Genomic DNA, 72,089 nt, shown 5'->3' on the forward strand with positions numbered 1-72,089 from the left:
ACGTCTCCTGACTCGAGAAAGAACATTATGGATCACTCATGGTGGCAGGGGTGGGAGAAGACAGGATAGCCCACCCTTGAGTGTCCAAGGATGGTTCCTCAGAAAGGGTACAAAACTCAGCGCACGACCCTTAGCTCGATTATCCAGGTTTAAAACTTTTTAAAGATGACCCTGTGATCAGTGCCCAAGACCACTAGCATGTGCTCCAAATCCATTCATATGGACTTTCAAAATCTTTTATAACTCTATGGTCTTATTTTCTTTCTCCACCACACACATCTGCTTGATTTGTACCTAATTACATTTTCTTTTTTTTCTTCTTTTTATTGGCATTTTCAAACCAAGAAAACATGGTAAGCATGTCACAGCAGATTGTCCATCACATCCCACTCTTCCCCCACCCGCCACCCACCGCCCAAAACATAGCGCAAAACATATCACTTCATATTTATATATGAACAAGCCATCCATATCCAAAATATATAGCTCCATCCAAGTCCTTCCCCCATACATTAGTGCTGTCAGTGTAACATACCCTACCGCCTCAGAGCCCCCCATCCATGCCATAGTAACATCGCCATTTCCCCCATACTCTATAAAACTTCTTCGGGCAACCTCTCGCTTTATAGGTAACTCTTTCAACCGCCATATAAATGTCCATACCCCTCCTCCATTCATCAAGGCTCGGGAGGGGGGGGGGGAGGTTCGGGGCTCCCCATACCAGCGCCACATCCCTCTTGGCCACCACTAATGCCAGCGTTAAAAAAATGAGATGAGGTCACGCCAAATCTACCTCGTTCGTTATCCCCAGCAAGACTAGTTTAGGCTCCAGGGGTAGGGTCATTTCAAGTAAAAGTACCAAAGTTCCTGAGGAATGGGAGATACCAGTGCTTAATTTGTGATGGTGTTTGCCGGTGCTTGGCACCGTAATTTGTTTGTAAACACCATCATGTATTTATGAATTCTACCACCTGGTGGGACTGTGCCTGTATTTTATTTTTATCAGAGTTCATTATTAGAGCATTCACCTACTTAATATAGCCTCATAGCCTGCTGCCAAATGTTATACCGGTTGCTAAAGGCCCTGAACATGAGTTAAAACGAGAGTGAAGGCCTTTAACAACTGGTATAGCACTCTGCAGCTGGGCTCTAAGGCTATTAGAACATTCCATCCACTAAGGGTAGAATGCTCTAAATTAAAAAGGAAAAAACATCAAAACAAACGTTGGAATATTGGCACTGCGGGCTTATAGTGGCCAATTTAAGTCCAGAGCTACTCCAATGTCTTCAACTGAGCTGTCAATATTCCAATGTTCTAATATATTTTAAAAACATGATAAAACTAGCATGTAATTCTACAGTTTAACCCGTTGACCGCATGTGGGTGATTTATGACTGGGCGTGGTTCGGTCGGCCCCCGGCTGTCCTCCGCACATACCCACCATGACCGGGGCATGTAGCCAGTCATTGATTGGTGCAAGGTGTTCTGCCCAGTAGTATGCCTCAATATTGGAAAGGGATATCCCTCCATTATATTGGTTCCTCTGTAGGGTCTCCAGAGCTATCCTGGGCTGTTTCCCTGACCAAAGCAGATCTCTAAGTCCCTCGTTTATCTCTTTAAAAACCTGACGCGGAAGGGGGAAGTACTCGTTTTGTAGTGCATACAGAAACCGCGGTAGGGTGATCATTTTGTACATTGCCGCCCGTCCTAACATTGTGAGGGGGAGGGTCTTCCATCTGATCGTGTCCTCCTTAAAATTCGTAAGAACTCGTTGGATATTTTCCGTATAAGAGATAGAACTGCTGCTTGCTATATAAATCCCTAAGTATGTGAACCCTTCTGTCATCACCCGTAACGCTGCAGGCAAGGCTGGCCCCAAGCTTTCATCCCCAGGGCTATACAGGATCGACTTGTGCCAATTTATAGTATAGCCTGAGCGTGACCCATATAGGCCCAATAAGGTAAACAGGCATGGTATTGAGACCTCCGGGGATATAATATATAACAGGATGTCATCCGCATATAGCGAGATTTTCTCTTCATGCCCCTCCCCGCGCCGAACTTTAAAACCAGTTATTTGTTTATCTTGCCGTATTTCGCGGGCCACCACTTCTATGGTGAGGGCGAACAACAGCGGCGATAGGGGACATCCCTGACGGGTCCCTCTCCTTATAGGGAAGTCCTCGGACAGAACACCATTAACTTTGACCCTCGCTCGTGGATCCATATAAAGAAGAGTAATCCATTTCCAAAACTTTGGACCAAATCCAAACTTTATCAGCACGCTATCTAAAAAGGGCCAATGGACCGCATCAAACGCTTTTTCAGCGTCCAGGGAGAGAAACACATGGGGCTCCTCCCATGCAGACACTTCCATCAACCAGTTGTGCGTCCTTCGCAGGTTGTGCCTAGTTGCCCTATCTGGCAAGAAACCCGTCTGATCTAAATGGATCAAGCCTGTAATCACCTTTCTTAGTTGCAGGGCCAGGATTGTCGCTAGTAGTTTTACTTCTACGTTCAACAACGATATGGGGCGATATGATGAACATTCGCCTGGCGGTTTGCCCTGCTTATAGATGGGAACTATCGTGGCCATACGGAGATCCGGCGGAAGCATCCCCTCCTCTATCACCCTGTTTAACAAGGCCAACATATGAACAGTAAGGAGGTCCGCCGTTTTTTTTTTTATTCCGCGGGAAACCCGTTAGGACCAGGAGATTTCCCCGTGCGTAGCTTAGCAAGTGCTTCCCGCACCTCTGCAACTGTAATCTCTACCTCCAGGCTCTCTCGAGCCTCTACGTCCAAACTGGGGGTCTTCACCTCTTCTAAATACTGACCGATCTCGGCCGCCGAGCCTAGGTCTCTAGCCCCATAGAATTCCTCGTAATAAGCTGCAAATGCCTGCGCTACCTGTGCGTCTGTTCTACTAGGTCGGCCATCCGCGCCCGTAACCTGGTCTACCCATCTCACCTCCTGTTCCCTAAGACTCAACCATGCCAACAGTTTCCCAGATTTGTTCCCTACGTCATATAATCTATGCAAGGTCACCTGTGCCTGCATCTTGGACTCATTACTCGTCATGGCCTAGTATTGCTGCTGGGCATCCAGCACTCTTCGGAGCGCGGGTACTCCCCCGTCCAGGACATGTTGCTGTTCGAGCTCCAAGATTCGAGTTTCCAGGTCCCTGATGTCCCCCTGCAGTCTCCTCCTGTCCTCTGCTATCCTATTTTGTATTTTATCAGGCAGGACAGCCTTTAGAGCTTCCCAAATCGTCACACCCGACTGTACGGAGCCCAGATTGTCTGCCAGGTAGACCTTCACGTCCGGCCGGAATCCTGGCAGTAGGTCAGAATTCTGGAGATCCCAGGCCACCAATCTCCACTTCCCAGTCTTGGCCCCTAGCCTCGATCCCAGCGTCACCAACATCGGCGAGTGGTCTGAGATGCCACGTGCCAGGAATTCTGCTCGGCTCGCAGCATCCAGCGCACGGCGGGGCAGGAAGACGTAGTCCAGTCTGGATTACACCCTGTGCGCCCCGGAGAAATAAGAGTACATTCTAGTCTCCAGGTGGAGCCATCTCCAGGCATCTGTTAGCCCCACAATGTTGATAAATCGTGCTAGAGGGGAGTGTACCGGGGGTCCACTCGATCCCCTGACATGTCTAATGAGGGTGAACCACATTAAAATCTCCACCCACCACGTGTAGAGAGTTTGGTATATTCAGAATAATATCAGTCACCTTTGCGAGGGTTCTGGCCTGTAACCTAAGGGGTGCATATACTGACACCACCGTCATCTTCTGGCGCCTCCAAGTCCCCATTACTCCAACATATGTACCTTGTGGGTCCGTCCATGTGTCTGTAACTATAAAAGGGGGGGATTTCCTAACCAGAATGGCCACCCCTCTGGAACCTGACATATACCCCGCAAGGGCCATTACCTTGTACGCCCCTCTAGCCAAGAAACCACACTGTATCCCATGTACATGCGTTTCCTGTAGTAATACTATGTCTGGGGCCATCTTTTTAACTAAGGCCATGACCAATCCGCGTTTTATCTTTGCGCCCAGGCCGTTTACATTCCAGGTAGGGATTTTGACTGATCCGCCATCTGGCGCCTCTATCTCAGGGCCAACCATCCTTTCAGAAGACATCAAACTGGGTCAGGACCTGTCTCGACAAGTACCCGGTGTAGGGTGTATGGGTGTAGTGAACTCTCCTGTCTGCAGCATGCTTAAAAAAACAACCAGAACCTCAAACCCCCCAACCTACAACCCACCTCCCTCCCCCGACCCCCCTACTGATTCACCCCAGACACACCCCCCTCCCCACTTCCCTCCCCCGGCCAGACCCATCGGCATCATAATGATAGAGATACAGCTGTTCAGGTGAAGGAGGTCTGTCGCCCATCCTCTGCCCCCTGCTACGAACTTGCCCGCTTCACCCTCATGCAAGAGATTGGTGTGAAGGCATAAATCATGAACATAGAACTAAGGAAACAATAGAGAATAGCAATCAATCCAATACTGATGGAGCAAACAGTTATAGAGAGAAAAAGTGGAATAAAAGGAAAAAAGAAGGGGGGTGGTCAACTTGCGTGCTCTCGGCTACAATGTCCACAATAGGCTGACCCGTGTTGTCCCTTCCTCAGGAGTTAGAGTCCTGCGGGTCCCCCTGCGAGGCCTCAGTGTCCTGCGTGTGTCCCTGCTCCATGTCCTTTATGGCTGCTACCAGGGGGTGCGTTGAGCGCCCCTCCAGGTCTTCTTCCTCTGAGGTGGTATTACCAGGCTTGTCTTCTCTCTTCGATCACGCCTTCTCTGCCAGGCAGCGAAAGCGTGAGCCCGTCAGCCGAATCGATTCAAGGGAGGCTGTACCTTTCCGTCGCCTTCTTGTGTTCCAGAAACCCTGTACGGGGTGGCCGCCACATCCCGGCTGCCCCGCCACTGCCTCACTCGCTGCGGCTTCGGAGATCCTCGAGAGTTTCCCCCAGGCTAGTCCCGCTCCGGCGGTCCCCGTTCCCCCGTCGGCTGCCGCCTCAGCGGTGGGCGTTCCTCCAACCACTGCCAAGCCTCCTCCGGGGATAGGAAAAAATAGGTCTTCTCCTTGTACATCACTTTCAGCTTTGCAGGGAATAGCAACATATATTTTATTTGAAGTGTTCTGGGCTTGGCTTTGACGAAATCGAAGGATCGCCGTTGCTTTTGCACCTCCTGGCTGTAATTCGGGAAGATCATTATGTGTGCATTTTCATGCCGAATAACCCCAAATTTCCTAGCCTCTCGAAGGATCATGTCCCGGTTTAAGAAGTTTAGGAAACAAGCAATGACTGGCCGTGGTGATGCCCCAACAAGAGGTCTCGCCATCAGTGCTCTAAGGGCCCTCTCGATGACAAAGAAACTCCACCATGTTTGCTCCCTCAGGTCCTTCCCTAAAGCCTACAAAACTGAGGTTATTACGTCTCGCTCTGTTTTCGGCATCATCCACCTTCCAAAGGAGTTTTTATGGGAGGCTTGGAGATCCACCAGGCCCTTCTTCAAGTCCTTCACAGTGTCTTCCCGCCTCCCCTGTCCTGGTCTCCGTATTTGTCACACATTCGGCTAGATTGCGAAGGTCCTGCCGCAGGAGCGTCACCTCCGTCCCCACCTCTCCGATTTTGTTTTCAAGGGCCTCTCGGGACGCTTGTATGGTGCTCATGAGGAGGGCCATGTCTGAACTTGCCCCACTCGGTTCAGCCTCTGCCACCGGAGGGACCTCTGCATACCTGTCCAGGGTGCCCTGTTTGGGGGGCTCGGGGTCCAGGTTTTTCTTGCCCATTGTAGGCTGCGTCACTGTTTTTCTCCCACTAGTTTCTCTCTGCTCTAAGCCTGCTCTAAGCCTCCATCGCACAAGGGTCTCAGTAGCCCACGTCGCCAGCCAAATCCCACGCCGCCTCCAAGTGGTGTTGCCCAAGCCGTAAGCTGCACTGCAGCACTCCTCACCCCCAGGTCTCTGAGGGCTCACAACCCAACCTGCAAGTCCATGCAGCTCGCCCCAGCTCCTGTCAAATGCAATCCACAAGGGCTCCTTCTTCACCAGTCGTCACCCCACCTGTTCACAAGAGGTGGTGGGGGGGAGCCTCGCTTCTTCCATTCAGTCCCTCTAACTGGCAAGCGCCCTGACTCTCCCAGCCCCTCCACTCCTCTCCGCCGAACGCCCCAGCCGCTCCCCTGACTCTCCCACCGGCACTCCCAGTCGTGATGCAGGCAGGGGGGGGAAGGGGTGCGCCCAGTATTTAGAACAAGTCTGCCCAGGGGCCAACCAGCAGGCAGTGGGGGCGGGGTGCCGGGACGGGGCTCACCTCCAGTAGGCCGGCCGCTGCAGCGTTAGGGGCGCCTCCGCCCAGCCCCAGCCGTCGCTGCCTCCAGGGCACTCTCCCTCCTCAGGCCGTCCTCTAGGGGGGCCACGCAGCAGCCCGTGGGGCCGCGGCCGTCAGCATTCTTCTCCTGCCGGCCGCGGGACTCCACAGGAACCTCTCGATGTCAGCAGCCTCTGGAGCGTACACTGCGCACCAAACGTTGGGGGCCCGCGTGTCCACGCCAAGCCCCGGAACCCAGGCCAGTCTCCTCCACAGCCTCCGCCGGCCCCCCCGGAGCTCAAGGCGGAGGCCCGCCGGCTTCCTCGGTCTCAGTTCGGGTTGCAGGTCGTCCCAAGAGTCCGCACCAGTCGGATCCAGGAGAGCGGGCGGCAGCGCCCAAGACTCCTCCACTGCCAGTATCTGCTGAGCCTCTCCCCGCACCGCAGTTCTCAATGTCCCGGAGCCGGCGCCATCTTAGGTCGCGCGCCCTGCCTCCGGATCCGTGTCCGCTTCCCGGATAAAACAGGGCTTTCCCGTCTCCAGTGCACACCCAACAGCACCTAGGGGACGTAGGGACCTCCAGGGAATGATAATTGTCCAGTCATCGGGACTCAGGGTCGCCGATATAGTCGTCGGATCACCGCTAGTAGCCGGAGCTATGAAGCCCATGTTGCTAGCCACGCCCCTCACCTAATTACATTTTCGGTGCCGTCTCCATGTTATTATGCTCAAGGGTATCATAGCTGCCATCCAACAGTCGAACTTTGCTTCCATCGACTTTCTGTGCAATATTAATAGAAAATAAAACAAAAAAATAAAAGTGATTGTAATTTATAATGGCAATAGCTTAAACTTTTGTAAATAACTTTTGTGAAGATTATGTTCAAAGTATTTTATTGTGATGAAAATCCAAGAACAGAAGTGAAATATTAACATATTTTTGTGATATTTGTAATAAAGCTTGAAACATTGAGCGAACATATATGAACCAGTTGTTGTTGAATGGTTGCACAGATTGATGCTGTGATGGCGCGGAGTGATGTTGTGGTGGCGACGAGTGATGCTGTGGCGTTCAGTGATGCTGTAGTAGTGCATAGTGATGTTGTGGTGCCCCTGAGTGATGCTGTGGTGGCGCATAATAATGCGGTGGTGGCGCATAATAATGCTGTGGAAGCTAATAATAATGCTGTGGTAGCGCATAGTGATGCTGTGGTGTCCAGAGTGATTCTGTGGTGTTCCAGAGTGATTCTGTGGTGGTGCTGAGTGATGCTGTGGTGGTGCTGAGTGATGCTGTGGTGGTGCTGAGTGATGCTGTGGTGGAGCTGAGTGGTGCTGTGGTGGTGCTGAGTGGTGCTGTAGTGGTGCTGAGTGATGCTGGGGTGGCGCTGAGTGATGCTGTGGTGGTGCTGAGTGGTGCTTTGGTGGTGCTGAGTGAGGCTGTGGTGGTGCTGAGTAATGCTGTGGTGGTGCTGAGTGATGCTGGGGTGGCGCTGAGTGGTGCTGTGGTGGTGCTGAGTGATGCTATGGTGGTGCTGAGTGATGTTGTGGTGGTGCTGAGTGGTGCTGTGGTGGTGCCGAGTGATGCTGTTTTGGTGCTGAGTGGTGCTGCGGTGGTGCTGAGTGATAATGTGGTGGTGCTGAGTGGTGCTGTGGTGGTGCTGAGTGGTGCTGTGGTGGTGCTGAGTGATGCTGTGGTGGTGCTGAGTGGTGCTGTGGTGGTGCTGAGTGATAATGTGGTGGTGCTGAGTGATAATGTGGTGGTGCTGAGTGATGCTGGGGTAGCGCTGAGTGATGATGTGGTGGTGCTGAGTGATGCTGGGGTGGCGCTGAGTGATGCTGTGGTGGTGCTGAGTGGTGTTGTATTGGTGCTGAGTGGTGCTGTAGTGGTGCTGAGTGATGCTGGGGTGGCGCTGAGTGGTGCTGTGGTGGTGCTGAGTTGTGCTGTGGTGGTGCGGAGTGATGCTGGGGTGGTGCTGAGTGATGCTGGGGTGGTGCGGAGTGGTGCTGAGGTGGTGCTGAGTGATGCTGTGGTGGTGCTGAGTGATGCTGTGGTGGTGCTGAGTGGTGCTGTGGTGTTGCTGCGTGATAATGTGGTGGTGCTGAGTGATAATGTGGTGGTGCTGAGTGGTGCTGAGTGGTGCTGTGGTGGTGCTGAGTGGTGCTGTGGTGGTGCTGAGTGATGCTGTGGTGGTGCTGTGGTGGTGCTGAGTGATAATGTGGTGGTGCTGAGTGATGCTGGGGTAGCGCTGAGTGATGATGTGGTGATGCTGAGTGGTGGTGCTGAGTGATGCTGGGGTGGCACTGAGTGATGCTGTGGTGGTGCTGAGTGGTGCTGTGGTGGTGCTGAGTGATGCTGGGGTGGCGCTGAGTGATGCTGGGGTGGCGCTGAGTGATGCTGTGGTGGTGCTGAGTGGTGCTGTGGTGGTGCTGAGTGGTGCTGTGGTGGTGTTCTGGCTACACAGGCCTTTACTGCCTCTATGTGCTCGAAATCCCCAGCCTTTCCCTATCTGTTTCCAGTTACATGTGTCCTAATGCAACCAATGATGGTGAAGGTCGAACAGTTTGATAAGACAATGACTTTGAAAGCGTAGGCTGTGCCTGTATCTCTCCCGACTCCAATGGGTCCTGCTACAGGACTTGTGTTTTCATAAACATTAGGTATAACCCTATATTGTTTTTTGTTGACTTCAACTAGGAAAACAGTGGAGTGGCCATTCACGCATTTCATAAACATTACATTCCTTGGTCCAGCTATCTGAGCCCAGAGAAACGTCACGGACAGATAGTATACATATTTACTAAACACCACGAGAATATTGCTTCAGTGACTACTGCATAATCAAACTGAACCGCTGAAGGTATTTATGCACGTGTATGTATGTGTGTGTGGATATGTGTAGACATGCGTGTATATGCGAGCATACCTGTGTATATGTGAGCATGTTTTAGTGTGTGTGTAAGTATGTACGCGCATTTGTGTACGCGTATGTATTTTGTGCTGTGGCGTTTGTGTGTAGGGGTTTATGTGTATTTGGTTGTTTGTGAATGTTTGTGTGCGTGGGTGTAATCTATGCTTATTTGTGTGGTTGCGTCTGTGCGAGTGGGTATATTTGCTAATGTACGTATTTCTGTGTGTGTATTTATGTGGTTGTGGGGGTAGGTGTGTATATGGAAGCTTATGAATGTCTGCGAATGTGTATTTGCGTAGCTGCGTCTGTGCGTGTGGATATATTTGCATGGGTACCAAGTGTATTGTTGTGGTTGCGTTTGCGTGTTTCTCAGAGTAGGTGTATTTATGTGGTTGTTTGTGTCTGTGAGGCGTCTGGTGTATTTGCTTGCCCAGATACGTGTATTTGAGTAGTTGCGTCTGTGTGTGTAACTGTGTATGTGTATTTGGGTAGTTGCGTGTGCGTTTGTTTGTGTGGTTAGTTGTTTAGGTGTGTGTGTGTGTGTGTATATTTTTGCGTGGTAGATATGTATCTGAGATGTTGCACGTGGGAGCATTTGTTCATGTGCATTCATGTGGCTGATTTGTTTGTACGTGTGTGTACACAGACAGAAGACAACTGTGGCGCACTGAAACCAAACAAAAGAGGGCATGTATTCATGAAAGGGCAAAGGCAGAAAGGCAAAGCCGGTAATTATCCCAGTCTTGCCAAGGTACAATCCTCGCAGGTTTAAATGCATTATGTTGTGGCTTATAGTGGGTTTTTCAAGTAAATTCCAACTTCCATTGAATCGTCTGTTTCAGAACACACCCTTTCAGTCACTTGAGAAGCAGCAGGGAGATAACGACAGTAGAGAGGGTGAGAAAGAGACCAAACAAGAGAAAAGGCGAGAGACCGGAGAAGACGCAACAATACGAAGAGAGAGCTAAAGAGAGGCAGGAAGGATAGAAGGGGAGGGGATATGAAAGAGAAAGAAGGAGGATGAGAGGGAGAATACAGGGGGAAGTAGGAAAGAATAGTGTGGAGAAAGAAAGAAACAAAGTGTGAGATAGCGAGAGAAAACGATAGGGGTGAGAGAAGTAAACATAAAAAAGAAGCAGATGAGAAAAGAAACAAAGGAGTGAGAGAAAGAATAAATAAAGAAGGGGCGAGGGACAGAGATTTGGAAAAGTCAGTCCTAAGAAGTCAGCCTTAGGGTCGCTGAACGCACGCTTGGGAAGCTTCACGCTTCAATGCCTGAGGCCGAGTGCACGCTGGGGAAGCTTCAGATGCCTGTGGGAGGGAGGCTGATGGCTTTGATGTGGACGCGCATTCCGCACGAGTGCACCACATGAACTGGACGCAATCCGCGTTGTTTTCAGAGCTTGGTTTGCCCTCTATACTCTTGTCTATTTATCCCTTATTGGTTAGAATAGTCGAGACCTAAACAACCATCTGTACAACCAGGGGTGGCAGAGAGTTGATCACATTGTGTAGCAGGAAGTTGACTTTCCTGCAGTCTTGTATGCAGACACCCAAACAAGTGTACCCACAGAGCGCTGCACTCCTCTTCACCCTCCTATCTAAGAGATGCACTGAAAATCTCTGGAGCAAATAGGGATTCTGGAAATGCCCAATCCTGCTCCTGGAACCCCCCACCTTCAGTCGAGAGCGGTACATGAGCCAGTCATTCTCTGGTAGCGTCACAAGAATCTGGAGCTCCGTACCGCCCTCCATTCGCCTAACAACCTGCATATTCACCTTCAAAAAGTCCCCTAAGATCCTCCTGTTTGACAGACACCTGGATTAATCACCCTCGACCATACCCAAGTACTCTATCCAGGAGACGAGCTACCTTCATTGGGTGTCCCCGCCATCCTAATCAATGCTTGAACCGTGTACCTCCCTGTCCAACGGCTGCATTTGTCCTGGTCGCAGCTACTGATGCAACATGTCTGAACTTTAATTATTGTAACTGTAACTTGCTGTACCCTTGTATCATGCTACTGTTGAAAAGCGCTCTGATGCCTTCGGGCCATGTCTACGCTGTATAAAATTGCAAAAATAAATTAAAAATAAATAAAATAAAAGGTAATTGGAAGGATAGATAAATTATAAATCCTGCTATCCGGAGGCAATGAAGTGAATAGTGGCCTGGAATTAAATCTTTATTTAAGCCTGCTCGGGGAGTGTGGTACACGTGCGCCCCTCTAGCTGTAGGCGCCCTGGGCCTGAGCACAGCCGGGCCTGGCCGGAATGCACGTGAGGTCCCGGGGAAGATGTGGGCAGCCGAAACCAGAGATGGGAGCCACCCTGCGTGCACACCCGGTAAACCTTGCACCTTGGCGAGGACAGGGCTGCAGGGACCTTTGCTCCACACACTCTGAGGCGGCAGCTCCAGACTTGCAGGAGGTGGAATGCGCGGAATGAGGCCCTGAACCGGTTTGGCGGCAGGCGGAGGGTGTTCACGGCAGCAGCCGGCCGGAACTCCCTCCCCAGAGCGCCTTGAAGTGCTCCTGCGCGCCAGGAGCCGCCGCACAGCGCTGGAGGCCCCGGGTGGACATGGACAAGCTGCGGCGCCTGAGCGCGCACTGGGTCAAGTACGAGATCCTGGTGCACTTCCCGGAGGACGGGCGGATGCTGCCGGTCTCCGTCAAGCCCACGGACACCATGAAGGACCTGCGGGTTCACCTGGTGAAGCTGGGGGTCACCTCCTGGAAGAAGCACTTCTTCTACAACGGGGTGCAGCTGGGGGAGCACGAGACCGTCAAGTCAGTTAACATCAAGGACGGCTCGGTCATCCTGCTGGTCAGCGGGGCCAGGTACAGACGCGCGCGCCCCCGCCCCCCAACCCCCACCCCCTCAAATCTTGCATCCATCCGCTCCTGGCTTCAGGGAGGCGCAGGGGCCCACATCTTGTATCCATCCGCTCCTGGCTCCAGGTACGCGCGCGCAGGGGCCCCCCATCTTGTATCCATCCGCTCCTGGCTCCAGGTACGCGCGCGCAGGGGCCCCCCATCTTGCATCCATCCGATCCTGGCTCCAGGGTCCAGGGAGGCACAGGCACAGGGGTCCCACATTTTGTATCCATCCGCTCCTGGCTCCAGGGAGGCGCAGCCCCCCCCCCCTCCCCCCCCCCCCTATCTTGTATCCATCCGCTCGTGGCCCCAGGGAGGCGCAGACGCAGGGCCCCTGAAATGATGCGATTCTGCGGCCGCGGCGTTTTTTCCCCTATTTATGCATTTGCCGCATTTACCGCATACTCTACCCTCTGGTGCTGAATCTGCACATTTTAATCCAAAAAAATGTTTGTAGCTGAAAGGGATCAATCAAAAGTTCGGTGCTCTGCTTACTTTTCGGGGCTTGTATTGTGTTTTATGCGTGATTTATTTACACGCTGCTCAGGGGGTGAGAGACAGCAAGAGGAAGAAATGAAGGGAGCGAGTGGGACGGAAGGAGCAGGAAGAAAGAAGGAGAGAAAATTCTGCATTTCTACATTTATAATAATGCCACAGCCAGCATTGAGCAACATTTGAGTTGAAGCAGGGACACCTGAGACTGCGGTTCCTTTGCTCTGAACCCTGCTGAGACCGTTCTGGAGAAACTAGGATTATCTGTGTATTTACATTATACATATTTACAATGTGGGGCGCGGGCAGATGAATAGATTTGCCCACGATTACACATTTTGACGGGTGCAGATGGCGGGATTAGAATGTAGGCTACCGAGTTTCACTTTCAGCATCTACTTAAACCTTATCTCTTCCCTGCATGCACTGAAAAGAAGCCAGGAGGGTCTTAACCGGATCTCACACACCACATGGTTTTTTTTCTCACAGCACCCACCGGTCTCCGACTCCCCTGCTACAAATCAAATGTTCCCTGTGGTGTGTTCTGCTGCTTCTTGGAGTAAGATGTGCCCTTTGCTATGAATTAAGAACTGCACAAAGCTATGTCCCTCATTTAAAACATAACATTAACGCGTTCCAACATTTATCGACCTCGGAAGGATGAATGCTGAATTGTGACTTGCAGGTCTCACACAAATGCCACCAGCTAGTACTTTAATCATTGCACCATCTAGCAGGTGCAAAACACCACCTGTGCGGTGTCCCTGTGAGTGGAGCGCAGGCGTGTTGGAGAATGTGGACGTTTCCTGACAGGAGGTTATGTGTTATATAAATAATTTATAAAACACAGTTGTATCCAGTGAGGTCGCATTGCTTCTGAAACGTAAGTGGTTTAACTGCCCCAGGAGAACATTAGAGCCTCGGTACTCTCAGGGCTGTAGCTATCCGTGGTGCAGCAGGTGCAGGGGCACCGGCACCCGGTTGCTTCAGTCATCCAAAGAGCTCTGATTATTGCTGTGTGTTACTTTCCAATCAGTGGGCCGGGTGGTGGGGCATTTCCTTGCATTCACGAGGGGCTGTGGCACCCTCTCTGCTGCACTGGTGCACTCTTTTCCTGGGCAGTTTTTTTCCACGAGGCAGAAAAAGATACTTAGCCATTGAGGGGTTGGCTTAAGATGCCAATCACAACAGGAAGGCTCTTTGCAGCCTTGTGAAGCAGTCATAAGCCAGGCTCAGTTTGGTACAGCCGGGATTTAATTTTCAGCGTTTATTCGCCAAACATGATCTTCGGTTGACTTCTTAGTGTAACTAGAAAGTTGGGGAGTTTAATCGTAGCACGCCAGAAAAATTAGTTTTAAACTCATAAGGTTGCCACTGCCTCCATGCTACCAAGAAGGCGATGCTCCCACCCTGGGTTTTAGTTTTAAGATATAGATGCATTCTGGGCGTTGTAGTCCTAGTGTACTTCAACTGATTCCATTACCACACTTCCAGACCATGGTTTTTAAAGAGAAGTCCTGGTCAGGAGCATTACTTGGCACTAGGGTCCATCTGGTAGCTAGAGCTGGGAATTTTTGAATTTTGTTTAATCCAATGGAGGGAATTTTTGCTCCTAAACCCCCTTAAAGGCGGAGGCAGGGCGGTAAGATAAGAGGGGGTCTTTAAATGGATGGCATGGTATATAATGCAGCCTGTATTAAAAGTGACCCTCACTTCCTTGTTCTACAGGGATAATTGATGACCTCCAGACAGACATCTGTCTTGGGAAAGACTGGTAGGCAGGGCCCTCATTTTACCCAGTTCCATGCGTGAGCAGGTTGTCTAGTCCAGGTTTCTTTCGTTGCATTCTGGGATTTGTAGTCCTGTTTAACCCGGACTACAGGTCTAAGAATTCAAAGAATTCTCCTGCTCAGGATGAGCTACTTACATATGGAACTAGGAAACGTAAGCTCTCCGGGGAGGGGTAACATTTGACCAACACAGCTGTGAGCATTCTGTGAAGTCTGGTAACAATTGGGAAAAATGTACAAAAGTAGTTAATCTGTTTCCTTAAAAAGCAAAACTATAAAAAGGAAATACATATAATGGCGCTCTAAAGCAGACAGACAGAATGACACAACTAAACCCGAGTGCAGTAGACTTTGCTCCATTTCTTCCTGAAATTCCTGCAGGGCTGGGGAGAGTCAGTCGAAGTCAGTGCCTGACAATATTGCAAGTCACGAGCTAAACTAGGTAAGAGTCAAACAGCATTCCATTTTCAAGACAGAAGTTTCGGGTGCTGTAGAAGTTTTCTGGTGCTGTCACAAATATGCAGAAAATGGAATGTTGTTCAGTGAAACTTGAAATGGTCACACAAGTTCATGTCTCTGACCTTTGACCTCCACAGGCTGTACCTAGAAAGAGGAATTCTTGCACACAGTAGAATTTGTGCAACAGCACTACCATTTATTGTGTAGCATCAAAACTGGGCAGAAAAAGAGGTGTGGCTGGGTAGCGCCAGTCTGCGCTATTTATGTTAGGTAGGTGGTCGCTATTTAGCCGGCCCAGCGGGTAAGTAGTGACGTTTCACTGTTATTTGACCACAGATATATGGTACTTTTCTTTGGGAGGCCCCAAACAACAAAGAAACGTCACTATATGTCCAGCAGCATAATAAATAGCAGAACATATTGACTTTTCTGTCAGCTGCATCAGCGAATACCAAAGAAACTTCACTATGTACCAGGCATGTGGTTAAATTACAGTTCATGTACCATTTGCCAAACAGAAGTAACTAAAACATCACTATTTATCTGACTATTAGTTAACTAGCCGAGCTTCTGTAATATTTGCCCAATGGCTGGATAGACACTCTGAACACAAAATGCTGTGTTATCAGCATTTGTACAGTGGTAGGATGACCACATGGCTCCAGGTTACCACAGGGACCCCATGCTTGCAGAAGTGGGCTTTCATTTAACAATTAACTGGAATCAGATGTGTTGGTCCACCTGAGGCAAACTTAACTCTAAAGTGGTTGCTTATTTCTAGCATCTAATGCTGGCCAGGGCATCACCGTTACTTGGTAGTCCGCATCAAGCGTGATCATGCGTTCTCTCTAATGCTGGCCAGGACATCACCGTTGCTTGGTAGTCCGCATCAAGCGTGATCATGCGTTCTCTCTAATGCTGGCCAGGACATCACCGTTGCTTGATAGTCCGCATCAAGCGTGATCATGCGTTCTCTCTAATGCTGGCCAGGGCATCACCGTTACTTGGGTCCGCATCAAGCGTGATCATGCGTTCTCTCTAATACAGGCCAGGGCATCACCGTCGCTTGGTTGTCCGCATCAGGCGTGATCATGCGTTCTCTCTAATGCTGGCCAGGGCATCACCGTGACTTGGGTCCGCATCAAGCGTGATCATGCGTTCTCTCTAATGCTGGCCAGGACATCACCGTTGGTTGGTAGTCCGCATCAAGCGTGATCATGCGTTCTCTCTAATGCTGGCCAGGGCATCACCGTTACTTGGGTCCGCATCAAGCGTGATCATGCGTTCTCTCTAATACTGGCCAGGGCCTCACCGTCGCTTGGTTGTCCGCATCAGGCGTGATCATGCGTTCTCTCTAATGCTGGCCAGGGCATCACTGTGACTTGGGTCCGCATCACGCGTGATCATGCGTTCTCTCTAATGCTGGCCAGGGCATCACCGTCGCTTGGTTCTCCGCATCAAGCGTAATCATGCGTTCTCTCTAATGCTGGCCAGGGCATCACCGTTACTTGGTTGTCCGCATCAAGCGTGATCATGCGTTCTCTCTAACGCTGGCCTGGGCATCACCGTTGCTTGGTTGTCAGCATCAAGCGTGATCATGCATTCTCTCTAATGCTGGCCAGGGCATCAGCGTTACTTGCTTGTCCGCATCAAGCGTGATCATGCGTTCTCTCTAATGCTGGCGAGGGCATCACCGTTACTTGGTTGTCCGCATCAAGCGTGATCATGCGTTCTCTCTAATGCTGGCCAGGGCATCACCGTTGCTTGGTTGTCCCCATCAAGTGTGATCACGCGTTCTCTCTAATGCTGACCAGCGCATTGCGGTTGCTTGGTTGTCCGCATCAAGTGTGATCATGAGTTCTCTATAATGCAGGCCATTGCATTATCATTGCTTGGTTGTCCGCATCAAGTGTGATCACGCTTTCTCTCTAATGCTGACCAGCGCATTGCTGTTGCTTGGTTGTCTGCATCAAGTGTGATCACGCTTTCTCTCTAATGCTGACCAGCGCATTGCTGTTGCTTAGTTGTCCACATCAAGTGTGATCATGTGCTCTCTCATGCTGGCCATTGCACCGCCATTACTTAATTGTCCGCATGAAGTGTGACCATGAGTTCTCTCTAATGCTGACCAGAGCATCGCTGTTGCTTGGTTGTCCCCATCAAGCATGATCATGCGTTCTCTCTAATGCTGACCAGTGCATCACTTTTGCTTGGTTGTCCGCATCAAACATGATCATGCGTTCTCTCTCATGTCTCATGTTCTCTCTCACGCCTCAGCCAGACTCATACTAGACATCCCGCGTAAAGACCACTTCTCTGGACACCTGAAAAACCTCCACTGACTCCCCGTTAACAAGAGGATTACTTTCCGCCTCCTAACCCACGCACACAAAGTACTCTACGAACTTGGACCCGAATGCCTCAACTCACGACTTTCCTTCTACACCCCCTCCCGCCACCTACGATCCTCCAACCAAGCCCTTGCAACTGTTCCTTTGCATCAACAAAACCACCATGGGAGGCAGATCCTTCTCCTACCTGGCAGCTAAAACCTGGAACTCACTTCCCACTCCCCTTCGCCTCACTCAGAACCACCTTACATTCAGAAAGCAACTTAAAACCTGGATATTCGACAAGTAATTCCCCACCCTTCCTCAAGCGCCTTGAGACCCTCTGGGTATGTAGCGCGCTATATAAATCACTTGACTTGACTTGACTTGACATCATGTGCTCTCTCTAAATACTGAGCAGTGCATCGCCTTTGCTTGGCAGTCAGCATCAAGTGTAACAATGTGTTCTCTCTAATTCTGACCAGTGCATTGCCGTTGCTTGGTTGTCTGCATCAATTGCGATCATGCGTTCTCTCTAATGCTGGCCAGCTCATCACCGTTGCTTGCTTGTCCGCATCAAGTGTGATCATGCGTTATCTCTAATGCTGGCCACTGCATCACAGCTATTTAGTTGTCCGCATCAAGTGTGTTTATGCATTCTCTCTAATTCTGACCAGTGCATTGTGGTTACTTAGTTGTCTACATCAAGTGTATCACGTTCTCTCTTTAATGATGGCCATTGCATCACTGTTGCTTGGTTGTCCACATCAAGTGTGATCATGCATTCACTTTATTCTGACCAGTGCATCATGGTTACTTAGTTGCCCACATCAAATGTATCACGCTCTCTCTCTAATGATGGCCATTGCATCACCGTTGCTTGGTCGTCCGCATCAAGTGTGATCATGCCTTCTCTCTAGTGCTGACCAGTGCATCGCCGTTACTTGGTTGTCCACATCAAGCATGATCACATTTTCTCTTTAATTCTGACCAGTGTATCACCGTTGTTTGGTTGTACACATCAAGTGTGATCATGCGTTCTCTCTAATGATGGCCATTGCATCACCGTTGTTTGCTAGTCCACATCAAGTGTGATCATGTGCTCTCTGTAATGCTGGCCAGCGCATCACCGTTGCTTTGTTGTCCACATCAAGCGTGATCATGCGTTCTCTCTAATGCTGACCAGTGCTTCGCCCATGCTTGGTTGTCTGCGTCAAGTGTGATCTTGGTTGCTCTCTAATGCTAGCCATTGCATCACCATTGCTTGCTAGTCCACATCAAATGTGATCATGTGTTCTCTCTAATGCTGGCCAGCGAATCGCCGTTGCTTGATTGTTCACATCAAGTGTGATTATGTTTTCTCTCTAATGCTGGCCAGCGAATCGCTGTTGCTTGGTTGTTCACATCGAGTATGATGAGGTGTTGTCTCTATTGCTGACAAGAGCATCGCTGTCCACATCAAAGTGTGATCATACGTTTTTTCTAATGCTGACCAGTGCATCGCCGTTGCTTCATTGTCCACATAAAGTGTGATTAGGCGTTCTCTTGAATGCTTAGCAGTGCATCACTATTGCTTGGTTGTTCCCATCAAGTGTGATCATGTGTTCTCTCTTATGCTGACCAATGCACCGCCATTGCTTGGCTGGCCACGTCAAGCGTGATCTTGCATTCTCTCAAATACTAGCCAGTGCATCGATGTTGCTTGGTTGTCCACATCAAATGTGATCATGCATTCTCTCTAATGCTGGACAGTGCATCACTTAGTTGAACACATCATGTGATCATGCAATCTCTCAAATTCTGACCAGTGCATTGCCGTTGCTTAGTTGTCCACATCAAGTGTGATCCTGTGTTCTCTCTAATGCTGGCCATTCCATTGCCGTTGCTTGGTTGTCTGCATCAAGTGTGATCATGCGTTCTCCCTAATGCTGGCCAGCACATCAACGTTGATTGGCTGTCCACATCAAGTGTGATCATGCATTCCCTAATTCTGACTAGTGCATTACGGGTAGTTAGTTGTCCGCATCAAGTGTATCATGCTCTCTCTCTAATGCTGGCAATTGCATCACCGTTGCTTGGTGGTCCACATCAAGCGTGATCATACGTTCTCTCTAATGCTGACCAGTTAATTGCCGTTGCTTGGTTGTCCGCATCAAGTGTGATCATGAGTTCTTTCTAATGCAGGCCATTGCATCACCATTGGTTGGTTGTCCGCATCAAGTGTAATCACGCGTTCTCTCTAATGCTGGCCATTGCGTTGCCAGTGCTTAGTTGTCCACATCAACTGTGATCATGTGTTCTCTCATCCTGGCCATTGCACCACCATTACTTAATTGTCCGCATCAAGTGTGACCATGAGTTCTCGCTAATGCTGACCAGCGCATCGCTGTTGCTTGGTTGTCCCCATCAAGCATGATCATGCGTTCTCTCTAATACTGACCAGCGCATCCCTGTTGCTTGGTTGTCCGCATCAAACGTAATCATGCGTTCTCTCTCATGCTGGCAATTGCACCGCCGTTACTTACTTGTACGCATCAAGTGTGTTCATGTGCTGTCTCTAATGCTGACCAGTGCATCGATGTTGCTTGGTTGTCCACATCAAATGTGATCATGCATTCTCTCTAATGCTGGACAGTGCATCACCGTTACTTAGTTGAACACATCATGTGATCATGCAATCTCTCAAATTCTGACCAGTGCATTGCCGTTGCTTAGTTGTCCACATCAAGTGTGATCCTGTGTTCTCTCTAATGCTGGCCATTCCATTGCCGTTGCTTGGTTGTCTGCATCAAGTGTGATCATGCGTTCTCCCTTAATGCTGGCCAGCACATCAACGTTGATTAGCTGTCCACATCAAGTGTGATCATGCGTTCCCTAATTCTGACTAGTGCATTACGGGTAGTTAGTTGTCCGCATCAAGTGTATCATGCTCTCTTTCTAAAGCTGGCAATTGCATCACCGTTGCTTGGTGGTCCACATCAAGCGTGATCATACGTTCTCTCTAATGCTGACCAGTTCATTGCCGTTGCTTGGTTGTCCGCATCAAGTGTGATCATGAGTTCTTTCTAATGCAGGCCATTGCATCACCATTGGTTGGTTGTCCGCATCAAGTGTAATCACGCGTTCTCTCTAATGCTGGCCATTGCGTTGCCAGTGCTTAGTTGTCCACATCAACTGTGATCATGTGTTCTCTCATGCTGGCCATTGCACCACCATTACTTAATTGTCCGCATCAAGTGTGACCATGAGTTCTCGCTAATGCTGACCAGCGCATCGCTGTTGCTTGGTTGTCCCCATCAAGCATGATCATGCGTTCTCTCTAATACTGACCAGCGCATCCCTGTTGCTTGGTTGTCCGCATCAAACGTGATCATGCGTTCTCTCTCATGCTGGCAATTGCACCGCCGTTACTTACTTGTACGCATCAAGTGTGTTCATGTGCTGTCTCTAATGCTGACCAGTGCATCGCTGTTGCTTGGTTGTCCGCATCGAGCATGATCATACGTTCTCACTAATGTTGACCAGTGCATCACGGTTGCTTGGTTGTCCGCATCAAGCGTGATCATATGTTCTCTCTAATGCTGGCCAATGCATTACCATTGCTTGGTTGTCTGCATCAAGTGTGATCATGCGTTCTCTCTAATGCTGACCAGTGCATCGCTGTTGCTTGGTTGTCCCTATCAAGCATGATCATGCGTTCTCTCTAATGCTGACCAGCGCATCACTGTTGCTTGGTTGTCCGCATCAAACGTGATCATGCGTTCTTTCTCATACTGGCCATTGCACCGCCGTTACTTAGTTGTACGCATCAAGTGTGAGCAAACGTTCTCTCTAATGCTGGCCAATGCATTACCATTGCTTGGATGTCCGCATCAAGTGTGATCACGCGTTCTCTCTAATGCAGACCTGCGCATAGCTGTTGCTTGGTTGTCCGCATAAAGTGTGATCACACGTTCTCTCTAATGCTGACCAGCGCATTGCTGTTTCTTGGTTGTCCACATCAAGTGTGATCATGAGTTCTCTCTAATGCAGGTAATTGCATTACCATTGCTTGGTTGTCCGCATCAAGTGTGATCATGAGTTCTCTCTAATGCTGGCCATTGCGTTGCCAATGCTTAGTTGTCCACATCAAGTGTGATCATGTGTTCTCTCTAATGCTGGCTATTGCAAAGCAATTACATAATTGTCCGCATCAAGAGTGACCATGAGTTCTCTCTAATGCTGACCAGCGCATCGCTGTTCCTTTGTTGTCCCCATCAAGCATGATCATGCGTTCTCTCTAATGCTGACCAGCGCATCACTGTTGCTTGGTTGTCCGCATCAAACGTGATCATGCGTTCTCTCTCATGCTGGCCCTTGCACAGCCATTACTTAGTTGTACGCATCAAGTGTGATCATGTGTTCTCTGTAATGCTGACCAGTGCATCGCTGTTGCTTGGTTGTCCGCATCAAGCATGATCATACGTTCTCTCTAATGCTAGCCAATGCATTACCATTGCTTGGTTGTCCGCATCAAGTGTGATTATGCGTTCTCTCTAATGTAGGCCTTTGCATTACCATTGCTTGGTTGTCCGCATCAAGTGTGATCATGCCTTCTCTCTAATGCAGGCCTTTGCATTACCATTGCTTGGTTTTCCGCATCAAGTGTGATCAAACGTTCTCTCTAATGCTGGCCAATGCATTACCATTGCTTGGTTGTCCGCATCAAATGTCATTATGCGTTCTCTCTAATGCAGGCCTTTGCATTACCATTGCTTGGATGTCTGCATCAAGTGTGATCATGCCTTCTCTCTAATGCAGGCCTTTGCATCACCATTGCTTGGATGTCCGCATAAAGTGTGATCACGCGTTCTCTCTAATGCTGACCAGCGCATTGCTGTTTCTTGGTTGTCCGCATAAAGTGTGATCATGCGTTTTCTCTAATGCTGACCAGCGCATTGCTGTTTCTTGGTTGTCCGCATAAAGTGTGATCATGCGTTTTCTCTAATGCTGACCAGCGCATTGCTGTTTCTTGGTTGTCCGCATAAAGTGTGATCATGCGTTCTCTCTAATGCTGACCAGCGCATTGCTGTTTCTTGGTTGTCCGCATAAAGTGTGATCATGCGTTTTCTCTAATGCTGACCAGCGCATTGCTGTTTCTTGGTTGTCCGCATAAAGTGTGATCACACGTTCTCTCTAATGCTGACCAGCGCATTGCTGTTTCTTGGTTGTCCACATCAAGTGTGATCATGAGTTCTCTCTAATGCAGGTAATTGCATTACCATTGCTTGGTTGTCCGCATCAAGTGTGATCATGAGTTCTCTCTAATGCTGGCCATTGCGTTGCCAATGCTTAGTTGTCCACATCAAGTGTGATCATGTGTTCTCTCTAATGCTGGCTATTGCAAAGCAATTACATAATTGTCCGCATCAAGAGTGACCATGAGTTCTCTCTAATGCTGACCAGCGCATCGCTGTTCCTTGGTTGTCCCCATCAAGCATGATCATGCGTTCTCTCTAATGCTGACCAGCGCATCACTGTTGCTTGGTTGTCCGCATCAAACGTGATCATGCGTTCTCTCTCATGCTGGCCCTTGCACAGCCGTTACTTAGTTGTACGCATCAAGTGTGATCATGTGTTCTCTGTAATGCTGACCAGTGCATCGCTGTTGCTTGGTTGTCCGCATCAAGCATGATCATACGTTCTCTCTAATGCTAGCCAATGCATTACCATTGCTTGGTTGTCCGCATCAAGTGTGATTATGCGTTCTCTCTAATGCAGGCCTTTGCATTACCATTGCTTGGTTGTCCGCATCAAGTGTGATCATGCCTTCTCTCTAATGCAGGCCTTTGCATTACCATTGCTTGGTTTTCCGCATCAAGTGTGATCAAACGTTCTCTCTAATGCTGGCCAATGCATTACCATTGCTTGGTTGTCCGCATCAAATGTCATTATGCGTTCTCTCTAATGCAGGCCTTTGCATTACCATTGCTTGGATGTCTGCATCAAGTGTGATCATGCCTTCTCTCTAATGCAGGCCTTTGCATCACCATTGCTTGGATGTCCGCATAAAGTGTGATCACGCGTTCTCTCTAATGCTGACCAGCGCATTGCTGTTTCTTGGTTGTCCGCATAAAGTGTGATCATGCGTTTTCTCTAATGCTGACCAGCGCATTGCTGTTTCTTGGTTGTCCGCATAAAGTGTGATCATGCGTTTTCTCTAATGCTGACCAGCGCTTTGCTGTTTCTTGGTTGTCCGCATAAAGTGTGATCATGCGTTCTCTCTAATGCTGACCAGCGCATTGCTGTTTCTTGGTTGTCTGCTTCAAGTGTGATCATGCGTTCTCTCTAACGCTGACCAGCGCATTGCTGTTTCTTGGTTGTCCACATCAAGTGTGATCATGAGTTCTCTCTAATGCTGACCAGCGCATCGCTGTTTCTTGGTTGTCCGCATAAAGTGTGATCATGCGTTCTCTCTAATGCTGACCAGCGCATTGCTGTTTCTTGGTTGTCTGCTTCAAGTGTGATCATGCGTTCTCTCTAACGCTGACCAGCGCATTGCTGTTTCTTGGTTGTCCACATCAAGTGTGATCATGAGTTCTCTCTAATGCTGACCAGCGCATCGCTGTTCCTTGGTTGTCCCCATCAAGCATGATCATGCGTTCTCTCTAATGCTGAGCAGCGCATCACTGTTGCTTGGTTGTCCGCATCAAACGTGATCATGCGTTCTCTCTCATGCTGGCCCTTGCACCGCCGTTACTTAGTTGTACGCATCAAGTGTGATCATGTGTTCTCTCTAATGCTGACCAGTGTATCGCTGTTTCTTGGTTGTCCGCATCAAGTGTGATCATGAGTTCTCTCTCATGCTGGCCATTGCACCGCCGGTACTTAGTTGTGCGCATCAAGTGCGATCATGTGTTCTCTCTAATGCTGACCAGTGCATCGCTGTTGCTCGGTTGTCCGCATCAAGCATGATCAACGTTCTCTCTAATGCAGGCCTTTGCATTACCATTGCTTGGTTGTCTGCATCAAGTGTGATCACGCGTTCTCTCTAATGCTGACCAGAGCATCGCTGCTGCTTAGTTGTACGCATCAAGTGTGATCATGTGTTCTCTCTAATGCTGACCAGTGCATCGCTGTTGCTCGGTTGTCCGCATCAAGCATGATCATACGTTCTCTCTAATGCAGGCCTTTGCATTACCATTGCTTGGTTGTCTGCATCAAGTGTGATCACGCGTTCTCTCTAATGCTGACCAGAGCATCGCTGCTGCTTGGTTGTCCGCATCAAGTATGATCATGAGTTCTCTCTAATGCAGGCAATTCTCTACAAAAACTCACACATGCAGGGATCGTGAACATGCAAGATAAGACACAGGTGGTCCATGCATAGGTTGAAGCCCTCGATTATTGGAAATTTCTGGGCCAGAGCTTGAAAGTGTGGTACCTTGAGAATCTCACCAAAGATGTCTCCACTGCACCACTAGGACTACGTGGAGGTATAGATTTTGACTCTCCAGGCAACATAGCATTTTGCAAGCTAGAGAATTAGGTACACACTGAAAAATAGTCATTTTTCTGGCTTTTGTAATACATTTGTCCAATCAATAGGGGGCAGCCAAGGGCGACTGCGTTCCTGGGCGAAGAGCATGAAGTGTGGTAGCATGGTGCTGGGAGAGTAAAACCATTCCAAAGCTGGGGAAAGCCACTGGACATTGTTTTCCCCATAAACAGCAAAGCACACAACCTTGGCAGAGCCCAATAAATGTAGCTTAGTGAGCTCTGGTGAGTAGTACACAAAATTCAGTAACTGTGGCTGCATTTGTTTTGGTGTTTTGTATACATACACTTGCATCAATGCAGCATGACTAAGTGGAATGTATTTGTGTGGTTTCCCGAAAGCTGAAGCCAGCTATAACTTGCAATGTTGCTTAGTAACCTTTACTGAAGTGCACAATAGAGGCCAAGAGGTATGTGGAGGAGCGCTTCTGAACTGAGCAGGAAGGACTGAGGCATATTCAGTCATATCCAAGACAAATCCTGACATGCGGCTGCCCCCCATAGCCTTCCCTGACTTTTCATGGCTCAGACCTGCCAAAAACTCTTCTTATTTGCCCCCAAGGCCACTTAGCCCCAGCCATGCTCTGACTTGCAATTATGTTTTTTTAGCCATATTAACATTGAAATTTCGCTCTGTTACAGAAAACATATGGTGCCGGGTTTAAGCAACTCGTCACGCACTCTGGGCCAAGAAACTGGCGTGTGAGAGAGAAAGCTGCCGCCCATGAGAGAGAAGGACAGATTCCTGCCCTGACTGGTCTGACACGTTTCGGTAAGTCGAGTTCATATAATGTACTGGCTCAGGAGGCAGAAGCTACTGGACGCTTTCATACTGTGAGTCATGTTCCCAGTAACATTAACATGTAAACCAACGCAGCAGAGATTACTCTCTGTTGGTCTGTGAAGTTTCACACTCTGAGTAAGGCAAACAATTTGAATAAACATAATGCGGGCGGCTACCATCATGGCGTTTTGGTTTGTTGGATGTACATGGAGACACTAAAGGCTTGAGCCTGAGACGCGTGATAAAATGGCGGACATCTTCGATAACCACACTCAACACTGTAGAGAGGTGTGGCTCACTGGTTAGAGGCGGCAGACCCAGAGGCTGAGAACGGCTTGGGACCAGGGTTCGATTCCCGACGCGGCAGGGTCGCGGACCAGGGTCAGCGGACTGATAATTCTCGCCTCGGCGCCCACTTTGGGCAGTGATCACACTCGGTAACTCTGGGCATTAAGCTTGCCTCATCTCTACAACGGCCCCCCACAGACGCCGGGGATGCCTGGCTTCACCTTGGAGATACCCAGCAAGGGACCATCTCACAGGGAAAGCCAGGACGGGTTCCCCAGCGGTCATTCGCGCCAGGATACTCCGGTAGTAATTGAGCGCGCTACAAAACACCTTACATTTACATTTACATTTAACACTGCCATTGCGCTGTGGGGTGTAGAGGGGAAAATGGCTGACCAACAGGCCCTGCTCCAGGAATTTTTATTTGGGTGGGCCAAGGGTGCTTTTGGGTGGGCCACTACCGGCCCAATTTGTCGCTTCTGGAGGTAGTCTACAAGCCATAAATTGCATCATATCTACTTGCAAACAGTCACCAAGATACAAGGATTGCTTCTGTGTGTATACAGAGCATGTGGAGAGTTATTTATTGGCGCCCCACCACTAACCTCTTTCTCTGTAGATACCTTTACTACCATCCTCCAACAGTGCACTCCATCTCTCTGTAGCCCCTCATGACCTCCTCCTCCTCACATTCCCTCACTATCACCCGCGACCAGTGCTCCTCATCTCTCCATATCTCCTACCCTCCCCCAATAACCTTCTGCTCGGATTCCCTCCCTGCCACCCTCCAACAGTACCCTTCATCTCTCCAAAGCCCCTCCCACTCATGACTTCATCCTCTAATCCCCTCAGTACTACCCTCCAACACCACCCTCCTCTCTCCAAAGGCCCTTTTCCTTATGACCTCCTCCCTGGATTCCCTCCACCAGTGCCCCTCATCGCCCCATAGCCTCCATAGCCTCTCCCCCTATTCAATCAATCAATCATATCACTGCCACCCTCCAACAATGACCCTCATCCCTCCGTAGCCCCTCCCCCAATTACCTCCTTCTCGGATTCCCTCACTGCCACCCTCCAACAGTGACCCTCATTGCCCCAAAGCCCCTCCCTCTCATGACCTCCTCCTCGCATGCCCTCACTGCCACCCTCCAACAGTACCCCTCACAATCTCTCCATAGCCCCTTCCCCTTGTGACCTCCACCTCAGACTCCCTCACTACTACCCTCCACCAGTGCCCCTCTTCTCTCCGTATCTCCCACCCTCCCCCGTGACTTCCTTCTTGGATTCACTAATTGCCAGTGCCCCTCATCGCTCCATAGCTCTCCCCCTCATCACCTCCTCCTCAGACTCCTTCACTACCACCTTCCAAAAATTCACTTCATCTCTCTGTAGTCCCCCCATGACATACTCCTTGGATTCCCTCACTGCCACCCTCCACCAGTGCCCCTCATAGCTCCATATCCTCTCCCCCTATTGACCTCCTCCTCAGATTCCCTCACTGCCACCCTCCACCAGTGCCCCTCATAGCTCCATATCCTCTCCCCCTATTGACCTCCTCCTCAGATTCCCTAACTGCCACCCTCCACCAGTGCCCCTAATCGCTCCATAGCTCCTCCCCCTTATCACCTCCTCCTCGGACTTCCTCACTCCCACCCTCCTCCATTGCACTTCATCTTTCCGTAGCCCCCCTCATGACCTCCTCCTCGGATTCCCTAATTGTCACCCTCCAACAGTGTCCTTCATCTCTCTGTAGCCCCTCTCAGGGTCGGATTGGGATCACAATTCGGCCCGGGCACTGACGAAAAAAGTGGCCCACATTCAAGAGGCGTGGCCCATATTTAAGGGGCGTGGCCCACATTCAAGGGGCGTGGCCCACATTCAAGGGGCGTGCCCTTTCATGAAACACCATTTGCACAGACAAGGAATGAAAGTGGGAGGATACTGTTCTTGCACAGGACACGGGGCAAAGGTGCCAATGGCCTTCATGCTGAGCAACTAAAAAAAAAAGCAAGGCCCCTTTTTGTCACAAAATTATTCCAGCCCTCCAGCACAGGAGCACCTGAAAAGCAGCAAAGCCCCTGCTATTACTAACCTACTCAGCCCTCCCCAGACCTTCAGCTCAGGAGCACATGAACAGAGGTAAGGCCCCTGCAATTAGTAAATTAATCAACCCTCCAGGCCTTGGGAAAATGTCCTGGCAGGGGAGCACAAAACACAGCTTTCTGGGTCATCCAAGGTAGCCAGGTAGCCAGGGGGGAGGCTGAGGTGAAGCTGGTGCATGGGAAGTGCCTTCCCAGTGTCTTCTGGCAGTTTGAGTATTTACCATTTACTGTAGTATTACCCTTGTACCTGTGTATGGTACCCTTTTGTAACTTGCACAAGTCACTTTTCTCTGGTATCACACTGTTTGCTACCTCTCACTTTTTGTTTGCTTTAGATGCTTTCACAAGTGCCACCATTGCCTACGTAACGTTTTTCATTGTGCTGGAGTGTCTGCCATTAATTGCAGTATTATAGCTCTACTTGTATTTTGTACGCTTTTATAACCTGCACACATATCTCTTTTCCCTCCTGTAATGTATCGTTTGCTCCTCTTGTATTTTGGTTGCTCACTATTGTCACTTTTAATTCATGTAACTTAACGTTTGCTTTTGTAATTTGCCCACTTATAATTTTCACCTCATGTATTATTGCTGTTCCTAGTGTGAAACGCTCTGACACCTTCGGGTAAATTCTGCGCTAAATAAAATCGCTTACATAAATAAATAAAACAAAAAAATTCCAAACATCACCAGGCCCCCACAGCAAGACCCATTCTTCCTCGCCCACTATGCCCTGAATGTGAAGGGCTGTGGGCGAGGTGTTAAGACTAACACCGTTTCTGGGCTGCATGGGCGCCAGGGGGCAGAGGTGCAAATGGCTCAAAGGCCTGAGAAACACCTGGCCCCCAGGGAGGCCGATTATTGCAAACAATCACCCCTGCCCAGCCCAGCGTCAGCTTGATTGCTTGGCAGGGTGGGGGTGAAGGAGAGCCCACAGCTGATAATCGCTGTCTGGCCGCACAGCGAGGCTGCTTTCATTTTCCCAGTCTGTGTCTCCGTGCACTCTGTGGGCCGGTTTTTTTCTCCCCTTTCCTAGTCCACTCTCTGTGGACTGGGACAGGGGAGAAAAAAACGGCCCACAGAGGGCACTGAGGCACCGGCCCTTCGGCCCATTCCCGAATGCCCGCCTTGCCAATCCGCCCCTGGCCCCTCTCTCATATTTGATTTCATTTGTTGTATAGCGCTACTCATAGTGTAGGGTGTCACAGTACTTACATCATGCAGAGACCATGAATCATAAAAATATGTAAATCAGTCTATAAAGAATGTCACATAAGCCAATGAGGATGACAAGGTGTAGGTATCACATGTCATCCATACTGGTGGGGCAGTATGTTTTAAGAGGGTTTGGTCTGGAGAAGCACAAACGCAGGACTTAAAGCATACCCTAGTGTTTGCAGGGTTGGCTTTACTGATTAAAATGTAGATCTGCCAAAACAAACTCTTTATAGCAACATTAGAGTAATGAAAGACAGGCAAATTCTAACTGTATTCCAACACAAAAAAAATAAGTTATAATTATACCATTCAGGTTTATATGCAGCTCTTTGATGTCAGTTCATAACCCACTGTCCTATTTTCGGATTGTAACTTCTGTACTGCAAGTAACCCACTGAGCTATCTACATTAATACAGTTTATCTGCATTTAAAATTTAGGGAACAGACAAAATATTGCTCTCCAGCAGGATCATTAATCACCAGAGTTATCTGGACATTTAAGTAGTTGTGTCTTGCATCCATCATGATAACGATACAACGATATAAAATAAAAAAATATACCCAGCATACACAAGTATTTGTCATGCTTGGCCCTTATAGATTTTTAAAATATTAACCAAGCACACATCCTCGAAGCATCCATCTAGCTGGGCCTTTGCAGATTTTTTAAAACATGGAACAATAACCACACATTCTCTGAACTGCTCCGTTCAAACTCTGTGGCTCAGCCCGATCTCATAAACAGCCGAAGGGGTCAGGAAAGGTGAATCAGGATAAACAAACTCCTTTTCTCAGCGCTGAAAAGAATATATCCATGCAATAGGACAGTGTGCACAGATTACCCGGTGCCAAAGATGATTTCTCCCCTTCGCCATGCCTCTGTACCTGCACGAGTGGGCGGGGACACAACTCACCTTTCTAAAAGGAGATGCGTGATTGGGGGTGCCTGAAAGAGAGAGCCCAGGCCCAATCATGCAACTCCTAGAAAAATAAGAAAGATAACGTTCAGAGGAACGTTTTAATTGCTGTGCCGTTTTCTGTTGGCCTTCCTGACGTTAGGGCCACGGTTCATGTTTGGGTGGGCCTGGCTCACCCGGCCCACCCGCTAGAACCGGGCCTGCTGACCAATATGAAAACCACATAGGCACAGGACAACAGGAGAGACTGAGAGGGAGGGAGGGAGAGAGAGAACTGCAGAAAAATATCACTGTTAATAAGAGTTGTAAGAACCAATGTGCTAAGAAAATTCAGATGAGACCATCAGTCAGAAAATCACGGAAACATGGCGCCTCTGATCGCAGGATTTCTGGTGAATGATGAAACATGAGGAGAGTTGCACCCAAGGGTACTGGAGTGTGGAATGTTGTTTAAACGTGCTAGACTACAATTACCTTTTTCAAAACTACACCGAAAATATTTGAAAAATGTTAACGTAAAAGAGGTGCTGCACGTGAGTTTGAAGCACATAGAGCGACTTATAAAGAGATCCCACTCATACCTATAAGAATATTTTAATTAAATGGGCTTATACATTTTTATTTGCAATAAAATCTTTGTTCTCATCCAGACACCCCAGATGATCGACAAAACTAAATCAACGTGTGTTGTCACATATACCTCTAGTCAAACTCTCTGCTCTTCGTAGGACACTACAATTCACGTTCTAACTCAAACTTTAGCATATTTTATGACACATACTTTAAACTAGGTTTAGGTGCACATCAACATTATACATGACCAATATTATTGTAGTTGGTATTTTAGCAGTCTACTTTGTTGAAACTATATTTTTTAAAGCTACATTTTTGCAATCTGTATGTTTTGTGTTTTTTTTCAGGCCATATTTCTGAGTTTATGCTTTTGCAGGCCATATCTGGTATTCTTTATTTTTGCAGTCTGTATATTTTTGGTTTACGTTTTTTGTAGTCAATAATCTTGCTTTTTAAAAAAAATTTTTTTAGTCCTCATCTCACCTTTTAAGCCTCTGCGGGTCTTACGAAGCCTCTGTTACTCGCTTAGGTCACCCGACTGGTCCCTCCCTTTTGTGAGGGGTCGGGCGACCTAAGCGAGTGCGGTAAGCTGGGAGGCCCACAGATTGTAACAGCGGTTTCGTAAGCCCACAGAGGCTTAAAAGGTGAGATGAGGACTAAAAATATAAATAAAAAATAAAAAGTAATTTTGCTATCCGTGTTTAAGCCTCTAGCATGTCACCCAACCCCAATCCACCATTGACTCCCACCCAACGGCTGCAGATCACAATCTAAAGTTGAATAATATGAACATGGCCGTACATTAACTCCGCAATGCCGACTACCGCTATATTTTCTACAGGGAATTAAAATATTTCGAATAAAAACATGCCATTATTTTGAAATATCTAACAGGGAGATTTGGAGCAATAAAAGGGGAACCTTTTATTTACTGATTAAACTTTGAAAGAGTGAGAATTATTTACAAAGAAAAAAATGTCTATAAAAGTTGGAATCCTTCCTATTAATTTAGAGTGTTGACATATCTGGGCATAATATGTGGAAACAGAGCTTACACCCCAATTGTGATTGGCCCAATTAATAGTGACTTGTGCATGACTCCTGTTACCACATATTGCAATTATGATCTGTTGTGCAATAATACCCGCAGCCCGACAATTTCCCCAGTAAATGATGTGGCATAAGGATTTGGGTGTGGCTGAACACCAAAATCTGCAAGGATTGCACTACTTTTCGGCCAGTAGTCACAACTAGATACTATTTATCATACCTGATAAACTCTGATGCCTGTGGTGTTGTCATGTATCGAGTGCGGTACGTGTCGCACCCTTTTCCCAGTGATTTGTAACCAGAACCCTAGAGATTTCTGGGTAAATTATCCCTAACAGGTAATATTTGAGGCTTTTAGATCAAAAGTAGTTGCGATGGCATGAAATATGGGTATTCCTAGATACTAGGCTCCATTTAATTCAAATGAGTCATTGTTAGTAGCCATGAGTAAGCCCTATGTGCATGGGAGTGATGCTCACACCCAATGAGTGACACCTGCAGTATCCGGCTGCCTGGCCCAAGGATGTTATTGTCAAAGGCACTTGTGTTTCTTTCAGTGCGTGGGTGCTAATTGCGGCTGTGATTTCGGAATAGTTTTAAATATGTAGATATTGGTTTTGCATCTAATTATACATTGCAGAAGGTAATTCCATCTGCTTGGACCGGAAGCCAAAGAGAAGCCACATTGCTTCTTTGTAAATGTTTGTTTTATGAGATAGACAGAATTTAAGTATCTCTGCAGCAGAGTATTTTTTTTTTTAAATACGACCCTGGCATAGAAAAAGCCAGCATTTGAAAATTGATCATGGTAGAGAAGATGGATCATATTATTTACATAATTGTTCTTCCCAAAATGCATTTCTCATTTTCACTTTTCGAAGCTCTACTATATTTGGGGTGATACGCAAACCATAATGCAAATCCCTGGTTGTAACCCCACACGATGCACACAGTCTAGAATTAGTCGATTTCTTCAGCAAAGCTAAGATGCGATAAAGTGTGAACATATAAATTGGACGCATACACTCACCTCCAAATCTAGAGATTTCAATTAAAGGCTCAAAAAATGTTGTAATCTCAAAGCTGGGAAGGACATGGCTTTTGTAGTTCGGACTGGACTGTTCCCATGGGGCAACAGGGTCAGAGCTGATTTGCATATCGCCATTGTCTAACCCAGGGTGGTGTGGAGTGCAAAAAAACGATGGATTTGTGCCCAGATCTTTGGACTGGGGTGAATGTGTGACATTGATCCGCATTCAGTCCATCACTTGTTGTTTTTGTAATCCCAAAGCTGGCACATGTATATTTGATTTTTTCACCCCATACTGCAAACGTCAATGGGAATGCATTTTTTTCTGCTACAAATTAGAGTTGGAGTTTTCATCTAAGTTTCTAGACGCCATAATTGAGGCGCAATATAATTTGCTAAATTTTTATATTTTTTGGATAGATTTTGGATCAATTTACCGACCATGGCGACAGGATTAGGGACACCCAGAATGTATGTGGTACAATATCCCACACAAACTTCCAACAATATAAAATTGGAAGAAAGGAATTTTTGGACAAAAAAGTTGGCAATGTTTATTCTTTAGTGTGCATAGCACAAACCCAATTTTTAAAAGCGAGGGGAGAAAATAAAGAAAAAAAACACCCCAAAACATTCATTCTTAAAGGTCACACTTGAAAAGTTAATTGTCAGGAATCCAAGAGCAACGTCAGAGGCATCAGGGAGGTTAGTTTCAAGAGAATGTGGTAAGTCAACTGGAGTCTGTATAGTCCGCTCAAGCCTGCAGGACTTAGTTTCAACTTTTTTCAAACTTAGGCAAGGTGTTCGTTTCAACTTTCCTCAAACTTAGGCAAGGTGTTAGTTTCAACTTTTCTCAGTATGTTGAGGGGTCCAATCAGCTATTCTCCGACTACCAGAACCAGAAAGAGGACAGGCATTATCAAAACTCCCAGGACACTCTAGACATCCTATTGTGGGATGCAGTAGTTGATATTAATACATTTAATTTACCTGATATGAAATAGGAAAAAATAACTGCACGTAGGGTTGTGCCACCGTTTTATATAATGATCTTCCTCTATTTGGGATGTTGGGAGGACTCTAGTGGCCAGAACCTGATCATAAAAGGTCAGATCTAACCAGTCAGATGCCACTACATAAAAGTGCCTTTATGTGCAACAAAAATACCTAGATCGTGACAAAGTATGAACAACCTGAACTAACGATTGAATTTACTTGATGTTTCATTGCCAGGGAGTTTTCTTTTCATCTTCATTCATAATACGTTGAGCACCAGTTCTTTGGATTCTCTATTTGCACGAATAAAGTAGCCATCATCACCACTGACCAGGAACCATAGCCTATTAGCTATTTTCATGATACGACAATCTTCCAGTTTCCTTTTGCTAATTTGCACTGTGAACACTAGCGCTCCTGAGGCGGAAAGCCGGGAGTTAGGCACTCTACCTTGCTTTTATTCTTTTATGGAAAATACTACTTCATTTTAACCGGAAATTGTGTTAGCTCCGAATTTATTTGTGTAATTGTGTCACGCTTTCCCGCTGTTTGTCACAGCAGGGCGCTTCCTCCCACCCTATTTGTACAAACCGGGGGGCGATTTTAGGGCCTTTTCGGTAGAAGTACTGTCTTGCAAAGGGCGACGACTTTGGCCGCCATTGCAACTGAAATAACGCGGTCAGCGCTCTAGCGGTCGGGCCAATCACAGCCCGGGCGTATAAGAGTAGCAGGCTGTCAGCAACTCTTCTTGCTAATTTGCACTGTGAACACTAGCGCTCCTGAGGCGGAAAGCCGGGAGTTAGGCACTCTACCTTGCTTTTATTCTTTTATGGAAAATACTACTGCATTTTAACCGGAAATTGTGTTAGCTCCGAATTTATTTGTGTAATTGTGTCCCGCTTTCCCGCTGTTTGTCACAGCAGGGCGCTTCCTCCCACCCTATTTGTACAAACCGGGGGCCGATTTTAGGGCCTTTTCGGTAGAAGTACTGTCTTGCAAAGGGCGACGACTTTGGCCGCCATTGCAACTGAAATAACGCGGTCAGCGCTCTAGCGGTCGGGCCAATCACAGCCCGGGCGTATAAGAGTAGCAGGCTGTCAGCAACTCTTCTTGCTAATTTGCACTGTGAACACTAGCGCTCCTGAGGCGGAAAGCCGGGAGTTAGGCACTCTACCTTGCTTTTATTCTTTTATGGAAAATACTACTTCATTTTAACCGGAAATTGTGTTAGCTCCGAATTTATTTGTGTAATTGTGTCACGCTTTCCCGCTGTTTGTCACAGCAGGGCGCTTCCTCCCACCCTATTTGTACAAACCGGGGGCCGATTTTAGGGCCTTTTCGGTAGAAGTACTGTCTTGCAAAGGGCGACGACTTTGGCCGCCATTGCAACTGAAATAACGCGGTCAGCGCTCTAGCGGTCGGGCCAATCACAGCCCGGGCGTATAAGAGTAGCAGGCTGTCAGCAACTCTTCTTGCTAATTTGCACTGTGAACACTAGCGCTCCTGAGGCGGAAAGCCGGGAGTTAGGCACTCTACCTTGCTTTTATTCTTTTATGGAAAATACTACTGCATTTTAACCGGAAATTGTGTTAGCTCCGAATTTATTTGTGTAATTGTGTCACGCTTTCCCGCTGTTTGTCACAGCAGGGCGCTTCCTCCCACCCTATTTGTACAAACCGGGGGCCGATTTTAGGGCCTTTTCGGTAGAAGTACTGTCTTGCAAAGGGCGACGACTTTGGCCGCCATTGCAACTGAAATAACGCGGTCAGCGCTCTAGCGGTCGGGCCAATCACAGCCCGGGCGTATAAGAGTAGCAGGCTGTCAGCAACTCTTCTTGCTAATTTGCACTGTGAACACTAGCGCTCCTGAGGCGGAAAGCCGGGAGTTAGGCACTCTACCTTGCTTTTATTCTTTTATGGAAAATACTACTGCATTTTAACCGGAAATTGTGTTAGCTCCGAATTTATTTGTGTAATTGTGTCACGCTTTCCCGCTGTTTGTCACAGCAGGGCGCTTCCTCCCACCCTATTTGTACAAACCGGGGGCCGATTTTAGGGCCTTTTCGGTAGAAGTACTGTCTTGCAAAGGGCGACGACTTTGGCCGCCATTGCAACTGAAATAACGCGGTCAGCGCTCTAGCGGTCGGGCCAATCACAGCCCGGGCGTATAAGAGTAGCAGGCTGTCAGCAACTCTTCTTGCTAATTTGCACTGTGAACACTAGCGCTCCTGAGGCGGAAAGCCGGGAGTTAGGCACTCTACCTTGCTTTTATTCTTTTATGGAAAATACTACTGCATTTTAACCGGAAATTGTGTTAGCTCCGAATTTATTTGTGTAATTGTGTCACGCTTTCCCGCTGTTTGTCACAGCAGGGCGCTTCCTCCCACCCTATTTGTACAAACCGGGGGCCGATTTTAGGGCCTTTTCGGTAGAAGTACTGTCTTGCAAAGGGCGACGACTTTGGCCGCCATTGCAACTGAAATAACGCGGTCAGCGCTCTAGCGGTCGGGCCAATCACAGCCCGGGCGTATAAGAGTAGCAGGCTGTCAGCAACTCTTCTTGCTAATTTGCACTGTGAACACTAGCGCTCCTGAGGCGGAAAGCCGGGAGTTAGGCACTCTACCTTGCTTTTATTCTTTTATGGAAAATACTACTGCATTTTAACCGGAAATTGTGTTAGCTCCGAATTTATTTGTGTAATTGTGTCACGCTTTCCCGCTGTTTGTCACAGCAGGGCGCTTCCTCCCACCCTATTTGTACAAACCGGGGGCCGATTTTAGGGCCTTTTCGGTAGAAGTACTGTCTTGCAAAGGGCGACGACTTTGGCCGCCATTGCAACTGAAATAACGCGGTCAGCGCTCTAGCGGTCGGGCCAATCACAGCCCGGGCGTATAAGAGTAGCAGGCTGTCAGCAACTCTTCTTGCTAATTTGCACTGTGAACACTAGCGCTCCTGAGGCGGAAAGCCGGGAGTTAGGCACTCTACCTTGCTTTTATTCTTTTATGGAAAATACTACTGCATTTTAACCGGAAATTGTGTTAGCTCCGAATTTATTTGTGTAATTGTGTCACGCTTTCCCGCTGTTTGTCACAGCAGGGCGCTTCCTCCCACCCTATTTGTACAAACCGGGGGCCGATTTTAGGGCCTTTTCGGTAGAAGTACTGTCTTGCAAAGGGCGACGACTTTGGCCGCCATTGCAACTGAAATAACGCGGTCAGCGCTCTAGCGGTCGGGCCAATCACAGCCCGGGCGTTACTTATGAAGCCTGTCTTCCGTCCGCGCAGCGGGCGCGCCGATGGCGCGCCGGAGGCGCGCCAGAGGCAAGCCCGTCCGGGCCAGACCGGGCCTAGGGCCAGCCACTATGCCCGTGTTTTCCCCTGGACCCACAAGGTACTCTAAGGAGGATCTACTGTCATTTCGACTCATGGGCAATCCTGGATGCCCGCATTGGGTTGGTTCTAGCCCTCATCTCTGCCGATGCCCTGCCTGTCCGGCCCCTCACAGGGCGGAGTCGATTGGTAAGAAGGTGGGTAGAACCCTGCAGATGGCTCTCTTGAACTGCAGATCGCTACCGAAGCATGCGGTCGAGATCCACCTGCTGTTAGAAGATAGCAAGTTCGACCTGCTCTTCTTGACGGAGACATGGTTATCCCCTCACTCAGACTTCGATATTGTATCGGCGCTCCCCAGTGGTTTCAATATCCAATGTTTGAACAGAGATAAAGGTATGGGGGGGGGGACTTGCCATAATTCATCTGGAATCTCTGACCTGTAGATTGAAGGAGGGTGGAATTTTAGACGCAGAAAGTGCTAGTTTTAACATTCAACTCTCACCCACCCACTCCCTGTCAGGTCTCCTCATCTATAGACCCCCGGGGAGTCTAAAACACTTCCCTGACTCTCTTTTAGAAATCTCCTTTTCAGCTGCCTCTCTGGCCCCGAATTGTTTGATCCTGGGCGACTTGAATATACACTTCGACGACCCCAAGGACAATTCTGGGGCTGAACTGATTACCAACCTTAGCTCCTTCGATCTTGAACTGACAAATAAGGAAGCCACCCACAATAAAGGTCACTTGTTAGACCCGATCTTTTCCAACATCCCCCAGATTACAGCCAAACCCCCCTTGCCCCTACTATGGTCAGACCACTTCCTAGTTCCTTTCTCATGGGAGTTTTACCAAGGAGGAACCAAGGTCCCCTGTTCTCGGACGCTTCAAAGGCCATGGCCAAAGCTGTCAGTAGACAATCTGTCAACTGTTCTCGAAAAATCTGCACCCCCTACAGGATCCGATGTTTTACAGGCAGATACAAATTTTCGAGACTGGCTCACTAATTCCCTGGATTCGGTTCTGCCTCTTAAGCTCTGCACTAAAAAGAGCAATACGTTCAAATCCCCCTGGTTCTCGCCTGAACTAAGAGAACTCAGGAAAGAGTGCAAAAGAGCCGAGCGCGCTTGGCGCAAAGACTGGGCACCTATTCACAAAACTGCATATAAAGCAGCCCTTAAACTTTACAAACTAGGACGACAAAAATCTAAAGCTGCCTTTTTTGAAGAAAAAATTCGTCTCTCTTCCAATTCTTCCAGAGAAACATTCAAAATTGTGAACATGCTTCTTAAAGTCCCAGCTCCCTCTTTGGTCCAGAATGACCCAGTACTGAGATGCAATCAGTTAGCAGAATTTTTCGATACTAAAATTTGGAAAATTCTTGATAGCCTCCCTCAATCCTCCACCACTGAACTCGTCGAGATCCCCTCTCCTGACCCTACCTGTCCTCAACTCGAGGCTTTCAGTCTCATATCCAAAGAAGACTTCTGTAATATCTTCTCCACTATTAAAAGCGGCTCTCCCTCAGACCCAGTCCCGATGCACATTCTAAAGCAAACTTTAAACATCATAGCCCCGGTAGCCACGGAGTTACTCAACTCGTCGCTATCCTCGGGCATAGTGCCCCCGAGCTGGAAACAGGCCAGAGTCAAAACGCTTTTAAAGAAACCAGGACTAGACATCTCCGATCTGGCCAACTTCCGCCCGATCTCGCTCCTGCCTGGACTGAGCAAAGTGGCCGAAAAAGTTGTGAATAAGCAGATCTCCGAGTACCTAGAGGTTAACCATCTCCTCAGTGACTCTCAGACTGGTTTTCGCCCGGGTCAGGGCACAGACACCGCCCTTTTGGCGGTGACTGAAGAGGTAAGATGCATCTTGGATTCAGGGGGATCAGTAGCTCTGATCCTCCTGGATCTGAGTGCTGCATTCGATACTGTGGATCATGCTGTCCTGGCCCAACGTCTGGCCCTGCTGGGCATTACAGGATCAGCCCTCAAATGGTTGCAGTCCTACCTGGAGGAGAGATCCTTCAGGATCTGGGAAAATGGGTCCATGTCAGAGGCCTTCCCTCTTTAGTGTGGGGTGCCGCAGGGCTCCTCCCTCAGCCCCACACTGTTTAATGTCTACATGGCCCCGTTGGAGAAGGTGATAGCCCCATTCGGGGTTAAAGCCATAAGCTATGCTGACGACACTCAGCTTGTTGTCTCGCTGTCGCAACATGAGGGCAGCCCGGTTGATCTCCCAGACTGTCTTACAGCCATTTCCTCCTGGATGTCCAGTTCGAAACTTAAACTAAATGGATCTAAGACGGAGATCATGCTCTTAGGCAATCAATTCACCTCTCTGCCCCCTGAGATGTGGCCTGCCTGTATGGGAGATCTTCCACCCCCCAAGCAGCAAATAAAAAGCCTAGGGATTTGGTTCGAACCCCAACTGACCTTCAAGACCCATGCGCAGAAAGTGGTTGGAGGCTGCTTCGGCTTGCTTCGGGCAGCCCGGAAGGTCCTTCCTCTCCTTCCGTATCAATCTAGAAAGCTGCTAATCCAGGGTTTGATTTTGTCCAAACTGGATTATGGTAACTCCCTCTTCCTCGCAGCCCCTCTTGCTACCATCAAGACTCTTCAGCGAGCTCAGAATGCCGCAGCCAGGCTGCTGATGGGGGCGCCGAGACGGGCCTCAGCCACACCATTGCTGAAAGCCCTGCACTGGCTCCCCATCCAAGAGCGGGTCTCTTTTAAGTCTCTCTGTATCGCACATAAGACCCTGCAGGGTAAAGGCCCTCCAGCCTTGAGAGGATTGATCCGACCCTACAAGTCGACCAGGGCCCTTCGCTCGGATGGAGAAAATCTGGCCATTGTCCCACGAGTGAGGAAAGCCCGAACAGGAGGCCGACGGTTCTCACTGAATGTGTCAAACAAATGGAATGCTCTTCCTAGAGAACTTCGTTTGGAACCGGATCACCTGAAATTCAGAAGAGCTCTTAAAACCTTTTTGTTCCCTACCATTCCCTAACCTTGCTTATTGCTTGAGTTCACCAGGTTCAGATTAGGATTAGCGCTGGGACGCTCCAGGGCAGCCATGCGCTCTACAAGTCCAAAATCAAATCAAATCAAATCAAATCCTCGCCAACCATGCCATTGCTTTCATACCTGCTCCTTTGATGCTTTGCGGAGAAAGAGGATGAGCACCTCAATAAGTATCGACTTGTCAATTCGACTACTTTTGCCATCATTCTGGTCATTTGCTATTTGTGACTCACAGCAGTAAATTACAGTGTCCATCTTCCATTCCCCAAGTTTAGATCCACTCACTGATGAGTCTATTGACGAAGTGCGTTTGCTAGATTTACTGTTTGTTCATAAAAGCGGAGTATACATTTTCACTGTCTCTTTAAAGGTGAGGTGTGCGTCCGCCATGTTTCTGACGGCTGTGCACCAACCCTTTTTTTCCCAGAAACAAACTCCTGGGAACTTCACACCCCAAGGTGCAAGGCACATTTTTTTCTATTGTGACTTATTGACAAAATGGATGTTAGACCTTCCGTTCAAAAGAAGGCAGGCGGTCTGATGCCCTTACTCAGACGGCCACTACTCTGACACCCCTACTCTGAAGGGCCGCTGGAATACATTTTCTTATGGAGAAGCCAGCCGGGGAAAGGCTGTTGGGAAACTGATGGTCTGCCTGACTCATAATCGAGCACGTGAACCAAGGGCTACTTTAGTAACGGAGTACCCGGTCATCAAACACTAAGGGCTTGATTAGGATCGCGGTTTTTCTGCATCCTCCGGGCGGGCGGAAGCCACCGCCGGCCCGGAGGATGCGGGAAAACCGCTGCGGAGGCACAGAGGCCCACCGCCAAATTAGGATGGCGGTGGGTCTCAAAATCAGTCCACTGCTTTTCCGCCGCGGTCGCCTTCTGACCTCGGCGGAAAAGCTCCAACATGGCTGGCGGTGTCTGTCAGACACCGCCAGCCATATTAGGATAGCGGAAAACATATGCTTTTCCACGGCGGCTTTTCCGCCGTGGAAAAGCATACAGAGATTGCTTTCGGGGGCCCGTTGCGGGCCCCCTTGGTGACGGGGGTGGGGGGTACTCCCCTGCATTTGCGTGGACAAAGCAGTGGGCACCGCGCAGTGCCTGCTGCTTTGTGCACGCAAATACCGTGCATGCTTTTTCAACATTGCGGCGGATGCAGCTTGAAGCTGCATCCGCCGCAATGTTCAAGATTGAGGATGTGACCGCCACCCTGGCGGGCACATCCTAATCTGCACGGAGGGACCTCCGCAGCCCCTGCGGACGGTCCCTCCTACTCTATGGTGGCGGATGGACTCACGTCCGTCCGCCATCATAATCGGCCCCTAAATGAGGCCTTTAGCTCCAGAACTGCAGAGTGATTAGCAGGAGTGACACATGATTGGTTCTGCATGAGGATGCAAAGTGATGCTGATGGGACAATGGAGCCCCATCTTTGGATGACGCGCATGCGCTTTGCCCGAGTGAGTAATCAAATCCGTACAGGTGAGATGGGACTACCTCTGGCACCCTGGGATTTGGCTACACATTTAACAGGTTAAATTTAAAGGCTCAGTGGAACCTAAAAAAACGCGAAAAACGTGAATGTAGTTATCAAGTGCCAGTAGGCAGATGTGGGGGAATTTACATGACATACCCTTTGACCTCTTAATCCCATCACAGACAAGGATATCACATGCCCTTTGACCTCGACATTCCAAGGAAGGAAGTTGAACCGCCTGTCTTTTGACCTCTTCAATTGTTGATAGGAAACGTCACATGCCCTTTGGCTTCTAGATGCTAGGTAGGAAGTGGTATCTGTGAGAAGTTGGCCCGATATGCAACGTTCGCTATTCTAGCGACCGCTATGTATCGTACCAACGACCCTTATGGTGTTTGGTTGTAAGTCAACCTATAGACCAGCTATCCTAGTAGCGTGGATACGAGCAGTCTAAGGCTAAAGACTCGAGAGGGCGTGTTAAGCCAGCTGTTTACCACACATGTACCCCTTGAACACCCAGTGAAAGGACACCACACAAGTGTTATGAAAATAAACAGGATATTTATTAAGAATCACAACAGCCCTGTACTCTTTATGAGGACAGGGTACTAAGCACAAACCAAATCTCTTTAGCAAATACTTCAAGTGCACAATTTAAAAACAAGTGTCCGAGGACACGGGAAGGTTAAGGTTTCGGGCGGACCCGATAAGGCAAGTCGGAAGCGAGGGACTCGGGACCCTAGAGTAAGGAGGCTATGCAGGCACCGAAATGCCGAGTTACCTAGCCACGAGGGCTGCGGCTGCACAAGTCTTACAGGCGTCGGGGTCTTCGCTGACGAGCCAGGAGCCGGAAGAAAAGGAGTTGCTGGCCGGCGACCAGTGCTGAATAGTTCGTAGAGATCCAAGCCTGGATCGGAGATTGAAGAAACCTGAAAGCAGAGGGGACCAAGTTCGTACTACTAGCCAGTAGTCAGAGGGTACCAGGAAGGCACCGGTTGGCCGTCACCTCGACCAGGTGAGTGGGCGACGCTAGGCTCTGCAGTCTCACGGACCAGGAGGCGTTGTCGGCGACCACGGTGGAGGTGCGAGCTGTCCCACGAAGGATGATGCTGTCGGCGTCGCTGGGCCCAGGATGGGGCAACAAGCCTTGGCAGTTCTCAGGGCCACGTGGTGGGCCTAAGATGGCGTCTTGAGTGGACCAGGAGGGTCCGGGGTGCTTCTCGCAAAGATGGAAGCAAGGGCCGGTCTGGAGCAACCAGACCAGCAGTGATGATTCTCGGATGTCGTCACAGAAGGGCACAAGCCAGCGGCTAGTGACCAGACAACGTGCTGAGCAGCGAGCAGAAGGGCCCCACGCAGATCGTGGAGATGCTGGGAGGCTGCACTTCGGTGCTGGAGCGGCTCAGGGTCGGGGCTTCTCGGACCCCAGAGCACTCTCCAGAGAGTTACCTCGATGGTCGTGCTGGTTTTAAGAGCGTGCAGGTTCTGATGATGGCCGGTCCCTCGAGGTCTCGTCGCACCCACAGATCACAGCTGAGCTGATGACGTGGGTAGAGGTCAGAGGTGCCAGGGAAGCCGGTTCTCGTCGAGCTGGGCCGTCGGATTCCTTGAGGAAGGACTTACAGCAAACCGCAGAGTTCTTAGATGGTGCCCGCTGATGCAGGGTGACTACTCCTTAGCCACAAGGGAGAAATCTTGAGAAGAGTCTTGAAGTCCTTTCGTAGAAAGTATTCTTGATTCAAAGATGATCTAATTTGGAAGGGTCCCCGCTCCGGCCTTTATTCTAAAGAAAGGGGTGGGTACATGACTAGGTCCTGCCCTAAGGGTGGGACCAGGAAGGGGGGTAGTTACACCCCTCTCCCCTGCCGGACTTTCCCCAGGCCAGGGCTGTCGCCCCTGGAACTGGTTCTAACCGGCAGATGCGTAGTGAGCACCGGGGTGCCACTCCGCAGTCACCTTCTCGCAAAAGCCCTACCTACCCAGAATACACAAACCCTGTCTGGGACGGTGCGAACACCGCCCTCGACAGGAAACCCTTTGTCCAAGTGCTCCTCGCTGGAAGGACTCCCAGCAGCAGGAGGTCAGACTCGTGTCTGTGGTGGCAGCCTCCATTTTGTGGAGCTGAGGCTTTCGTTAACTTTAACCGGGGTTCACAGTTACGTACATGTCGTGTCCCTCTAGAAGGGCGGAATGCTAACCTCGTCGCCAGGGTTGGTGAGAGGGCAGCACCCCGATTCGTATGACACCTTACTCGACATGTCTTGATAACGCGACACCGAAGTTACCGATGTGGTACGCGTTATCATGGAACAGCCATTGGGTCTTTTCTCCGCAAGCTGCAACCGGCTCGGCTCGGGCCAGAACACAGTTCACACGAGCCCATGCACTCTGCCTTCAGGATTGTCAAGGCCTGCCATAGGAGTGACTGATAGGAACTCGGGTGTCCATTGTATGGTTAGATATAGGCTACTATATCCAAAGCAAAGGGTGATTACACGACTTCGCCCCAGCTGTCATGCAGCCAGTTGTGTCAAATTTAGGAGGCCAGCCAGGGGTGGCATAATACATGCTTCAGCCCCTGGCGGCCCTGGGTACACCTATGCCCTGCGTTACGGGGTCTGATAAGGTGGCCCAGTACCAATTGGAAATGTACCTAGGGTACATGGAATCCATTTTAAAGAGAGAGCAGTAGGCCTGGGGTCCTGATTGGCAGGGTCCCAGGTCGACTATGTCCAAAACCAGCTAAAACACAGGGCAAAAAGTTGGGGGCAACCATAGTCAGGATGTACCTTCCTACAGTATCATTTCCCCTTTGAATGTTCCATTCCATCAAAGAAGACAATATCACATATCTTTTGACCTTTCAATATCATAGGAAGTGACATCATATGCCTGTTTTTTTTACCCCTGATGACATCCTAGGAAGAGACATCACATAACCTTTGACACCAATGTCAGGCCATAACGGAGAACATTTTTCTAGACAACCTTTACTGACATCTTGAAGCAAGCGAGAGGCAAGACACACAAGCAATATTGTTTGCATCACAGGGATGGCATGCACAGGAGGTACAAGGGTTGTGGATAGGACTGGGTGGAGTTTGCGGAGTGACAGCATGTCAGCATGTTGCCCTACACAGTGCCAAGACGCCTCGGCATTAGTGCGCTTTACAAATACCAGCACTCACTCACTCACAGAAAACTCCCCTGAGTCCCGCAAGCCGCGGAGTGCGCATGAACTGCCATTCGCGTTGATCTTCCTGCTGCTTGGGTAGAAATTCTTCCTGTGCGGTAGCTTGCGCTCGCCGAGCGCAAGCGGGAAAAAACTGCTGCACAATGAACAATGGAGTTTTCTGCACTCCGCGAGTTCCACGGAGTGCAGAATACTCTGAAAACTCCACGAACGGAGCAGAGCTAGTTGTGACTAAAATCCGACAGGCATAAGTGACACGCCTGCAAGTGACAAAGTCAAGAGTGAACCTACAGCCAATCCGGTAAACAGTCAAAATATCGATTTTTTAATTTCGACTTACACTTATATCGAGTTGCTAATATCGATGGGACAGAATATCGATGTCCAGAATATCGATGGCCAGAATATCGACCCTAAGGTAAGTAATATCGAAATTACTTATATCGATAGCATATATATCGATGTAAGTAATTTCGATTTACTAATATGTGTTAGAAATTTTAGTTAAGTATTTAAATTAATTGTTATAATATGTGTTTAATATGTTTTTATAAATAAAAATTATATAAAAGTAAATAATATGTTTTACTACCAGAGCGGGTTGTGGGTTTTTAGGGGAATAGGGTGGGAAGTAATTTATTTGTAATTAACTAATTATTTTTTAATGATTAATTTATTTTGCAATTAAATATTAATTGGCAATGAATTATTTTAATTGATTAATTGATTAATTAATTGATAATTTATGTATATTTTTAAGTAAATTATATGTTTTACTACTGGAGCGGGTTGTGGGTTCGTAGGGGAATAGGGTGGGAAGTAATTTATTTGTAATTAAATAATTATTTTTCAATGATTAATTTATTTTTCAATTCAATATTAATTGGCAATGAATTATTTTAATTGATTAATTGATTAATTAATTGATAATTTATGTATTTTTTTAATTAAATTATATGTTTTACTACTGAAGCAGGTTGTGGGTTTGTAGGGGAATAGGGTGGGAAGTAATTTATTTGTAATTAAATAATTATTTTTTAATGATTTATTTATTTTGCTATTAAATATTAATTGGCAATGAATTATTTTAATTGATTAATAGAATAATTAATTGATAATTTATGTTTATTTTTAACTAAATTATATGTTTTACTACTGGAGTGGGTTGTGGGTTTATAGGGGAATAGGGTGGGAAGTAATTTAATTGTAATATTAATTAATTTTGGGTAAAGGAGTATTTTTAGTGTTCAGGGTCAGTTTTGGGTTTTTGGGTAAAGGGGTATTTTTAGTGTTCTGGGTCAGTTTTGGTTTTTGGGGTAAAGGGGTATTTTTAGGATTCAGGGTCAGTTTTCAGTTTTTGGGTAAAAGGGTATTTTTAGGGTTCAGGGTCAGTTTTTAGTTTTTGGGTAAAGGGGTATTTTTAGGGTTAAGGGTCAGTTTTCAGTTTTTGGGTAAAGGGGTATTTTGAGGGTTCAGGGTCAGTTTTCAGTATTTGGGTAAAGGGGTATTTTTGGGGTTCAGGGTCAGTTTTCAGTTTTTGGGTAAAGGGGAATTTTTAGTGTTCAGGGTCAGTTTTTAGTTTTTGGGTAAAGGGGTATTTTTAGGGTTCAGGGTCAGTTTTCAGTTTTTGGATAAAGGGGTATTTTTAGGGTTCAGGGTCAGTTTTCAGTTTTTGGGTAAAGGGGTATTTTTAGGGTTCAGGGTCAGTTTTCAGTTTTTGGGTAAAGGGGTATTTTTTGGGTTCAGGGTCAGTTTTCAGTTTTTGGGTAGAGGGGTATTTTTAGGGTTCAGGGTCAGTTTTTAGTTTTTGGGTAAAGGGGTATTTTTAGGGTTCAGGGTCAGTTTTCAGTTTTTGGGTAAAGGGGTATTTTTTGGGTTCAGGGTCAGTTTTCAGTTTTTGGGTAAAGGGGTATTTTTAGGGTTCAGGGTCAGTTTTAGGTTTTTGGGTAAAGGGCTATTTTTAGGGTTCAGGGTCAGTTTTTCCTACTGTTGCACCCACTGGAGTGGGAATAGTAATTATTGTTAAGTAAGTATATATTATATATGATTTTTAATTATTATTTTTTACATTAAATATGTATTATTAATTTTTTTACCATTATTACATATATTTAAATATGTTTAAGTAATTAATAAGTATTATTTACAGTATTTTTTATGTTATTTTAAATTTTAAAAATCAATATATTTAACAACGATATTTTTAACATCGATATTATTTTTTCGATATTTTGGTACTTACCATGTTGTACATAGGGCGTCGATATTTTTGCTATCGATATAATTACGCCGATATTTGTGTAGGTCGAAATTCTGTCTGTCGAAATTCTGTCATAGATCCAGCCAATCCTCACCCGGCGAGCAACCAACATCACAAACCAACAAGTACTCACATTATTCCTCTGTGTGACCACTTGCACCGTCCAACACGGTAGAGAGCCTTCCAGCCTGAGCCAATCACAGACGCCTGATCCCTAGAACCAGGACCACTGGAAAGATGCCAATGTGCAGCCTCGCGTGTTCTGCATGCATACGGACTTATCACCCTTGCTGCCCCACCCATCATCTGCTGCATAATCTGCAAATTTATAGCAAAAAATATTTCCAGTTTAAATAGTTCAAAAGTTACTAAAATGTGGCTGCACGTGGTGCAGTGCTGCTCTAGGCAAATTACAAAAATAAACTGGGTACCTCTACCTGTTGATTCATTTAATTAACCATTTAAAGAGGTGGCTATTTTGCTCAGATAGTATAAACATCCCCGTTTGATGGACTGGTGAAGGCCTTTTGGCTGTAATACCAAACAACAACCTTAAGTACTTCTGTTTAATTTAAACAGTGTAGATTAAATGATTCTTTCTTTGTGAAGATATTGTTATTATTTTTCATATTATCACACATTCATCTTCACATAACGAATGTAGAAAATACAAGAATCACAATCTCACTTTAAGGTACTGCCTCGACAATCTTGAAGTACCTCCTGCTACAACGCATACATATATATGTTTTGTCGTTTTTATATAGCGCGAACTCGACCCGAAGGTATTGGAGCGCTTTATATGAGCACCAGCTACATTACACAAGATCACGTTCATGATTTTAGGCACATGGAGATTAAGGGCCATATGTATCAAGATACCAATTAGCGATTCTGTAATAGCGATTTTTAAGAAATCGCTATTTCAGAATCGCTAATTGGTATGTATCAAGAAAATCGCAATTCTTGATATTCCTTAATTGCGAATTCGCAAATTGCGAATTCACATTTAAGGAATACTTTCCCATTCATTTCTATGGGCCTCCTGGCCCATACGAAGGCATGGGAATTTATTCTCAATTTGCGATTCGCAATTTGCGAATCGCAAATTGAGAATAATGTCAAGGATGCAGGAGTGTCCAAAGGACACCCTGTTGCACCCCTGAAATAAGTATGGGTGCACATGTGGTACACATACATGCCCTAAGGGCATTTTTGTGCGTCACATGGCACTTTGAAAAATGCTGAAAGGTGCATTTTTCAAGGAAATCGCAACTTACCACCAACTAGAAGTTGGTGGTAATTTGCGATTCCTTAAGGGCATTTTGGAATTTTTTTTGCTTAATACATTGCATTTAAGGAATCGCAAAATTTGTGATTCCTTAAATGCAATCGCAAAATAAGGAATCGCAAATTTTGTGATTCCTTATTTTGCACCCAAATTCTTTCATACATACCATTTTGCGAAAATGTGTTCGAAAACGCCGACATTTTGCGTATTTCGGCGTTTGCAAACCCAGTTGGCCTTGATACATATGGCCCCAAGTGATTTGCCCAGAATCTGAATATGTTGAGGCAAAGCCGAAACTCGAACCTGGTTCTCCAGTTCCAAAGTTGCCAGCTCTGGCCGAATGGACCATAGATTTGCTTTTTAATGAGCAAAGGTGCTGCAGGATTTGCCTTTCCTTGCTGCATAATTTAGTGAACCCTGCCACATGATTTGGTTTTCCTCTGCTGCATAGTTCTAGTGGCCCTCCCTGCAGTGGAATGCAGAAGGTATGTGCACTCGGATAGCCGCACAAACAAGCAGAGAGAAGGCTGGAGAAAGGTATGCGAGGGGGACAGTCCCCCAGTGCCAGGACGCAGAAAGTCTGATGACGTGTGCAGAGTTTGTGATCGACAGGGGAACAATTAGTGGCTGAAGGGAGACTTGGGAGGGACAGGCATTCTATTCGTTCCAATATTTGAAAATAAATACAGTGGGGCCGAGTCACCAAAATGAGTGCAAAAGTTCTACGACTCTGCCTGAATGTACTTTCACACTATTTCAAACTTTTCACAAAAACAGGTGTAATAATATGACTCGAAAGGAACGCCAGGCGAAGGTTTCCTGGTGAACTATGCCCTGTCATGTGACATTTTTAAGGCAACCCTCTGCGCATAGCGTACACAGTTCCCCACAGTGAGATGGGAGGCCAAATACGCAAAAGATTATAATAATGTTTTTATTTACTGCACGGGACAAACATTTCTTCCCACGGAGAAAGCCTTTACCAACACCCCCGCCAGATTTGTGGGTGATCTGTCCCCTCCCCATATTGGAAGGGGAGTTCCCCCAGCAGCTGGCTGGGGTAAATCCCCAACCCTTTCAGTGAGGGAGAGGGCCTGCTTACAGTTCGGAATGGCCATAAACATACATGAATGTGGGTGCACACAAACTTACAAGTCTAGCCACGCCTTGTAAATCCCAAACCTTACCCAGTGCGCAAGTTTTACTACTGTTCATTTTTCAACACTCGCCAGCAAATAAATCTGCAATACTAAAACCATTTATGGCTGACAAGTATCCTTTTCCGAATTCATGGCATGTGTAAATTGAGGAATTTTCAACCATAAACATACTTTTAATGCTGAAAATCCCTTTGATGTATGTTTCACAGTTTTAATGGCAAGAAATATTAATATGATTTTTCACTGTCCTTTCAGCAATGTTACAGCTCAGTTCCATCAAGGTTCGAAAAAATGTCTGCATATTTTTACGCAAATTAAGACTGCCGCTAACAATTGACAGCCTTGCATTTATTTTTATACCACAGGTGTACGAGAACCTGGGGCGCAGTGCGAAGACTGTGAAAACGGCCCGGCTTACGCAGCCAGACGCTTGGGCGAAGGCGGATTCTCAGTATTACGCCGCCAGACCTTAGGACGAAGGCGGATCTTCAGTATTACGCTGCCAGACCCTGGGACGAAGTATCAGTGTTACGCCGCCAATTCAAGACACGCCTACCCGTTCCCCAGTGTTTCCAGAATGCTCTGTTCGAAACAGTTGCATTTTGACACATGACTGCCTAGTATCTGAGACAGGGATGGTATCCTGATGCAATTAAATTGCATGCATGTTTTCTTTTCAGGGGATTTGTGCTGGCCCAGCATTTTGCACGATGAACGACAGCGCAGTGGCGTCGAGCACAAAAGGACGTCAGCGGTGGGCCTGCGCGGGCTTTCGTTTGAACTGCCTCTTTTTAAATGAATCCCACTGCCTGTTTGTCAACGCTGTGGACTCTCCACAATGGAGGATGCAGGGAGTTTCTGTGGAAAACGAGAGCCCTGACACATGCTGAGCGATACCGCTGATTTGACGCTATAACTGTAACATGTATTTATTCAGGCTGCCAGAGGCTTAGAAATAAATAGTGCAGCCTGCTTAGAGGCATCTGGGCCCATGAGCGGGAGGGGCTCCCTGCAACCCAATTACGACTGTCTTTTACTACCCATCTGAGGGGCGTGGTGGCGGACATTTTTCCTGCTTGTTTAGGGCCCGCTGAACCCTTGCTACGCCACTGCAGGCTATGTTTCTAGCATTCAGCTCTCACAGCTATTGATTACATGCACTTCAGTGATCAACAGTGTCCTACTGCTACTTGCTGTGACCTTTGACCTTTAGCCTCTGAATCGCCCACTTTGGGTTGCAATGCAAGGCTTTCTTAGGAGAAGGGTTCTTGAAGATGTGTGACCTACGTAACATACAAAAGAAGGATTACTGTGGAACCTTTTCAGCCCCGGGTCTTCATTTAACCAATTGATACATTCTGGGAGTTGTAGTTTTCATTTGCACCATTCTTAGGTCATTTTTAAGATCTTTGAATTCTCCTCTTCTGTCCTTTCACCTCTGCCCCTTCGTGCCCTTTTCCTCCCCCACTTCTGTTTTAAAAATGTTGCATTCATATTGAAATGTATTAAAAACTTACCGAGAATTATTTTACTTAGCACTTCTACTTGGGCTATTGGTTTATTAGGAGCTAAGGAAACCGAAACCTAGGTAGACCTAGGGATATGTTGCTAGGGTTATCAGATGTTTCCATGCCACTAGGACACAGCTGATCCAGTCCAGGTCTTTTCTTTTGCAAATCAATGTTCGTCTCCTTTGGCCAAGAATGTTTTCGTATGTCTAAGCCCGCTTGGTTTAATTGAACTGAACAGAGACTACAACTCCCAGAATGCAATGATTGATTTGTGTACAGGTCATACACCCGTAACAAGCTGCACCAGTCACAAGGAATAATATGTCAACCCCATCTGTGTAGGATCTCACAAATCAATATCCCGAAGAATCCAGAATTCAATAATGGATTCCGAGACCAAAACACAACCACTAGACCACCTCCTTGAATTAAAGAGTGGCACTATTCCAGTTGCTCGGCTCCAAATGGTCCTTGTTGAAAGTCTGCCCATCTTTAAGTGGACTGAGTCCTATTTTCATAGCCCTCTTTTGTAGCTATGCCACAACAGGACAAACCGGAATCTGCCAGCGGGTTAGTCAAGCTGGCAGAGATCTCATAATCTCACCTCTGGGTAGAGCCAGGCACAGGGGGTTGGAGGTTGGTAGATATTTTTCATTTTACTTTCACTTTAACTACACTGTGAACGAGATGCTTGAATCAAGTCTGCATATTGGCTCGATTAATGAGTATTGTTGTGAATTTCCGCCCTCCATTTTCTCTTCTAATGGCGTCTTGCCTCTCGATTGTCATGAGTGAGGGTACCAATGATGCAGAAATGATGCGAGTAGAAAGGAATGTCTTTCATCAGACTCAAAAGTGTCACGTTCTCCCACGTCACCTCCAGCTCAGCGCACAGGTGGAAGGGAAGCACACATTGGGTGAGGCTTGATCCAGATGTTGGGTCTGTTGCTGTGATGTCACTTCCTCCATTGTTGCTCCACGTGCATTGCATGGTGGGGTAGTGGTGAAGGATGGTGCATGTGACCCTAGGGGACCTGTGCAATGCTTTTTAGGATGGGGTGAAGGGTGGGCTATGGATGGGGGGCTTTAACACCTAATCTGCTTCTTGACAAGCCATCTCCTACAATGTTTCTTGCAGACATGGCAAACTTAGGGTAACATCACTTCTGGGATGGGGCTCCTGGCGCATAATTCAAAGGGCGAGGCTTAGCCAAGGAGAGCGGTGCCTTCACTCTCAAACTACAAAAATCCGTCCACTTTTGAGTTTGATGAACGGTTTCCCCTTCAAGTACTGATGTGACCTTGAGAGGAAAGGGGAGCTTGCCTGAAACTAAGGTAGCTCCCTGTGTGCTACTGACACAGCACCAGCCTTCGTGGCCTTTCACAAGTGCCAGCCAGTTTGTACATCTCCCTTTTCTCTATAGGCTTCTAGGCACAGATGCTGTATGTGACACTTTATTTAAGGCAAGTATTAGACAAGTATTATTACTAAAGGCGCCCCCAGCATGTGAAGCCCAGGCGGCACGGCGCGTGCAGGCGACGCGTTCTGTCACCTCGTGTAATGTATTCTGATGCCATGCGCAAGTGCTAGATATTGAAGGATGCCGACACGGCTTGAAATAAATAAAATAGTATAAAAGTGCACTCTTGTGTCTGTCCTTAATCGCACGCGCCCTCCCCCTCGTTTAGTGAAATATGCTCCCCGTTCCTGCTAATTGCATCTTCAGCAATAAAGTGCAAAAGTTACCGCTGCTCCTTGCGGCATTAATTCATCGTCTGCGCGAGGGGAATGGCGGCCATAACTTTGCTTTCGACGCGCCATCGCCGCCATCTTTCAGACGCGTTCTTTAATCTCCAGACTACTTCTGCGACAGCCATTTAGCTCTTCCCAGTGCCGCAGGATGGATGGCCGAGCAAACCCTGCCAACAAAGGTCTTTCTTTGCAAAAAAAGGTCCTAAAATCTAGAAAACAGGACAAAAATGTTCTGTGAGGAAAGGCCCAACAGAGATGTCAATTCACTGAAGTTCGGGGGAAGTGACATCACACCCCTGTGACGCACATCGACGTAACTGGTTGCCACCTTGAATGACCCTCCGCAGCCTCCTGTTTGCTACCGAGGAGCAAGGGCAGGGGGTGGAGACTACAGGAAGTAAACATTTCCCCAAGAGCCCTCAACTTTCAGTTCCTGCCTCTGCCTTCATGAGTCCTCGGACCAAGACAGGCAGGGCAGTGCTGAGGGCACCACAGGACAGCCAGGGCAGTGCTGAGGGCACCACAGGACAGCCAGGGCAGTGCTGAGGGCACCACAGGACAGCCAGGGCAGTGCTGAGGCCACCACAGGACAGGCCAGGGCAGTGCTGAGGCCACCACAGGACAACCAGGGTAGCGCTGAGGACACACAGGACAGCCAGGGTAGCACTGAGGCCACCACAGGACAACCAGGGCAGTGCTGAGGCCACCACAGGACAGCCAGGGCAGTGCTGAGGCCACCACAGGACAGCCAGGGCAGTGCTGAGGCCACCATAGGACAGGTCAGGACAGTGCTGAGGCCACCATAGGACAGGCCAAGGCAGTGCTGAGGGCACCACAGGACAGCCAGGGCAGTGCTGATGCCACCACAGGACAGGCCAGGGCAGTGCTGATGCCACCACAGGACAGGCCAGGGCAGTGCTGAGGCCACCACAGGACAGGCCAGGGTAGCGCTGAGGCCACCACAGGACAGGCCACAGCAGTGCTGAGGCCACCACAGGACAGGCCAGGGCAGTGCTGATGCCACCACAGGACAGGCCAGGGCAGTGCTGAGGGCACCACAGGACAGCCAGGGCAGTGCTGATGCCACCACAGGACAGGCAGGGCAGTGCTGAGGGCACCACAGGACACCCAGGGCAGTGCTGAGGGTACACAGGACAGCCAGGGCAGTGCTGAGGGCACCACAGAACAGCCAGGGCAGTGCAGAGGGCACCACAGGACAGGCCACGGCAGTGCGGAGGTCACCACAGGACAGCCAGTGTAGCGCTGAGGGCACTACAGAACAGGCCAGGGCAGTGCTGAGGGCACCACAGGACAGCCAGGGCAGTGCTGAGGCCACCACAGGACAGGTCAGGGCATTGCTGAGGCCACCACAGGACAGGCCAGGGCAGTGCTGAGGCCACCACAGGACAGGCCAGGGCAGTGCTGAGGCCACCACAGGACAGGCCAGGGCAGTGCGGAGGCCACCATAGGATAGGTCAGGGCAGTGCTGATCTCACCACAGGACATGCCAGGGCAGTGCAGAGGCCACCACAGGATAGCCAGGGCAGTGCGGAGGCCACCACAGGAAGGCCAGGGCAGTGCTGAGGCCACCCTAGGACAGGCCAGGGCAGTGCAGAGGCCACCACAGGACAACCAGGGCAGTGCTGAGGGCACCACAGGACAGGCCACGGCAGTGCTGAGGCAACCACAGGACAGGCCAGGGCAGTGCTGAGGGCATCACAGGACAGGCCAGGGCAGCGCTGAGGCCACCACAGGACAGGCCAGGGCAGTGCTGAGGGCACCACAGGACAGGCCAGGGTAGTGCGGAGGCCACCACAGGACAGGCCAGGGCAGTGATGAGGCCACCACAGGACAGCCACAACAGTGCTGAGGGCACCACAGGACAGGCCAGGGCAGTGCGGAGGCCACCACAGGACTGGCCAGGGCAGTGCGGAGGCCACCATAGGACAGGTCAGGGCAGTGCTAAGGCCACCACAGGACAGGCCAGGGCAGTGCTGAGGCCACCACAGGACAGGCCAGGGTAGCGCTGAGGCCACCACAGGACAGGCCACGGCAGTGCTGCGGCCACCACAGGACAGGCCAGGGCAGTGCGGAGGCCACCATAGGACAGCCACAGCAGTGCTGAGGGTACCACAGGACAGGCCAGGGCAGTGCGGAGGCCACCATAGGACAGGTCAGGGCAGTGCTGATCTCACCACAGGACATGCCAGGGCAGTGCAGAGGCCACCACAGGACAACCAGGGCAGTGCTGAGGGCACCACAGGATAGGCCACGGCAGTGCTGAGGCAACCACAGGACAGGCCAGGGCAGTGCTGAGGGCATCACAGGACAGGCCAGGGCAGCGCTGAGGCCACCACAGGACAGGCCTGGGCAGTGCTGAGGGCACCACAGGACAGGCCAGGGCAGTGCGGAGGCCACCATAGGACAGGTCAGGGTAGTGCGGAGGCCACCACAGGACAGGCCAGGGCAGTGCTGAGGCCACCACAGGACAGGCCCGGGCAGTGCAGAGGCCACCACAGGAAAGCCACGGCAGTGCTGAGGGCACCACAGGACAGGCCAGGGCAGTGCGGAGGCCACCATAGGACAGGTCAGGGCAGTGCTAAGGCCACCACAGGACAGGCCAGGGCAGTGCTGAGGCCACCACAGGACAGGCCAGGGTAGCGCTGAGGCCACCACAGGACAGGCCACAGCAGTGCTGAGGCCACCACAGGACAGGCCAGGGCAGTGCGGAGGCCACCATAGGACAGCCACGGCAGTGCTGAGGGCACCACAGGACAGGCCAGGGCAGTGCGGAGGCCACACGGGACAACCACAGCAGTGCGGAGGCCACCATAGGACAGGCCACGGCAGTCCTGAGGGCACCACAGGACAGGCCAGGGCAGTGCTGAGGGCACCACAGGATAGGCCAGGGCAGTACTGAGGACACCACAGGACAGAGCAGAGCATTGCTGAGGCCACCACAGGACAGACCAGGGCAGTGCTGAGGGCACCACAGGACTGCCACGGCAGTGCTGAGGGCACCACAGGACAGCCACGGCAGTGCTAAGGGCACCACAGGACAGCCACGGCAGTGCTGAGGGCACCACAGGACAGGCCAGGGCAGTGCTGAGGCCACCACAGGACAGGCCAGGGCAGTGCGGAGGCCACCATAGGACAGCCACGGCAGTGCTGAGGGCACCACAGGACAGGCCAGGGCAGTGCGGAGGGCACCACAGGACAGGCCAGGGCAGTGCTGAGGGCACCACAGGACAGGCCAGGGCAGTGCGGAGGCCACCACAGGACAACCACGGCAGTGCTGAGGCCACCACAGGACAGGCCAGGGCAGTGCGGAGGCCACCACAGGACAGGTCAGGGCAGTGCGGAGGGCACCACAGGACAGGCCAGGGCAGTGCGGAGGCCACCACAGGACAACCACAGCAGTGCTGAGGCCACCACAGGACAGGCCAGGGCAGTGCGGAGGCCACCACAGGACAGGTCAGGGCAGTGCGGAGGCCACCACAGGACAGGCCAGGGCAGTGCGGAGGCCACCACAGGACAACCATGGCAGTGCTGAGGCCACCACAGGACAGGCCAGGGCAGTGCGGAGGCCACCACAGGACAGGTCAGGGCAGTGCGGAGGCCACCACAGGACAGTCCAGGGCAGTGCGGAGGCCACCACAGGACAACCACGGCAGTGCTGAGGCCACCACAGGACAGGCCAGGGCAGTGCGGAGGCCACCACAGGACAGGTCAGGGCAGTGCGGAGGCCACCACTGGACAGGCCAGGCAAGTGCGGAGGCCACCACAGGACAGGTCAGGGCAGTTCGGAGGCTAACTGATGTAACTTTTATTGTAACAATCCTAAATGTAAAGCGCTCTGATACCCTCTTGGGTCAAGTTTGCGCTATATAAAACTTTATAAATAAATAAATACCATAGGGCAGCCAGGGCAGTGCTGAGGCCACCATAGGACAGCAAGAGCAGTGCTGAGGTCACTATAGGACAGGGAAGGGCAGTGACAAGGCCACCATAGGACAGTGCTGTGGCCACCTTAGGTCATCCAGGGCACTTCTGAGGCTACCATAGGTCAACCAGCCCAGTGTGGAGGCCACATAGGACAGGCCAGGGCAGCCACAGGGGCTCCCTTAAGTGATGTCCATTGGGCTAAGTTGATAGGAAGGATGGATGAGTGGTTGAGTGAACAAATGTGGACCTTGTACAACCGATGTCATGGTTATTGTATAATATCTTCCAAAGCACAAATAAGCACTAGAATGGCCTTTATGTGTGCATTAGGACACGTGTGTATGTATGAATGAGTGCGCACCCTGAATACCGACACCCAAATATCGAAGAGACACAGCATCGAGGCCAAAATATTGAAAACCCAATATCAACAGGTAAGTAAGTCTAGATTATCTTAACCTAACTACACATATAAGTACCTCGGTGATATATAGCTCTTCAAAGCATGTAGACGTGGATTTAAGAGCAGTAAATCTATACTTCCCTTTATGCATTTACCTTTCGATACTTTGTTCCTCTTTAGTCTCTCAATATGCATGTACCACAATATTCTGGGGGCCGACGTTCAGTCGTATGACCTACGGACGTGCTATTTGTACAGCACAAACCTAGCTGACAAGGTAGCGCAGCGCTGTACAGAGGCGAAGGCTAAGATACAGTTAACGCTTGATAGGTGATGAAGGTCTGTTTATGGTTAATCCACTGTGATGTAGTGATCTTTAAAGAGGATAGCCTTCAACTCTTTCTTACATTGGAGCCGCACTGGGCCCATCCTGATGTATACTGTACAGCGCTCCGCTGCCCTTTTGCAAGATTTGCACTATAGACATACCATATACGTATATACTTACACATATACAGAATGGGATATTGTTCCAGATCTTGGATGCATTGATGGAAAAGGCCAGTTGCCTTGGTTTTTGGTTGTTACGCTTCCTAGTCTGCAGTCTGGTGATGTCCTGGGTGTGCCGAGGACATTAAAGATGGGGAGCTCGTCTGCAACATTAGCGGGGGGTGCTGCTCATGACAGCTTTATTAATGAAACTGCCAGTTTTGAAGATGGTGCAGTCTTGCAAGGGGGGCAAATAGTTTTCAGGATGGGGGTAATGTGATCATATTTCTTCTGACCCTGGAAGAGATGTTTTGGGGCACATAGGGTGCCTTTAATGCGTGCTAGTGAGGATTCTGGGAGGCCATGGAGCACGCTGTTACCACCATCCAGATGTGAAAGTCAGGGCCAGACTGGGAACCACAACTGGCCTTGGCAAAGTGCTCGGCCGCCCCCCCTCCCCCCTTCCCACTCAGGGGGTTTGAGGTGCCGCCGAGCTCTTTGCCGGGGCCGGTTTTCGGCCGGTTTTGGTACAGGGACGATTTTGCAGTTATGTTGCAAAAACGGCCCCTTTAACATAAACGGCCCCCAGGGTCCCAAAACCGGCCCCCACCCGTGCGGTGCGCCGGGGGATTGCCCAGTGCCCGCTATGGCCAGTCCGGCCCTGGTGAGAGTATGAGGCGAGGGTTTGGATGTTAGGACTGGAGGTGCTTACTGAAAGAACTTCTTATCCCAGGATACCTTGAGAAGTAAAAGAACACATTTACAATCTTGGGAGATTGTACATTTATGCAAACTCTCTTCAGGTTATTTCCCAGCCTGGCTATGTTTTTACAAATTTACGACTATCATGGGCAGTGGTAAATCCATATGCAGGATGAGAAGGGGCAGAAACACCCCCAAAAATTAGTGGGGCATGGAAAGAAAAGAGTTTAAAGCACAAATTTACTTTTGCAAATAATTTACTTATACACATACAAAAATGCTTTACCACATGAGAAACCTGGGATTTCCAGAAGTTCTGGAATCCTCAGTGAAATCTAAAAATTGTGCCATTTTTTGACTGCTGCTTCAAGCTTAAGAATATGGGAATAAATGTAAAAAATAAATATGAGAATAGGGCCCTCAGTAGATTTCGGATCGGAGCATTGAGGGGTGAAAATCACACATCACCTATTGTTTTACTTTTACAACATAATCAGTAAGTGCAATTTTCCAAATAAGGGGTAAGATAGAAAAGTAAAGAAAGTGAAGAGAGTTAGGAAAAGAGAAGTTAAGCAAAATGAAGAAGTCTGCAAGATAAATATGTTTGAGAGTGGTGCTCATGCAGTGCGACTATAAAGACTGACAGTGATCGAGAGGAGAGAGGTGGAGAGACAGCAAGAATGAGGCGATTGTAGGAGGGGAGATGGAATTCAAAGGTGAGGTATGCAAAGCAGGTAAAAGGCTGGTGATCGCCTGCCCCAATAGCGGAAAAAAGAAGTCAACAAAAACCGAGAGCAAAAGGTATTGGCAAGAAGCCCCCGGGTTAAGGGGAGACAACAAAGTTTGGAGTGAAACTGAGAAACTGAAGAAGCAAAGTCTGCCTGTGACACCAAGCGGGTCATTTAGAACTTGGCAGATGTGGCAAACCACCACAATTTGCCAGATGTACTGCCTACCCTACTTAGAGTGTATACCAGTGTGCACCCACGTATGCCCCTTAAATAGGGCTGATGGGATATCTGCTAGTTTTTGGGGTTCGTCTGCATTCACTGAACTCTAAGTGGCTAATTATTTTTTATTTGGTATTTCTTTTCATGCAATTTTAATGCAATTTTTGTGAAATGCAAAACAGGCCAATTCAGGCGTCTAAAGACAACTCTAAAACGACAAAGAGGTGGATACTGTTATGGGAATAACATCTAGAATTCTTGGGGGACATTGTTTGCCCAGCCCAAGTAAATGCTAGCTTGCATCTACATGTTTCCCCAGCATCCACAGTTTTTAGTTGGTCCTGCTTTCTGCGCACCTCAGTGGTCAGGCAAACGGCACGCTGGAGGATTCTATGGCAACGGTGCAGCTCGCGAGCACTGCTTCCCACTCACAGCTTGAGGGTTGCTTTCTACTCTCCATCATAATTAGGCCAGGAGCCTGCTCAGCTCCAAAAACGGAGTTCACCTTTCTCTTCTTCTCGGACAGCAGAACTTAATTTGTGTCAGTGATTGCAGGCAGTTGGAACCAGCACTTATTTTTGGGGTTAGAGGGAACGTTTAATGGTCATAAATAAATTACATTAAAAAGGAGCAACGGATGTGGAAGTATTCACCAGCTACCAGCCACTCTGTCACTTGTCATACCACAGCAGAATTATGGAAAGCGAGGTGGCCTGCGGGGTTCAAAAGCACTTCTAATTAAATCTCATCTTTCATAACTACCAATCATGGTCCAGGCTAAAAAGGGATGGGGAAACTATGCTGGTTGATGTCAGAGAAAAGCTGCGGTCGACCATTGATTAAAAAAAAAGAACACAGCCCTCATATACCTCAAACTCTCAGCAGTTTACCACATCACGCCCCGTGGCATACTGCTGGGCTGACTCAAAGAATAAAGTGTACTGCTTCAGAAAGGATTTGGTCCTGAATTGGACCAATGAAGTTGTCACACCGGAAGGTGTCGTGTTGAGTACCCTAGGGTTCATCCCTTTCATGTCTGCTTTTTAATATCTACATGCCCTTTGGGCGCAGCTTCTAATGTAGTACCAGGCAAACCCCCAAATAAATGATGATGACATTCAGATCAACTTTTAGCTGAAAAAAAACAGGCTGGTGACCCAGTCAAACATCTCCACCTGTCTGGACAATGTACTTTTTGGATAAAAGAGTTTCCTTTTGCCTGAATCAAGACAAAGGCATTGATTATCGCAGGAAAGGAATACAGCTAGCTTATGTTCAATGGCTTGCTAACCTTCCAAGCACAGGGAGAGCCAGGAATTTCATAGTCACATTCCACTCTGAACTTTGCTAAGTTCCTCAAGTCATTGTGGAGGTGGTGGTGGAGAGCATCAATCTGTATCTGCCTTTCACAGGAGAATCCATATACTCCTCCCATTAACCACCAGGTGGAGCTGATAAGAGCCTTTGTTTTGGCCCTAAGAAGCTCAATAAATACTTCAGACACTCCATAACCAATTGGCCGTGATTGGTCTGGCTGTGCTGCAGTGTGACCACATAAAGTTAGGCTTTAAAGTTCCATATCCCTAGTAGGTGCAAGAATAAAGATTCAAGTCCTGTGTATCATGTAAAGCGCCTACTCACGCAGAGGCTACAGTAGGTCCATGAAGACTGGATCCATGTTTGATTTTCAGGAAATGCATGTATGATAAATCTACATGCAAGGAGCCTATAGGGAAATCATTTATATTGTCAATAGTTCTTCTGGAAAAATGCCTTGGTTTCAGTCCTCATGGAACTATATTAGACATCCCTGGTAATGGCAGTAGCCCAGTGCTTTCCTACTCATGTGTGGAGTGTGTGAGTGGAAGTCCAAATACAGAAAAAGCACTGGCACTTATGCTGCTTCCACAGTCTGAATCTTGTTTATAATAAATTTCCACCCCATTGATTTTCCTGACTCTCACACTGTTTGTCCTCATCTTGGCATTTATTGCATGCTTTTAAGACAATAGGCTCTAATTAGTGTTTCAACGTCGTCGCTAATCAAAATGAATTTGTAATTGAGATCCAAAGGAGGGATTATTAGTTGGATGCTTCTCCCGACCACCACAAGTATTCATGGCCTACACAGCAAACACAGTGATGCAGACCCAGACCAACTGCATTTGTGGGATGAATATACCCAAAACATATGAAAATTGAACATCACCCCCTATACGTATTGCATTGGGCCTGTCAGAGATAGCACTGTACAACTAGCACACACAAATTATTTTTTGTTGCATGAGAAGGCTAAAAAAAACTATATTCTAAACGATGCAATCCTCAATTTTTGGGTACTTGCAACCTCATGGCCACCCCCACTCACATTATTTGGAATCAGCTCACTTGTATGCCTTATTCTCACTTCTGCCCCTGCGTGGCAATCTTATGAGCATCCAATGAAGTTGATGAAATAATAAAGTGTTATTGCCCTCTCCTAAGGTTGTTAACTCTTCTAAGTTGCCTTATTCGGGTATAACTTCGAAAAAAAAGTAGTGTGAGCTGTTGTTACTACCTATGACCAGAACCTGTAACCCAAATTCAATCCCTGACCAAAAGATTTAGTCTACCCTGCCCTAAAATGAACCTTAAACCTTACCCTAGCCCTATTTGGGACATTAAACATTAACCTTAGTCGAACCTTAATACTAATTATAAGCCGCGTTCCATCCAATACTCTAGTTGTAACTCCTCTCCCTTGTACCTTACTCGACGTACAGATATTGTCAGTGGCGATAAGCACTGATGTAGTGGTACGTTTAAGTAGAGAGTTTAATGCAGAGGATGGGGGAGGAGGTAGTTCAGTAGATCATGTTGTGCGATCAAGAGCATGACATGCAAATTAGGGTAACAACCACAAAATCTGATTTTTTTAGGAGATTCACACTAGCTTATCTTCCAACTAGCACCAGATTGCACCCACTAAAAGTGCTGTAAAATAGTGCTGAAGGATAGCAATTAATTGAATACTTACAGAAGGTGAGGCAGTCAGGAATAAAGGAGTTCAGTGTGAAAATCACTGAACTATTAAAAGAATTCTGAAGTTGGTGATGATGCCTTTCCCTAAAGCATGCTATGTATTTTGTAGACATTTTGCAGGCGTCAGGCTTAGTTAATGTAAGTTAGCATTCTGCCCGAATGCCATATATTTATGGGTGCATATTATATAATGCTTAAATTATTCCAGCTAATTACATACATTTACTCGAATCACCAAAACACTGTAATGTATGCATATAGTCAGGTGTTACGGATTCACTCAATAAATTACTATATTTTCTTGCTGTCATTTTAGAATCAGCATCTTAATAGGTTCCTGTTTGTAGAAGCACCCACACTGATGCCTAAGTTGGCTAAACTAGGCTCCTCACAAAATTTCTGCTTTTCGTAGATCGATTAAGAGGAAATTGACTTTTTGTTCCGTGTGCACTTTGAGGCCAAAAACATCACTGCGAGGTTCACAAATTTCCAAAACTGTATCCTTGTGAGATCACCAGGAGTCTAGATGGAAAGAAGGAAATGTATGTGACTTATGTGCAGGGGTGTAGTTTGGTCAGTAAGATTAGGAAGGGAATGAGTTTCAGAGTTTCTGACAGTCAGGCGGGCATATAATGCTGTAATACATTATTTAACAGAGTTCATGAGAAGGTCCTTAGGTGCAATGGAAAGGGAGAGGAATGCAGATTGGTAGGAGTGCTAATAGAGAAAACACACTATTTTTTAAAATAGCCAATATTTTGAGGACTTCCAAAACAGAGAGGGAGAGTGTGTGTGTGCTTTTTTGTCTTTGTGTATGTAAACATCCATGATGAAATTCGACTGACATCTCACAATACCCGACTGAAAGCACCTGTACCCAACCGTTTATCAGAAAATATATTTATTAGAGGGGGTGTAACACCACAAACACCATTCCTTGAAGCTACGCCCCTGCCTATCTGGCATGTTAAATATGGAGACTCGGTTCCCGATTCATACATTTAAGCATCATTGATGACTCTCTTAAATTACACCAATGTCAGCTCTTAAATTTCATCTCTTGGGGTACTCACTAACCATTTCTTCCCAAATAGATGTAAGTTATGAATGTCTTAAGAAATAGCGTTTGAAATTCACAAAAAAAGACACCTGCAAGTGTTTTCATAGCATATTTCAGGAATATGCATATAATACGTCAGTTTAGGATTAGGAAATTACCACATTTAAAAAATAACTTTAAAATTATTTTTTTCTCTAACTTACAAAACAATTTCTAGCATGTCTTTTCTTCTTTCACCCCCCTCTTAAAATGAGCTGAATAATGCTCTTTCTCTCACTTTCTGTAGCAATTATGTCAGGACCTTACAGTTGGAACTTAAGTGTGCAGACAGGTATCGGAAAAGCATAAAATATTTATGAAAATGAAAAACCTTTCATTTGTGTACCACATTTGTATGGGAGTTCCCTAACCATTACTCTGGCGCTCTCCCCAACGGTGCCCAGAAGTATAACCCAATAGGAAACGTAAGAGTGTTTAAAGTACTTACACACACATACTCTCTCTCTCGCTTTCTGAACCTCATTCCTTCTCTCTCTGTCCGTCTTTTCTATACTTAAGTAAATCACTGTTAATTCAGGAGGGGAATTCATATCGCCCGACGCCCGAGACATGTTGATTTCTGTCAGGGGCAAGAAGATTTAAAGTCTAGTTTGTCCGACGGACAACTAGACATTAAATCAAAGTAAACGGCGATTTCCCTGCTCAGCCCCGCCCCCACAGCTATCATCTCGGTGAGGGGCTGGTAGTGTTCTGTCAGACGCAGCTTCTCTTCCACTATTGGTTGTAGCTTCTGTACGCACGCATCGCTTGTGTATTAGGAGTGCGCACAAGAACAATGGTCTGCCTATGGCTGCTCAGCAAGTCTCTGTCATATGATTTACTAATGCCATAGCATGCGTGATGGCACGGGATGCCGAATACAGAACGTAACATTTATTTGTCTTGTTGGTAGGATTCTAAAAATACGTTTTTGTGTTTTCCTAGCTGCTAATGTCTGCGTGGCTAGTGCTGAAACGTGGACACTTTTGCTCTGCAAGCACACGAAGTAGGGAAAAGAGGCGGTAGAAAGAGAATGAAACCGGGATGAACAAGGAGAGGGGTCTTTAAGAGCGTAGTGTCTGCATTTTTTTTTGTTTAGTAATTGCCACAATTATACAAGAAGGAACTCCATATTAAAGTTATTTTAACTTGTTTTAGGTTAAAATAAGAACGCAATATAAATGGGCTGAGGCACGGTAAATACTTTCTTCCATCTGTTTGGCTGTCCGTTTTCTCTCTTTCCTTTGGTGCAGTTGTCTAAACAAATCGAAAGTTTGGTGAATATTGCTCATGCCGGAGAGTGAGTTTGTATTTAAAATCCTTAACTACTGGTGCGCCCTGAAGCAGTCCTGCGTGGGTAGCGCTGGAGAGGGCAATCTCATCTGGCATGCGGGGTCCCTTTTGGCTCAGATTCTCTCCTGTTCTGGCCATGGCAGCACTGCAAGGGTTGGAGCGGTCGGCCGAGGCTGTGCTAAAGAGGGCAGTGGAGTTGGATGGTGCTTTAAGATCCAAGAGACCCTGATTGGCCGCCAGGACGGGATAGACCTCGTCATTTAGGTGCTGAAAGGTGATCTTGTGTTCGGGAGAGGCGCTGCCACATTTTCAGAGTGCTTAGGCATTACAATTTCATATTTTCAGGGTATTTAAATTTGACGTTATTTTTTTTATGTGTGAAATTTAAGAATTATCCTGCCCGACCCTTAACATGGCAAAGTATTTTGTAAGATTTAAGAGCTTTTGTCTCTTTTAGAGACATACTTAGCCCAGCATTTTGAAGGCTTGTATTTGAGGTTGTGCTCTTAGCTGACGATTTTTTATTGCGTGTGTGACAGTTCCGTGGATTCAGTGTACATTCTACTGGCAAATGTTGGACACCTCGAGTGAAGTTTTATTGTGAGTAAACCGAATAATGAAGATGTGAAGAAATGCATATCAGAAACTACCTCTTTTGAGCAATGAGAACTGCCACAAAACCCCTGAATTGTACAATCAACATACTTCCGAGTCAATACATGTAGTTTTCCTAACAGTAATACTGTCTCCATTTTTCCCAATGCTCTGTGGAAATGAACCACAAAGCAAGCAGTGAGACCTTTCCCTACAATCCTACCAAATTAGATGGAATTTTCTTCCCACGTTTACCCTGGACACAGATTTTGTTTGATCTTTGATATGAATAAATATTTGGCCATGTCCATGATGAGAATGGGCTGTGGAGTGAGTTGTGAATACTCCCAAATGCATTATTTCGTGGGTGGTCATAAACTTCCCAGGGCATACCGACCCTGAAACACCCTCCTGAAACACCCTCTTCTCTCACCTCAGAAAATATTTATTCACAAGAAAAGGTAGGTGCAAGTGAATCTTTTCACAAGTGCACATTTACACTTTGAGCCTAACAACCTGAAAAGCTGTGCTATTTGCTAACCAAAATTGAAATAAGCATTGGCAAACTATAGATCCTAAACAGCCAGAGACTAGGGGTGTCCAACATGTTCCAAGGAGGGCCACACCCATACAAGGTTTTCAGGATTATTACATAAAATAAACATATACCAATTTAATCTAATTGGAACTAATTTGAGTAGTCAGTGGTACTTTTGAAAGTCTGGCCATGGATTCCGACCTGCCCTCGTGGACCTATGCTGGACATCATTGCCACCTAATCCAAAACGTCCTTGAAACCCTTCCCCTTCTGCAACATTCTCATACATTTGTAGAATGTCCTTCATTAGAACAGAAAACGAGTGGCTTCTTTCAGCCTTTTCTGGAAATCCATGGATAAGTTTGCGGGCAGTATCTCTGCTCCAGTCAGGGCCAAGTTAAGCACGTGTTATGCAAACCTTTCCTGTTAGGCACTGCCTATCAATAGGAAGTGTTTGGGTCTATCTATAGGAGGTGTGGTTAAGTCTGCGCGGGGGTATGTCTCTAGGGGTGTGGTCCTGCATGGGGTTGTGTGTCTGTCCATTAAGTGATGTATGAGTGTACAGTATGCATCTGCAGTGTAGCTATGTGTCTGTGCAATGGCGTTGTTTGAGTGTGCAGTGGGTGTCTCTCCCAGGTGTGCGTGTCATTGCAGTTGGGTTGTGTGTATGTGCAGTGAGTATGTCAGTATGGCAAGATGAAAGGGGAAGAACTAATTAGGCTGGAAGGAGGCCAGACGTTTCGTGACAGCACCTCCCCAACTGCACAGCATATCTCATCCATTTATTTTTTACTTCAACACTGAGCTACTCCACCTTAATTATGAATAAGTATATCGTGCTACCAGAATATTATATACAACATTTTGAGCGTCAAAATTTGGAGATGGTAATTGGCAAGCAAAGATTTACTATTCCTAACTCCAGACTCTATATTTTTGTTCTCAATATTTTGGCAGCATGATGTTTCTGCAGTAGATATTTCCACATACAATCAACATGGATGGATGTGCAAATATGCAGCAGCTTGCGATTTGGACCAGTATATCGAAGCTACCATACCTGAAGTCAGTTATTCAAGATCCTTCCAAGATAATATGGAGGAAGCTTTTCACCACTTCAAAGAATGTCTTGGAGCAGTCACAACTTGGATGGATGCAAATTGTTTAAAACACAATTCTGACAAATCAAAAGTTTTGGTTTTTACCAAAATGGCCCCTGCCACCTTCTATCTGGTGGTGGCCTGCCAACCGCCTGTCCTAATCATATCACGTCTGCTAGAAATGTGTGCATCATCTTTGACTCTACCCTCTCTTTTATGCCTCAAATTAAACATATTTTGTCTGTCTGCCTTATGAAGATGAACATTATAAAGAAGTTTCTTGATCTGGTTTCTGAAGAGACAAGGAAAACAGTTCATTCTTTAATTTTGTTCCATCTGGACTACTTTAACAGTCTCAACCTTGGTCTTCCTGTATATTTGATACACCGACTTCAGCTAATTCAAAATGCAGTGGCACGACTAATCAGGAGAGTGCTGAGATGCCATAATATCTCTCCATATTTGAGACATCTGCACTGGCTTCCAGTGGTATAGCGTAGCAACTTCAAAACTCTAACATTGGCTTTCAGCCCTTATCATGGTGAGGCCCCATGTTATCTCCTGAATAGACTGTCTCTGTATACCCAAAAGAGGGCACTTAGATGCAACAATAGTCAACTCCTGCAGACTCCCAAATTTCTGAAGTCTCATTGTGGAGGTAACCCCTTTACTGTACGCACTGCAAAATTATTGACACTCTTCCTTTTCAGTTACGGTTAATTGACTGTCAGCCTTCAAAAGGCAACTTAAAACTTGGCTATTTGACTCAGTTACATTTTTTATTACTTTGGCCTTCTGTTACTGTCTGCTAGATCGCTGGGACACTACCTTCAGGGGTGTGGACATTTTTAAATAATCTACTTGTCCATGGGACAAAATGCAACATATATCTACATGTCCTGTAAGACAATCTACTTGTCCCATCTGTTCCCAAATCAATAAGGTGGGATGACAAAGAGCCATTAATGGATTTTTGTTTTAATAAAACTGACCAGTGATATCAATGATTTGCAAAAATGTTGAAGGAAAACGTGACTTTATTGCTGAGAAAAGCAATATTCTCCTTAAGCACTGATACAAAACAATAAATGATCTTCAATAAACCAATCAAATGACACCTGTTAAAGCCCACAGCTGGTACGAAGGTAGTGTCCCAGCGATCTAGCAGACAGTAACAGAAGGCCAAAGTAATAAAAAATGTAACTGAGTCAAATAGCCAAGTTTTAAGTTGCCTTTTGAAGGCTGACAGTCAATTAACCGTAACTGAAAAGGAAGAGTGTCAATAATTTTGCAGTGCGTACAGTAAAGGGGTTACCTCCACAATGAGACTTCAGAAATTTGGGAGTCTGCAGGAGTTGACTATTGTTGCATCTAAGTGCCCTCTTTTGGGTATACAGAGACAGTCTATTCAGGAGATAACATGGGGCCTCACCATGATAAGGGCTGAAAGCCAATGTTAGAGTTTTGAAGTTGCTACGCTATACCACTGGAAGCCAGTGCAGATGTCTCAAATATGGAGAGATATTATGGCATCTCAGCACTCTCCTGATTAGTCGTGCCACTGCATTTTGAATTAGCTGAAGTCGGTGTATCAAATATACAGGAAGACCAAGGTTGAGACTGTTAAAGTAGTCCAGATGGGACAACATTAAAGAATGAACTGTTTTCCTTGTCTCTTCAGAAACCAGATCAAGAAACTTCTTTATAATTTTCATCTTCATAAGGCAGACAGACAAAATATGTTTAATTTGAGGCATAAAAGAGAGGGTAGAGTCAAAGATGATGCACACATTTCTAGCAGACGTGGTATGATTAGGACAGGCGGTTGGCAGGCCACCACCAGATAGAAGGTGGCAGGGGCCATTTTGGTAAAAACCAAAACTTTTGATTTGTCAGAATTGTGTTTTAAACAATTTGCATCCATCCAAGTTGTGACTGCTCCAAGACATTCTTTGAAGTGGTGAAAAGCTTCCTCCATATTATCTTGGAAGGATCTTGAATAACTGACTTCAGGTATGGTAGCTTCGATATACTGGTCCAAATCGCAAGCTGCTGCATATTTGCACATCCATCCATGTTGATTGTATGTGGAAATATCTACTGCAGAAACATCATGCTGCCAAAATATTGAGAACCAAAATATAGAGTCTGGAGTTAGGAATAGTAAATCTTTGCTTGCCAATTACCATCTCCAAATTTTGACGCTCAAAATGTTGTATATAATATTCTGGTAGCACGATATACTTATTCATAATTAAGGTGGAGTAGCTCAGTGTTGAAGTAAAAAATAAATGGATGAGATATGCTGTGCAGTTGGGGAGGTGCTGTCACGAAACGTCTGGCCTCCTTCCAGCCTAATTAGTTCTTCCCCTTTCATCTTGCCATACTGACATACTCACTGCACATACACACAACCCAACTGCAATGACACGCACACCTGGGAGAGACACCCACTGCACACTCAAACAACGCCATTGCACAGACACATAGCTACACTGCAGATGCATACTGTACACTCATACATCACTTAATGGACAGACACACAACCCCATGCAGGACCACACCCCTAGAGACATACCCCCGCGCAGACTTAACCACACCTCCTATAGATAGACCCAAACACTTCCTATTGATAGGCAGTGCCTAACAGGAAAGGTTTGCATAACACGTGCTTAACTTGGCCCTGACTGGAGCAGAGATACTGCCCGCAAACTTATCCATGGATTTCCAGAAAAGGCTGAAAGAAGCCACTCGTTTTCTGTTCTAATGAAGGACATTCTACAAATGTATGAGAATGTTGCAGAAGGGGAAGGGTTTCAAGGACGTTTTGGATTAGGTGGCAATGATGTCCAGCATAGGTCCACGAGGGCAGGTCGGCATCCATGGCCAGACTTTCAAAAGTACCACTGACTACTCAAATTAGTTCCAATTAGATTAAATTGGTATATGTTTATTTTATGTAATAATCCTGAAAACCTTGTATGGGTGTGGCCCTCCTTGGAACATGTTGGACACCCCTAGTCTCTGGCTGTTTAGGATCTATAGTTTGCCAATGCTTATTTCAATTTTGGTTAGCAAATAGCACAGCTTTTCAGGTTGTTAGGCTCAAAGTGTAAATGTGCACTTGTGAAAAGATTCACTTGCACCTACCTTTTCTTGTGAATAAATATTTTCTGAGGTGAGAGAAGAGGGTGTTTCAGGAGGGTGTTTCAGGGTTGGTATGCCCTGGGAAGTTTATGACCACCAACGAAATAATGCATTTGGGAGTATTCACAACTCACTCCACAGCCCATTCTCATCATGGACATGGCCAAATATTTATTCATATCAAAGATCAAACAAAATCTGTGTCCAGGGTAAACGTAGGAAGAAAATTCCACCTAATTTGGTAGGATTGTAGGGAAAGGTCTCACTGCTTGCTTTGTGGTTCATTTCCACAGAGCATTGGGAAAAATGGAGACAGTATTACTGTTAGGAAAACTACATGTATTGACTCGGAAGTATGTTGATTGTACAATTCAGGGGTTTTGTGGCAGTTCTCATTGCTCAAAAGAGGTAGTTTCTGATATGCATTTCTTCACATCTTCATTATTCGGTTTACTCACAATAAAATTTCACTCGAGGTGTCCAACATTTGCCAGTAGAATGTACACTGAATCCACGGAACTGTCACACACGCAATAAAAAATCGTCAGCTAAGAGCACAACCTCAAATACTAGCCTTCAAAATGCTGGGCTAAGTATGTCTCTAAAAGAGCCAAAAGCTCTTAAATCTTACAAAATACTTTGCCATGTTAAGGGTCGGGGCAGGATAATTCTTAAATTTCACACATAAAAAAATAACGTCAAATTTAAATACCCTGAAAATATGAAATTGTAATGCCTAAGCACTCTGAAAATGTGGCAGCGCCTCTCCCGAACACAAGATCACCTTTCAGCACCTAAATGACGAGGTCTATCCCGTCCTGGCGGCCAATCAGGGTCTCTTGGATCTTAAAGCACCATCCAACTACAAACTCACTCTCCGGCAAGAGCAATATTCACCAAACTTTCGATTTGTTTAGACAACTGCACCAAAGGAAAGAGAGAAAACGGACAGCCAAACAGATGGAAGAAAGTATTTACCGTGCCTCAGCCCATTTATATTGCGTTCTTATTTTAACCTAAAACAAGTTAAAATAACTTTAATATGGAGTTCCTTCTTGTATAATTGTGGCAATTACTAAACAAAAAAAAATGCAGACACTACGCTCTTAAAGACCCCTCTCCTTGTTCATCCCGGTTTCATTCTCTTTCTACCGCCTCTTTTCCCTACTTCGTGTGCTTGCAGAGCAAAAGTGTCCACGTTTCAGCACTAGCCACGCAGACATTAGCAGCTAGGAAAACACAAAAACGTATTTTTAGAATCCTACCAACAAGACAAATAAATGTTACGTTCTGTATTCGGCATCCCGTGCCATCACGCATGCTATGGCATTAGTAAATCATATGACAGAGACTTGCTGAGCAGCCATAGGCAGACCATTGTTCTTGTGCGCACTCCTAATACACAAGCGATGCGTGCGTACAGAAGCTACAACCAATAGTGGAAGAGAAGCTGCGTCTGACAGAACACTACCAGCCCCTCACCGAGATGATAGCTGTGGGGGCGGGGCTGAGCAGGGAAATCGCCGTTTACTTTGATTTAATGTCTAGTTGTCCGTCGGACAAACTAGACTTTAAATCTTCTTGCCCCTGACAGAAATCAACATGTCTCGGGCGTCGGGCGATATGAATTCCCCTCCCCTGTACCTTTGTACCAGCTGTAGGCTTTAACAGGTGTCATTTGATTGGTTTATTGAAGATCATTTATTGTTTTGTATCAGTGCTTAAGGAGAATATTGCTTTTCTCAGCAATAAAGTCACGTTTTCCTTCAACATTTTTGCAAATCATTGATATCACTGGTCAGTTTTATTAAAACAAAAATCCATTAATGGCTCTTTGTCATCCCACATTATTGATTTGGGAACAGATGCGACAAGTAGATTGTCTTACAGGACATGTAGATATATGTTGCATTTTGTCCCATGGACAAGTAGATTATTTTAAAATTTCCACACCCCTGTTCACTGACATAAGTTTTTGAAAATATGATTTAACCAACCAAAGTGTAAGTTATTCTTATTTACAGGTGTAAGTCCGTCCTAAGTTGGAACATTTTCTTTGTGAATCAAGGTGTAGGTTTTGTGGTGAAGGAGCAGCAGAAAGATGTTGGTTTTC

General features: G+C 47.4%; 1 protein-coding gene across 1 annotated transcript; it reads left to right on the forward strand.

The window, feature by feature from the left end:
- Positions 1-11,637: 11,637 nt before the first annotated feature.
- TINCR (TINCR ubiquitin domain containing) lies at positions 11,638-52,586 on the forward strand. Its single transcript, XM_086947043.1, has 3 exons — positions 11,638-12,083; positions 25,369-25,498; positions 49,797-52,586. The coding sequence occupies exons 1-2, from the start codon at positions 11,824-11,826 to the stop codon at positions 25,430-25,432; spliced, it is 324 nt and encodes a 107-aa protein (XP_086803169.1). The 5' UTR covers positions 11,638-11,823; the 3' UTR covers positions 25,433-25,498; positions 49,797-52,586.
- The last annotated feature ends 19,503 nt before the right edge of the window (positions 52,587-72,089 follow it).

Source organism: Lissotriton vulgaris, chromosome 12 (genome assembly GCF_964263255.1).
Source record: "Lissotriton vulgaris chromosome 12, aLisVul1.2, whole genome shotgun sequence".
In the NCBI taxonomy this organism is placed as follows: Eukaryota; Metazoa; Chordata; class Amphibia; order Caudata; family Salamandridae; genus Lissotriton; species Lissotriton vulgaris.

Excerpts from the sequence above, each read along its gene's own strand:
- TINCR (XM_086947043.1), top strand. The coding sequence starts at position 11,824 with ATGGACAAGCTGCGGCGCCTGAGCGCGCACTGGGTCAAGTACGAGATC. Across the intron at positions 12,084-25,368 it reads CTGCTGGTCAGCGGGGCCAG|AAAACATATGGTGCCGGGTT; the intron begins GTACAGACGCGC and ends GCTCTGTTACAG.